We start from the raw sequence: 72,089 nt of genomic DNA, 5'->3' as shown, positions 1-72,089 counted from the left end.
TGTAAGGGTCCTTTGGCGCCGGTGCCAAAGACTCTTTCGGTACTCAAGCCCGAGAAACTAACCAAACGTTTAGAGACAACCCTCGTCAGGAAAATAAATTTCCGGTCCTAGTTTTAACTTGATTTTAGTAAAAGCAAAGAATTAAGCTAATATTCTTTTGGAATAGTTTGAAGACATTTTGATAACTCGTAACGTAGGAATGTTTTCGTTCACTATATTATGAAAATGAACATCATTCGAAAAAGGTGCACCTTAGTTGAGTTTGTGATCTCACTCTTACACTATTGTCATTAGCTTTGTAATTCATTTTGATATCATCGATTTCCCTTTAATCTTCCAAGATATGGAATCTAGCATGTTTTATTAATGTACATGTTGTTGCATGCATGCATCTTCGTAATTTGGTAAACAGAAGCAAAGGTTGATGAATTTAAATTGATTGAGACTATTTTCACATTATTGTACATTATTACCATTGATCTGTTTATGCATAGCTTATAATTTTTCATATTATCATGATTTAAACAGAAAATATGTATTGTATATCAGTGTGTGAGTGCTAAAAAAAAGTTTTGTTATCAATTTGACCTGGGTGGATAAGATTTTTTCAGAGGTAAGTGTTTTAAAAGCGTGCAAGCAATCGCGGCGATTCGCACTTGGTAATGATTATTGTGTCTAATGTCTAACTAACTGCATTGGGGGTTTACTGATTGAACCCGTGGTCGTGGCGTATGCGGGGACGAACGAAACGTGCCCCCATCATCCACCAAAAGGGGAAAATATAACAAGTATACAAGAGAGAAACTGGAAGGTTTGTCCAGTTGTCAATCCGTGATAACGGGCACCCCTCTCCCCCGGATCAACGCCCCATGATCATGATTGCGAGGGAGTATAATGACTGGCGGGGGAGAAGGAGGGGAAGGTGGAAGACGTAAAATGTTCCCCCTCTAACGGTCGAGAGCTCTTGCATTTTCAAACCTGAAAACAGTATGACCTGGAGCATTAAAATCGTCACATTTGTTTCGGATTGCTTTGTCTAATCGACACCGGAAATTGAGAGTCGGAAATGAAGATGTACTTTAATGTGGGACTACAGTCGCCAAGAACAGCGATTTCTAATCAGGGCCGGGGACCAAATGCCTGGAAATCTTGCCACTAAATAAGGTCTGCGAAAGGAGAGACGTTGCATTGTCGTACTCAGGAACTTTACACCCCGCCTCGTATGTCTTACACTTTTTTCCGCTTTAAGCAATACAGAATGACATTGGAATATTTTGAATATTTGCATTTAAAGTGCTTTCAGTTTGCAATAATACCTTAACCTATTTTGAACTGACAACGAGACTTTAAAATAAGCAAGACTGAGCCCGTATCCCCATGAATCTTCACTGCTTGAATTTACATTATCCTTGAACTATGTCGTTCGAACATATTGGAATTTTGAAGGTTTTGCATATTTTCTATATATGGCTAGTTAGGATGATATGGTTGAAAATATGATTTCACAAAATGACGTCTATATGACAATACGGTTGAGTGATCACATTGAGAGGAGGTGATTTTCTTTTCCTGACGAATTGGAATTAATGGTGAAGAAAAAAATGGATGGTGATTGGACGGTGTGTTCCTTAAAAGAGAATGTGATCCCCCCAATAATGTACCGAAATAAAGAATTAGTAAATAGAGATATTGACACAATTAAGAGTAATTTGCTGCAGATCACCTAATAATTGGGTTTTAATGTGACTCGGTAACATTGTTGAAGGTTGATGAAAAAACTCTGTAATTTTCGTATGAAATGTTACTTAGCATATTCCGTCTACTGTATTAACCATCTATAGCATGCATTCTCAAAAATTCTCAAACCCCAAAGATATTTATGGTTTTCTTTGAATGCGTCATTGGTCAACTCCCTCTAACAGTAAATTCTCCCATCCATTTTTGAATTTTCCCAACCATTTTTTCATGAAAATATGACATAGGACAGGCTTTTAAAAATCTGTCAACACTTACATTTCTGGAATAAAGAGACAATTCAAAGCTTTGTGACGCTTTACATACACCTAAAATGCAATGAAATTATAATAATAAAGTTTGGTGAGTTAAGGAATCGATCAGATCAGTTTTCCCCAGTTTTTATCATTAATAATGATCTGTTTTCACTCAAACTTTCAGATTATCTTTAATTGTACAACTAGTATTGAAGTCACTGCCTTAGCACCATTTTCTCTATTCTGAATGATGTTACCCAGTCCCTTTAAGGATTTAAAATAAAACGGTGTCCTAACAAAGTATTATGTTAACTTAATTGTCCCAACCATCTCATGGTGTAAATGTAATGCTTTATGCGGATGACACGCAAATTTATATATCGTGTTCAAGCGTAGTGAACGTGAAGAATCGTTAGAGATGTTGAAAGCCTGCTGATATGAAGATTTGGGCAATGAAAAACAAATTGTCTTTGAATGATTACAAAACTGAAGTTATCCACTTCACACTGTTAGAAAAAAATTAAACAAGTTGTTTAAAATTTTAAACAACCCCGAGATAACCGGTGAATCGCTCAACTGTTGTTTAAAAATTAAACAAATTAAGGTTGTTTACATTTTGAACACTTAGTTGTTTAAAAATTAGGAAACCTTTTAAACAACAGTTGTTTAGTAATAAAATTGCACAACTCGGTTGTTTAAAGCAAGTTGTTTAAATTTTAAACAATAATGTTTAAATTACTAAGCAACTGTTGTTTATTCAGTATTACTGCACAACTGGGTTGTTTAAAAGGAGTTGCATAAATTTTAAACAGAACTGTTTAATGGTTATTATCTGGTTGTTTGAATTTATGAAATGACCTACTGGAACCACTCCTGCAATAATCACAACGATTTATACACTGTAACATGCAGAGCTTGTTGCCAATTTACTTCAACATTTGTTCATCATATTCATGGCAGTGACAGACAACATTATTATTTGTCTCTATAACTTCACCTAAACCACATCGGCGAAGCCGAGAAGAACCAAGTCGTCGCCTTGCCCCGTGTTCCGCCATTTGCACTTGCACTGCACACTAGCACTGCATGCTTGCATGCATGTATTATGTACCGTTGCATATCGCATGTGTGTGCGAAAATTGCAATCGCGTATCGAGAAAATATCAACGACGCCCCCGGGACTTTTTAAACAACATTGTTTAATTAAATCTTCTTTTTTTTAAATAGATAGTTGTTTAAGCCAATCGAGCACTGATTTTTCGATTTTGAACAACGTTGTTTACTTTTTTAAACAACATTCTTTTAAACAGTGATATTTTAAACACCGTTCTAACAGTGCACATCTAGTTTCGTCAAGTTCTCTATATGTCGGTGACTGCCACATCAATGCTGTTCCTTGTGCCAGAAATTTGGGGTTGTCTTTGACCCGCAAATCACCTTGAAAGAACATATAAAAATCTGTTTGCAAATCAGCAATGGCAGGAATCAGATGCGTAAGTAAAATCAGATGTTTCCTACTCGAAGCAAGGTGCACTCACTCTGGTGCATGCTTTTGTGACAAGCAGATTAGACTCCTGTAACAACTTGTTTTTTGGACTTTCCGCAATTTATATACAACGGATCCAGATGATACCGAACATTGCAGTGAGACTGGTCACTCGCACTCCACGCCAACAAAGTATAACTAGTAATTCTAAGAAACTACACTGGCTTCATGTAGATAAGCGCATCATATTCAAACTCTTATTAATAACATTTAAAGCACAACACAGTTCTTCTCTTTCATACCTGACAGATTTGCTCAAACAATACCACCCACCCCGAACCCTCCGTTCAAGCAATCAAGCATTACTTTTGTTCCAAAAAACCAATACTCTATTCTATGGGCGCAGATCTTTTGCAGTTGCTGGACCAAACCTTTGGAACAGTCTTCCCAATTTCACACGACAGGCACCCACTTCTGCAACGTTCAAATCTCTACTAAAAACGCACCTCTTTGGCCTTAATTAATCAGCTTAAACTATCCTTACTTACGTTTTTTGTGTTGACCATGTTAGCCATCTCTTTAGTATGTTATTTACTATGTCTATGTTAAGGTAGTCATTTTAGTAGTTATAAGATTGTATATTTCTCTGTGTTGATCCCTTTTATGTTATTATATTTCTCGTCATTATGCTTGTACAGCGCATAGAGAAACTTATGTTTATTGTGCGCTTTATAAATATTGTATTATTATTAATTGTAGGAAGCGTAAATTCCTATTAATTCCAAATACTATCATAAATTCATGGAAGAATGCAAAGGGATAATGACTGCCTACCACGCGACTTTCCTCCCCTCTTGATATCATAGAAACAATGATTTGATCTTGTACAATTTTCCTTTTCCTTCATTTTCCTTCCTATTTCTTTTTTTCTTTCTTTTGCACATTCGATTATAAAAATTGAGATTTCCGGCTCGTTCAGATATTACGCGGCACAACAAGTAGTGGCTTTTCATGATGACGCTAAGTGTTCTACGGGTCACATAGCTGTATCTTATCACTCAAAACTTAAAGAAATTTATCAGTCATACATTTAGGTGCTAGCTCATGACATTTTTTAAACAGTAACGAATACATAATGTCTCCTACGTCCAGATTTTAGAGTTTCCCAATTCAAGGTATCGTGAATCTGATGAATAGATACAGTATATGTTCACCAGGTTTAACCTAAAGAATAATTCTTCCTGAAGCTGATCAAAATGATTATTATTTGCAGTTTGCCAAACAGTATCCGCATAGTCAAAGTAAGGCATAATTACAGATGTATAAATTAGTTACAGATTTGACTCATTAATAAGATATCTCAATCTCCTCAAGAAACTAATCATTTTCCCAATTCTTTTGTTTAATTGCTCTATAAAAGTGAATATTCCACTTAAGTTCACAATCTATATTTACTTCGAGATATTTGGAACATATTACTTGATTTAGCTTAGTGGCATTTATCTTTAAGTTGAGAATATCACGCTTAGAAAGCATTAACTTTGTCCCTAAAAGCATGCACACTGTTTAACTGGAGTTCACATCTATTTGCTTTCACCCAAGATTGTAGATTACCTAGCGCTTCGTTTAAAACTGATTAAATCACATCTACATCTTTGTGGGAATAATACATAATCGTGTCGTCGGCATAAAAGTGCAAATTGCATTTCGTGAAAGACCTAAGCAGATCGTTTATAAAAACTAAAAATAGTGGTGGCCCCAGTATTGAGCCCTGAGGTACTCCATAATCAAGGGTCAATTCATCTGACAATGTTTGTTCTATGGAAGTTCTAATACGTCTTTTCATTAGATAATTCTGAAACCATATTAATGAGGTTCCTTGGACTCCAATATCAGACATTATTTTAATGAGAATTTGGTGATTGACAGTATCCAATGCCTTATTTTAATCGATAAAGACACACCCAGTATATTTTACTTGATCAATTGCTTCAAGCCATTCATCAGTTACTTTGTGGAAGTTGTGGATGTTTCTACCTAAAGCCCGATTGCTCCTTCACTAATACATCATTGTCATTCAAGTATTTACGTAATTGTTCTTGAACAACCCTCTCTAAAAGCTTCGAAACACATGACAATAATGATATAGACCTGTGGTCAAACTTACTCAATTTGAACACGACCCAAGTCAACTATTTTAAAGGCTGTAGACTGCATGGTACACGAGATCAATATAAGTTTGAAATAACGAGATAGTTCAGTTTGCTACATTCGTTCGTTGACAGTTCAAAAACAAATTAAGCAGCGTTTCGTCAATTGTTGCCCATATAAAGATGGCGTTTAAGAATATTTAAATGTCTTGCTTTTAGACATGGTTATTTCAATTGAAGAGTATTTTGCATATCTCGGTCTGTCTGAATACCTAATTATCTTCTTCTTCTCCTTTTTGGCGCCATTACACCCAACACGGCGACAATCACTTTTGCATTTTTGTCTGGTCGGCGCGTGACTCGAACCCACGCGCATGACTTTCCAGACGACGCTCCAATAATAAATATACTACACATAATAAGCATAGTTATCATGACAGCTAATGCAATGGAGAATTAGGCAATGTTTTAAACAGCAGCACATGGCAATGGTAAAACAGAACAGCAACAAAAAGTGCTCTTGCTGTCAGCAAGAATGAATATGGTAAACTTGGATACGATCAATAGGATCAGCAACGCTTGAATAATTCTCAATAAAACTGCATGCATAATCGAATCGATCTTGATGCTTACGTCAGACATTTCATAATCGGAATTATTAAAGGTACATGTACTACTGAATATCTTGACATAACCGTCAAAATACCTAAAAATCGTTTGAGTTGTAAGAAATAAAGTATCGTGTATGATTTTTTGTTTGGATGGTGAACACTGTGTTTTATCGAAAAAGGGGAATAATCAATTTTCATTTCCATAAGAATATTCTACCCCTATATCAGTGCAGACAAGTTTATTATCATAAATATCATACTTGGTAATGTTGAACAAATATCTCATGTATTAATATAAAATTTCCCGTTTTAAGAATGTAAGAGGTACGTAACTACTTATGGAGGCAGTAATGGTTATATAATAATGTAATTATTTAATAAACAAACTACAACAAAAACAACGATAAAAATTACAGCAATAATACTAATGATGATGATGATAATGATGGTGATATTAATGATGATGACGAGAATAAAACTACAAATAGTAATAATAATATTACAATTATTAGTGATAATCATATCAATACCAATAACATTATAGTATAAAATTATAATAATACACTATTATTTTTGTCATTACATCGCACATCGCAAATTTAACAATGAATTTATTCCAAAGGGCAACAGATTTTTAGCCCGACTTTAGCCTAGCTGCCCCTGAAACATTTTAATGAATACGTCTTACTGGTACCCACGAAGTGATCATTGGTCGATTACGGTAAGAGATTTAAACCCCTGTACCTTGTGAATTGCAGTTTGGTACCGTATCCATCAAACCAAAACACCTCTATATGCTCTTTTTACCATACAAAGATAAGCATGAAAATACATATAGACAAAATCGCTGTCTTGATATGAGGTGGCAGCTGCATGGATATCGTTAGTTTCACAATTTCCAGGGGCTACATTCCCTTAACCTCCCCATCATACGCAAGTAAATTATCTTGTTATATTGAAAGTGAATTGAGACGATGTACTAGTACACTTTATTTTTCGTGCAGTGTGATGAATCATGGTGTGATAAGAAATGCGTCGTGAAGATCTTACAACCAATAGACAACAGCTGTGAATAAAAAGGAAGGAAAGAAAAGGGGGAGGGAAAGGAAGGGAAGGGAACATAAGGGAAGGGTGGGAAGAGATGGGAAGGGGAGAGAAGAGATGGAAAGGGGTGGGAACGAAAGGGAAGGGGAAGAGTGGGAAGAGAAGGGAAAGGAAAGAGTGAGAAGGGAAGGAAAGGGAAGTTAACGGAGGTAAAGAGATTAGAAAAGAAGGGAAAGGAAAGAGTGAGAAGGTTAAGGAAAGTGAAGGTAAAGGAAAGTGAAGGGAAAGGAAGGGAGGGAAAGGAAAGGAAAGGAAAGGAAAGGAAAGGAAAGGAAAGGAAAGGAAAAGAAGGGAAGGGATGGAAAGGGGTATTGACGGGAAGGAAAGGAAAGGAAGGGAGGGAAAGGAAAGGAAAGGAAAGGAAAGGAAGGGAAGGGATGGAAAGGGGTATTGACGGGAAGGAATGGAATGAAAGGGAAGGAGAGAGAAGTGGGTGAAGGGAAGGAAGTACTATACAACAGCGCTCTATTATACCAATGAACACTGAGGAAGGAAAATAATAGAGTAGTAGCGTATAGGGGTAGTTGCCAGAGAAAGAAAAGTTTGATGGCGAAGTCAGAGTGCAGTTACATTAAAGATGATATGAAATCAAACAATGAATTGTACCGCTCAAATAAGGTGACCTGATTAAATTACAATTGTAGATATTTCAATTATTATTCCTGGGGATCTGAACGAGGAATCTACACATTCCTTTGAAAACAAAAAGAAATCATTAAACTGACACTTAACTCTTTCCTTTTCATAAAACAAATATTAATTTAAGTCTTTGTGCCATGTTTCTTCTTGGTTTCATTTTACCTTCCTATATAGCCCCCCCCCTCTCTCTCTCTTTAAATCGCATTTCTTACTATTTTGCCACTCTTTAGTTCTCTCTCTCTCGATTCGGATGTTTTCCTCTCTGTAATGTTATCTCTCAAATAATCATAACACGCTGATCTTATTTGTGATTATTACGGTCATTTCTAAGTTAAATTTACTTTTTCAGGTGTAATATAGGGATTGGAGTCGTATTTGAGAATGATTTGTTGTTGTTATTATACTCATCGGTCTTTTTCTCTCCTTCTTGACATAATTTTAGTTTTGGTACCGTAGTGCTATAATATAACATCAATATATTATCAAAGGGTAAGTATACTTACTGAATCAATAAATTCAACAACGAAATAAATGACTTCACATCTTCGTTAGACAAGGCCGTACTCCGTCGAAATGTGAATTTATTGATTGATATGTACATATGAAGCTCTAATGCACAAGATCAATCTTGATTCTCAAGAAATATTACCCATTTACAGATGAGAGACGCTAATGCTGTTCTCATCCAGCGTGAAATCTCCCCTGCTATGAAAATTAATCTCGACCATAAAGTGAGATAACAACCTTATCGATCTTATGGTTACGGAATCGCCTTCAGGATTATCATGATCTTAAGATAAGTTTAAAGGGTGTGATAAGCACTTGCAAGCCCTGGTTTTGTGTTTGCATTGTAGGAAAACATGACAGTCCATCCATCACCTTGAGCTGGAATTATCGACATGATGTTTCGACTGCCTCACAAATCGACAGATTACAAAGAGTGTTCTTATTGCCGAACTTTTATTTTTTGAATTGATCCGATCGGCGTATTATTTTGATAATGCGTCTTGTATATCTAGTTAGCGCGCCACATCACAGACGGTGCAATAAACTTTGATACAGATGAAGGGAAACGACCTAAAAATCCATACATGCCATCTATCAGTTGATTAGAATATCGTTTGGTCTTTCAAATTTCTCCATTAACGCAATTCCTTTTTGACATCAAATTTATATCCGGATTGTAAATTTTAAATTGAAATATGAGTATTCCATTTTGAAGAAGGATTTGTCCGATATGAACTCGATAAAACAAGACAAATTGAACCTTTTATCCGACCGACATTATCTCACGAGTAGTAAGTAGACTATTGCCTATTTCATTATGTTTGCGCAGTAAAAACTTAAACAACAACAACGCTAAACGCTACAACAAAAAACAATATTGCTACGATGATGATTTTCAACATTCGAATAACAGAATAAGAAAGCTCACAAAATATATTTTGGTACTTCTCTTTCCTTCAATACACAAGCCATGTCGATCTGATAATTAACTTTCGATTGACTTGCGGCACAATTATGCCATGAAAAGATTTAATTTAATTACAGATAAACCTAATCTTTCAGGCATTATAAGAATTTACTATACCCAGCTAAACAGAAGTTAAGTCTGCTGAATTTCAGAGAGATAATTGCACAAAATGTTGATAAATTATTGACATGCTTCACTTCATAATTATAATTACAAGCTGAAAAAATAAGACCCAGAGAGGGAGGGAGAGAGAGAGAGAGAGAGAGAGAGAGAGAGAGAGAGAGAGAGAGAGAGAGAGCTTTTACATACGTAACATTATACAAATTGCACTCTCTTTAATAGGATAAAAACCTTTGTTTTTAAAATTATATTTAAAAAAGCTAAACTTCGCTAATTAATCGTTTACATTTTCTTACCCGACCTAAATCTTTAAATTATTCAAGAGGAAATTTGTCAATGAATGTAGATAATTTGCTCTTAATTCCTTACTTGGTGATCAGCTATTATCGTAATTAGGTATTATGGTGATTAACAATTATATAAGGATTTAAATCGAGTGAAAAATGCCATTCAACAGCAAACTTACTTCTGGCATGTTGTTTTCATCTATAACGAAATCGCATTGCGTTGAGTTTTACTCTCTGGGGCTCCATGAGCAAAGCAAACTATTAGACAAGCAGGCACTTTCCCTTTCAAACATCTGTAATTATATTTGCTTGTCTTCTTATCCTTTCTCCGTTCGTTCATTTCTCCCAGGCATCCATATATTAAGTTGATTTGTTTCTCATAGTTTTCCATGAACCCGACCTGACCGATATCCATCCAGAACTCTCTTCGTAAATTATTTCTCCTGTGGTAGGTAAGAGTCCCCGACCTCGCATTCCAGCCAAATTAATGTTTCTCGCTCGAATCCATGAATATTTAACTCGCCGCTAAATTAGTTTTTTGTCCATGGGGGAAAGGGAAGAATGGCAGGGCTATGTATTCGGTCACAAGCCTGTACCCATTGGGTCTTTATCTTCGAGTAAGGTGGTATTAGAAGTTTCTTGTCGAGCTATCAATCAGACACTTCACGTACGATCAACCAAAGGCACTAAGACGGCAACAAAAGTCCTCTGAATCAGTCAAGTTTCCTGGTTTCCAAGAACGCCATGGGTAAAGTTGTACTATGGATTGTATGTGAATAACTGGAAAAAACATTCAATTTTTTCTTCTTCAATGGAAGGGTTAAATTTTGAACAAACAATCGTGAGAACAATACTAATGGCCTCCCATGATAATAACTTTGAAGTGTTGTTATTATTCATTGGCAGACGAAGAGGGCGCCCATCCTGTCAGTGGGTTGAACCACCTGTTGTACTTCATTGTTGAACATAGCTGAGCTGGTGTTGATGATGTTTAGCTGAACCTAAACAAAAAACAATAACCACGACAATTTACTGTTGGAAATTTTGAACATTAGTATTAATAATACAGTGAATATATTACTACCCCTGTGGCATGATCTTATCTTATGAACTTTTGTTGGTCATAATACATCTAAATTATAAACAAATCATCCCAATAGCTCATGGAATAAGCCTTGAATTATTCACACCGGATTTTCATTTGTTGTGTTCCTTTGGCGGTATAAAAATATACGTTTTTTTTGTGATCTTGACTTGCCTCTTGTTACCACCCTTTGGGGGAGATGTCAGTTGGTCCAGCGGCACATTCACTTGAGCAGCTCTTTGTCTTCGCCTACAAAACTGGCTCAGGTGACCCTGGTTCGAAACTGAGTCATGTCTTTCGGATGGTGACGTTATATGTCGGTCCCAAACGTAAATAATTATATCTGATTGATGCATGACTGTAAAAAAAAATTAATTTCTTTGTAAGGCAGTGTTTTTATATATATGACATTTCTCCATTTTACTTCATCCAAATATGATAAATCCATGATTTAGTCCACTACCACTGACAAAAATTGTAATTCTATGGTCAAATTAGACTTGTTTTCTTCATTGTAGATCAAATATGCGGGAAAAGGACTTACGGACACATTGCACGGAATGTCCCTCCCCCACCCCCCCCCCCCCCAAAAAAAAAGAGAAGTCGTTTTTTGAGATGTAGCTCAGCTTAAGAAACAAATGAAGAGGATGAAAGGAGATATCGACCATGTCATCTCATATGCATTGAATACCCAAATGGGTTAAACCTATCATGTTCATGCTGAATGTAATGTGGTCTCGATTCTGGCGGTCACGTCATTATAGCTTCACGAAAACTCTGAAGATACCGTGGGAAGATCGAATAAAGACGAAAATACAAAGGAAATAATATGTGGAAAGAGTAATTGGTGCATCTTTCTGGCGTCACCGATGTCTCAACGGATTATTGATGAGATGATTTTGTTCTTGCAATCAACACATGTTAAGAGACACTCTATTGCTTAGATTTGCAAGTGAAATAATTTTGAGGTGTAAAGTAATGACCTTCAGATAGACAATCAACATGTGGACCTTGAATAACGCTGCAAACACAAAAATATTTCGTTTTTTGTAAAGAGCTGCGCCGACTTGTTCATCTTCAACTTGCACAGGAAGGATAGGGAGGGAGAAAGAGAGGGAGAGAGAAAGAGAGCAGCAAAGATATTGCTTTCCTAAGTTATGGTGATTTTATTATTTTAAGAAGCATGTTGGTTGAGTTGATAAAGAAGAAAGAACAATAATAAGGGGCGTAACCATAGAAGGAAGTTGATAGGTGCCCTTCCGCTAACCCTCGATTTGATTTTGATTTGATTTGATCAGTAAGATGCACACAATATAAACAGTTATTCGGACAGGAAAACGAAAGAAAGAACTGCAAAGAGACAAGAAAGCAATTTCCCGTGACCATGATCATCCGCTTTTGGTTCCCTCTCTCTTCAACCCCCCCCCCCTCTCTCTCTCTCTCTCTCTCTCTCACTCTCCCTCTCTTTATCTCTGTTCTCATTTGTCACCCTAATACGGATTCTGTCCCTACCCCCGTCTCTCCTCTCTCCACTCCTGTAGCCCAATTTTCCCGTCTTGGTTATCTAGCAAATTATCCAACTGGCAAGCACTTCGTACGGTTTGCACATGAGACCCAAACGCCAATTACCACATTATTTTGTGGCAAAAGAGCGTGCCTTGCATGACAATGCCCCCAGTGATAACAAATCGATATCTGATTTCACGCATATTTTGATTTCAGTTTTACTTATTTCCTTCGCGCTATTCATCTCATCTGATATGAGACATTATACTGACATTACCCTCCACCACCTGCACTCCCCCTATACCCCTCCACCCCCTTCATTCCTAGGGCTTTACGTTGTGCCCCTGTACAGAACTTGAAGGACGTTTTGTATCCTTTCACAATAGGGGTTAATTAAAATGATCGCGTGCGTGAAGCAAGCTTGTCTTGTAATGGCAATAATACATTTGTATTAAGCGCTATATAAAAATTAAATATTATTATTATTATTATTATAGGCTGTAATTATTTAAGGAGTAACTTAAATCCTTAAGGCCTGTTCAGATATGACGCGTCCATTGTTGCATTTAAACGTTAAACAAATTATCTTCATATCTGAACGTGCCATTAAACCGGTGTGCTTTACGTGCTTAAAGGTTTGGCGCTGCTGACTTAACAAGTTGTCACGTGATTTATCATGATCCTCTCAAGTATTTATCGCATGCCAAAATAACCGTCAGTGAATAATTATGATTATACCGAATCCATTATCCTTCTTACATCCTCTCTCTCTCTCTCTCTCTCTCTCTCTCTCTCTGTCTGTCTCTCTCTCTCTATCTTTCTCTCACACACCCACACACACACCCTCATACACACACCCACATACACGCCCAGAAAAGGCACACATTATTTCTCTGCCTCCCTTCTCTATCTGCTCTCTCTCCGACTACTTAATCAGCTACTACGGAGACAATCAAGCGGAAATTCATACGTAAAGATCACTGCGATGCCTTCAATGCCTTCAATGAATTCATATGAATCCCATTGTTGTAGTCCAAGCACGCAAACATTCTCTCTAGCAGTGAAATATGATTGATCAGGTGACGGCAAAAAAATGTCATGACTTTTTAATCACTGTGCAAAATATGAAAGAACTATAGCCTCGGCATTGAGAGCATGGTGATTGGAATAAAGGAGCCCTTAAGTATTCGCATTTTCAGTTTCTATAAAGTGTAAAATAGGTGAAAAGAGTAAGCATTTATATATATTTTTATGTTGCAACCAGGATGTATGTTACAAGGAACGTGCATGCACGGGGCGTTGTGGCGTGCGCCTGTAATCCGACTAACAATGGGGTTATAAACTGATTCAGCCGAGGACGCAGGTTCGAAACTGAGTCACGTCTTTCGGATGGTGACGTTAAAAGTCATCCTCTGACGTAAATAATCATATCTGATTGATACACGTCTGTAAAAACGCAAATTACACACACACACGCACGTTGATTAAAACTTTCATATGAGAAATTACTCGCTCGCAGACATTACGGTATGTTTGAAAAAAAGAGTCAGAACTTTTAAGTTTTGTATCCCTTCTCAATTGATTTAATTCAACGGAATCTTGTACGCAGATCTGCATGTATGGAAGCATAGACAAATTGGTGTTATGTCATCAGAGGGAGAGAGATGGTGAGAGAGAGAGCGCGCGCGAGAAAGAGAGAGAGTGGGTAGTTTAGATTTGCTTTAATTGATTTCAGTAGCTTGTTAGTAGATTCATATCTGAGGTAGATGGTACGATTTCTTCCCAATTGCAAATTTAGACAACTGGAGATGATTGATTTGTCATGTGGCCGTAACGCTATTAAGGTAGTCACGATGATTTCAGGGGGTGACAAGGGGGGGGGGGGGCTAATTGCCCCCTCCACACTTTTTCTTTGGAGTTTCTGTAGATATATTAGTAACCTAATTTTTCGGCAGAAACTAATAGACAAACTGATATCAAGCCTATATGCCGAAAATTGTTGCATTTACCAGCGAAAAGAAATGAAAGAAATATCGATTTTTTTTTTCGATTTGTTTGAGAGCTTTATTTTCTTCTGAAGCCGCCCCCTCGCGCAAATGCTCAAAACAACAGGGATTTTACTGACAAAAAATAACGTCATCTGTCATCAAGATTAATGTATTGGTCATGTGTTCTAATAAAACATGATATGTGATCCATCGTCATAACTATTTTCAGGAATAAAAGTTTTTATTCTAAAATTGTAAACTAGGCTTATATGATATTGTGGAATGATATTTGATAAACAAAATATAAAATAACAATTTAGTTCCCCGTAAACGCGTAACAGCTTCAGCTCTCCTCAAATTTATCTCATGAAAACGCACTTGAGGACCGTACAACTATCATTATATCTCCAACAATTTATACTAATATAGAGGGCCACTCACAAAGACGGAACCGTTTCAAAACTAACTCTTTTTGCACCAAGGCACGATTCATACTTGAATATGACACACAGGCCAGACAGCGATATGAATATCATACGTAGATATAGATAGTTTGTAGTCTGAGTGAAGGCAATGATACTGTGAAATTCTTGTTTTTCTCTCTTAAGGAATGTATTTCAGGAAAGAGCCCCCTCCCCCCCCCCCAAAAAAAAAAGAGAGAGAGCTCCTTCTTAAAATTAGGGACGAATTTTGAGAGATGAACATGCCTGTCACGGATGCGGTCGCGATACTCGTATGTGTGAGCTTCGGTATCAAATCCAAATCAGGGGAGATTCGGCCAATCTCGTCTGGCACCGCCAGCTACGCACGTCAACCCTATTAAATATTCCCTCAACATCACAACACGAAGTCTAACGTCTATCTTGAATTCATAAAGTCCCTGTTTCAAGCACCATAGCAAGCATCTCACAGATTGGTACCTAGCCTCTGGCTGTTGAAACATCACCACTAACACGAATGCCATCAATCGCCATCGTTCCATAATAGTTAGTTTGCTTCTCTTGGTGAACAAAATAGGAAGAAGGCCGAGAGCGCCAGTAAATTCATAATGATAGTTACACGTCTCTGAACCCAACGTCCCTCCCATTCCCCCCTGGCGGCGCTACACCCCTATTCTAACCCCAACCGAACATTATTTCCAGAAACTTAAGTGGGTCCACTTGATACGCGACCTCCTCGTTCCACGCTGAACGTATCGCTCGCGTCTGCGCAAGACCCCTTAAGCGCCTGTTAAAAATTCAAGTGGTTCCACTTGGTAATTTAACTCCGCTGGGCCCGAGTCTTCAGGAAGAAAGTCTAGTGAAATCATCGATAGAAAAAAAGTTCACATCTTATCCTGCCTTTACCCCGCCTCCGTTCACCATCCCCCATCTCTCTCTCTTCCTCTCTCTCTCTCTATTCACTTTCTCTTTTTTTTTCACTCTCTCTCCCATCTAATATTCTCTCCTTCCCCGTCTTCATTTTACATTTTCCCGAGAAAAGTCTACTTACGGTTAATGACGACATACGGTCAGTATAAGATATCCCATGGCACGGGGGCGATCCTTATGAAGTACGTCTAAACCCTGGAAGAGCGCTCTGAATTCACTGCCAAAGGGTACAAGAACTTGCGCAATTTCATTAGATTATTATGTACATGTAGCCGATAAATCACAGGTGTTTGCTGCTAGTTTAGCTAATTAATTTCGGAAACCAAGCAAAATGATGTTGAAAAGTTTATTCAGAGTTAGTAGGATTATTATAAAATCAATGCACAGTCTTACGCGCATTCTTAATGATGTTGGACATGGCACCCCCAAACACAGTGCTGAAATGCAGTATGTAAAGAGATGTCGTAGTCGAATGGTTTAATCACGGAGAGTGCAATGTTGTAGGTTCGAGTCAGGACATAGTATCAATGTCCCTGTATAATATATCTGCATGTGCCAATCTCTACCAATGCAACAGATGAATAGCGATCGTAAGTTGCCGTTTTGCCATCATTGGCAGCGAGATGGCACAGTCGGCAAAGCGTCTGCCTGTCGAATCAAAGATCGAGTATTCGAATGCAACCAGGGCGGATGACTGAAACCTGCGTCGTGTGTTAACATGCCACTCCCCTGTTCCATAGACATAGGTTACGTTACAGTGAGAAAAAAGGCACTACGTCCCTCAGATAGGATGTTAAATCGGGGCCCTGAGCAGAGGAGAGTTGCACATCGCACGTTTAAGAATCCGGTGCACTACTCGTATGAGATTAGCGGGAAACCCCGATGATCCACCTGCAAATCTCCAATCGGTTGTCTCGGGAGGGAATACCCGATGATCGCAATGATTCGGTTCGCTTTCTTCCTCTCAGGCAAATCCTAAATGTTGATTACACGTAATAGTAATAATTATTAATACAATTAAATGAAGAACACATGACAGAAAAAGACGTACTTATCAGGGAGTAGAGATAGTGTATAAACATACTGTGTATGTACATTAAGTCGATGATTGATCAAGGTAAAGGTTTTTCGAAGCGCTATAACTCACATTATGATATTTTTCATTGTGCTGACGACAAACACGAATGAAAAACACTTTCAATGAGTTTTATCTATTAACCGGCATTGGAAAGGGATAGTTTAGATATTGATACATCTTGACGCAGTAGAAGAAGAAAACCTTCTTTTAACACGAAAATGGCATCAGAAGCAACTTTCATCGTAGAAGAAAACTACTTAACAATCATTGATACTAACCGAATTGAGTTAATGGTCTTCACGAACCCCACAGATTAAAAAGGTTAATGATGTTAACGTAGTTTGAAGAGAGGAAAGAAATAAGGTAAAGGTTGTATTTTGCTGGACGTGACTTTAGACACAATATTCTTCAGATTGGACGTCATTTATAAACCTACATCGTAAAGCGCCTTTTGTTATACGACAGCGACGATGTTTAACTTGTTGCCCGTATCATTTTCCCCATACAGAGCAGACGTTTGCTTTGAAAACAAAAATCCGTCTTCAACCATATCCCATATGTCACTTCTATTTCTTACTATCATACTTCAGCAAACCAAAATAACAATGATATTTACATTAATGATGTAGTACATCGGCCTGCTCACAATCGTCCATGACCTTTCGGATTGCTTGCATTTAATTCATGAAGATTGAAACGGCCAAGCGTTAATGTAAGAGGCACTAATTTGTGACCTGATTATAAACTACAGTCATGGTATCCATGGTATCCGTGTGAAGAGTTCCCATTAAGCATGATTTATTAAGCTACATTTCATATCAAACAGCGATTACCTGCGATTATTGTAAATGTCATGCATTAATCGGAACTTAATGACACCGTTTGTATCTAACTGCTAATGGGACTCGGTCACAGCAGATTTACATGACGGGAAAATAAACGAAATTACCATTTCACGCGATCCGGGAAAATGGTTTGTACATGTAGCTTTATGCAATCCAATCAGCAATATGTTTCTTCTTTGGTTTACTATTACAGGTCAAAATGTAAACCAACTCCTCATACCATGTATACTACTGAAGCAGGACATTTTAGAAATTTGAAGATCATGGTATGGCCCATTATACAGATCAAGAAAAGAAAAGAAAAGGGATAATTTTTTATGATTATTAGTTCACAAACAATCCGCTTATGATTTTATGGTTGACTTTTAGAAGGAAAAAAAATCAGAGAGAGAGAATACTGAGATTTTATATCTCTCTCTAATAAATTATAACATATCAATATACCAAGCTATTCAAATTCCTCGTCTTGGCGGGGACAAGACAGGGGTCTATACAAATTAATCTCATATCCAATGCGCATATAGGGAATTGCGGATTATGAAACACCTCCCGTTTTTATAGCTGTCCGTGGCGCGGCTTTAAAGGGATCCGGTAATTTTGTCTTAGATCCTTTAGAAATAATCCTTGATTTAGCTCATGCTGCAATGATAATTATAAACCTTTAGGTCAGTCAGGAACTCCATGACTTTTACAAGCCGATCGCCTGTCTGATTATCAAGATATTAATGATTGGAATTACAAATTTCGAAAACCGTTCGCCGAACGGTTTTCATAACACTACAGTGAGGAAAACGAGTATGGTAAAGCCGGTGACTCAAAGATTTTTTACTTTTTTGAGGCACTTCTTGATCATTTTGAAGCGAGATTTTTTTAGGGCTTCAATATTACACCATATCACATGCAGACACTGGTAACATGTAGGACCGTTATCTCAGATTTAACATTGTTAAACTATCCCTTTAATGGGATACTCCAACTGTCAGCATGAACGTGGGTGGGTATATGCCGCAGATTTTTTCTTCACCACCCCTATTTTCTGAACATCACGGTTTTTGTGTGATAAATATCCATAATTAAAAGAAAATATGCTCTCCCCAAAATATCGACGGAGAGTCTGAAAATAACTCCCCTCTCCATATAATATATAGGACATTATACGAATGGAAGCTAGTGGCAGCCTGACTATTGAGCTACATCAGTATTTTGTATACAAGTCAGCATCTACGAAACGATTAAGACACTACGTGCATTGATTGACATGATAGCTAAGCATCTGTAGAACGAACAAATAACCGAAGACTTCCATTTAAGGAATATACGTGCGCAATCACACAATCTACCTTTCTAAATACCACCGTACACGTGCATCCAGATAGGGTATCTTTTAATAAACTCTCTCTACATAGATATCAATCTTGGGAAGAGTGTATGGTTCGTGATGATGATCCCGTCATTGTAGAACCCATCAAAGGTTAGGCGCTAATCGTTAATGTCGGGTGTCTTTGATTGGCTGTGGTCCATGACTGACGCCACTAAATAGAAGTAACACAATGCCCTGTAAGTGAGCTTAGAAAAATCGATGGAAGTATGACAGTAATGATGGACACTTTAATGCAATCATGATTATTATAAGGGGTTCAGTTAAAAAAAATATTCAGAACGTGTATCTTCAAGATATTCTGTATATTTGAGGTAACGTTCTTGGCATAATTTTGATAAATCCCTCATGACTTAACCATCAGATTAATAAAATTTGTTTGTTCTAATATTATTCTTCTCTTTATCTAATTTTGGTTCAACTCTGCCAAACTACATGAATTAAGTCAACTGAAACCACATTACGGATGTTTACATCATACCCCTCAACATGGAGTGAACGCCCTTCTGGGCGGTGTTTCACAAAGATTAAGGTCGATTTTCAGTGTGACTTAATTATGGCAGGCCATCCATGCCACTGATTGCTCTCACCATAATGATCTTGAGATAATATTGTTTCTTTCAATAATGAATTATAAAAAATAATATAAATGTTGTAGATTTGTGACCATCATTTTGTACATCCCTTGACAGACCAATACCAGTAAATGGTGAGAGCAAACAGTGGCATGATCAGCCCGTTATAGTTAAGTCCAACCTAAAGTCGATCTTAGTCTTTGTGAAACACTCCCCTTTGTCTATCTGCAACATATCTGCTTTGTCATATCTTCTGTCGATATAATTTTGCATTGCACTGGGAGGAAGCTGGTAGAGGCCAAGGACCATGATGACGTGACTCTTATTTTTGTGAGATATTGGAATTAGCTGTGTGATGACTCGAAATGACAATGATTGTATTTTACTGGTTTATTTCCGATCCGTCCAATGGCAGGAGATTGGTAAATAGACTTACATAACATGTGGAACGGGTTATCAAAACCAGGTATGCTTCTTTGTCGAGGTCTTTCTGCAGTGTTATGTTTCTCCATGACAGAGAACACACTCTCGTTCAAACACCACGATACAAGGACCCTAAAACTCACATAGATATTTGTTGTTGGTGGGTTAGAGAGTGTAATGATTAAATAAAACAATGCATGCACGCTGAAACTGTGACAACTTGCGAGTGGCACGCTATAAATAAATTTGATTCACCTAAATATCGAGTGAACAATTATGAAATTGGATGGCCGGTCCCTCAGGAAACTGCCTTGTCTGCCAGACCGATTTAAACAATTTGAAGGAAAGAGATGTTCCTCATTCAATCTACAACGGAGAGGCTTAACATGTACCCCTCCTGAGAATTGGCTTAATCAGAAAGGGACCTATTATTTTATAATAGTTAGGTACACAGACGGTGCCAGCAGGGAAATGGTGTACACTTTTTTTAATGCGGGCTCCTATAAAACTTAAATGCTTAACACGATAATACCGACTTGTTTTAAAAATCGATGCCCGAATTGTCAAAATTCAATGTTTTAGGGGGCCACCAGTGTTTGTGTAATTGTATGAAATTTCAGATCAATCATTTGGGCTGAAAATGTTGGTTTAGTGTATAAAGCCTACTATGAATAATACAATGAAACGTGATATAGGTTAAGACCGACATAATACCACAGGGTGCCGGAAGTTGCTCCGAAAGGTTGACGTGTATAAAAAAGATTCTTTGTACGAGCGCGGAAATTAATTCAGTGCAATTTGTGTGCGATTCCCGAATGATCGTAACATTCAGGCAACTTTCCAACGAAGATTTATAGACGCCGTCTCAGATTTTCTGTCATATTTTAACCAGTCTTTACTCAAGAAAAGGATAAGGTAAGAATTCTTTGTAGATTTTTGTTGTGAATTTGGGATATAAAAGATATATGGACTGCTTTGATATTCGAAGCCTAGCTGTTTCTATACTGGCTCTCAGGGAGGCCCCGGGGCACCTCGGGGTCATAGCAGGATGTGACGTCACCTTGAGCATATAGAAACAGCGATGCCTCTCATAGCAGTAAATATATCTATATTATACAACAACAAAAAAACAAATATAAATGAAATGACTCGATTAAAGGCAACATCAGCAACACTTTGAATTAACGATGGACAATTTCTAACCTTTTAAACTGCCAACAGAAATATGGATATCTCAACAATTTACTTTCGTATACCATCTTAAATCAGTAATCTCTCATGGTTTTTCTTCGAAACTATCGGCTTTTCTACCCTCTTAGCTCCTCCCCTCCTCCACTCATACGCATTCTCTGTCCTTCCTTCTCACCTTCCTTAATACGAGCCCTCTTTAGCTCACCGACACCGCTGTGACCACCCATTTCAGGTTGGTATTATACCAAAGTGATCCCCTGACCTCTCTCGTGTCACATATTGACTAGGTTACATCGATTTGAAGTGCTATGCACTAGTCCCTTGCAGGCGGGTATTATGCTTCCTCTCAGTTGTTCACAATTTTCAGAAGCCAAAAGTCGCAGGTCACGAACAGAATTTGCATTTTCCCTTCCTTTCTTTTCTGGTAGAGATTCTCATGCGATAGCAAATGATATTTATTTTATTAAAGGACTTTTCATCAAGGGCTACAGAGGTGTAGCTGTTCAACTGTTTTGTTTTGTCCTTCTAATTGACACCAACCACTCCCCCATTCGGTTGCACTATGCTTTTCTGTCAGTTGTTTACAATTTTATAGAAGCCAGTCACAGGTCACGTACATTTTTTTTCATTTTGATTAGACATTCTTAGGCGATAACAAATGTTATGTATTTTCTTAAGGACATTTATCAAAGGTTAGAGTATAGACGTATTGACTGCTATGAGAGGCATAGCTGTTTCTACTTTCTATAGGCTCATGGGGACGTTACATCCTGCTATGACCCCAAGGTGCGCCCTGAGCTTCTTCTAAAAAACGTCTTTTCTCTCTTTTTTTTAAGGGGGGGGGGGGATATTCTGTGCAATGTGCCCGTAAGTCCTTTTCCCCACATATTTGATCTAAAATGAACAAAAAAGGTCGATTTTGACCATAAAATTTCAGCTGTATAAATTAGTTTCAGATTTGACTCATTAAGAAAATATCTCAATCTCCTCAAGAAACCAATCATTTTCCCAATGATTTTGTTCTCTTGCTCTATATCCCAGTAATAAGTTCACAATCTACAATTAACTTCAACACATTTGAAACATTTTACTTGATTTAGCTTAATAGTGGCATTTACCTCTAAGTTGAGAATATCACACTTAGAAAGCATAAACTTTGTCCCTAAAAGCATGCATACTACTTTACTGGAGTTCACAGAGAGTCTTTTTGAATTCATCCAAGATTGTAGATTACCTACATGTAGCTCTTCGTTTAAAACTGATTAAATCACGTCTACATCTTCGTACGAATTATATATAACCGTGTCGTCGGCATAAAAGTGCAAACTGCATGTCGTGAAAGACCTAGGCAGATCGTTTAAAAAAACTAAAAATAGCAGTGGGCCCAGTATTGAGCCCTGAGGTACTTCGTAATCAAGGGTCAATTCATCTGACAATGTTTGTCTTATGGAAGTTCTGATACGTCTTTTCATTAGACAATTCTAAAACCATTTAATGAAGTTCATTGGACTCCAATATCACAAAGTTTTTTTTAATGAGAATCTGGTGATTGACAGTATCAAATGCCTTATGTAAATCGATAAAGACACACCCAGTATATTTCTTGATCAATTGCTTCAAGCCATTCATCAGTTTAATACTTTGATTAGTGCAGTAGTTGTGGAATGTTTCGATCTATAGCCCGATTGCGTCTTCACTAATACATAATTGTCATTTAACTATTAAAGGAAGTTATTGTTTTTGAACAACCATCATCATCAATATTGGCTTATTAATATAAGGTATGCTATAAATCAGAAATTTTTTGTTATCAATATGTAAGAACTATTCCCATCCAAACCAACCCGTTTCTTATTCTTTAGGCTGTATATTTCTTTTAACACATCTGCTTCAGAAACTAAAGAAAGTTCGAATTTTGTTTCAAAGGATAGTGGGTTTTGCATATCATAATCTAGACCTGTCTCGTTACATACTGTACATGTGAGACATCAGCACCATTACATGCATGTAAAACATTTGCAACGTTGGCAAACTGATTATTAAAATAATTTGCAGTTTCAAAAGTATCATGCAACACAGGGATAGGTGATTTAGAGCTCTTGTTGAGTAGGAGAGATTAAAGAGTCGGCCATGTTTGGCCGACTCTTAAAGGAGGATGATGAATACCAATCTTTGATAAATGATATCTAATATTGCTTGAAGATTTGACCAAAATAAAGAATTGTCCCAAAAATGTTGACAGACCGAAGCAGCGGGAAACTCCATTAATTTCATGTAAACTCGTTGGGTTGTTTTGAGAGCTAAAACACAATGTCACTAGAGCAGAATACGTCAAACGTTTGTATTTTGACGAAGAGAAGGCAGCAGAAAAACATTGTTTACTACTAATTCCCTCTAGCCCCCCCCCCTCTCTCTATCTCTCTCTCTCTTCTCTATTTATATATCTATGAAGCATGTTTTATGCTCTCGATTTTCTCTCTCCTGTGTCTTTTAATCTCTGTAATCATCCCCTAATTCCGTTGCAATTTCCGGCATAATATTAACAAATTTAACAGGCTTTTTGAAGGTGACATGACGAATAAATTCTCTTCTGCAAGGTTATATGTTGTTCTAGATCTTCAAATCATTATTTCTTTTTTAGATCTGTTCTGTGCATAATTTATCGCGTTAATGAGCAGTGGGACAATGCTGGTAATAGAACAAAATACATATACACTTACCCTTGCTTTCACTATGACCTTAGGTAGGCTATACCTGGCCTTCAACGCAGACATCTAAACGAGACTTTTTAGTTACTACGTTTATAGAGCGGTCTTACGGTGATTGTGAATGCACAACCGTTCCAGAAAGCGTACCTCTGGAACGATCCCGAAGACCGGTTCTCTTCCTAGACCGCTTCAACGTGCAGCACAAAGCAAAAAGTGCAAGGAAGCGTACTTCAGCCGGAAGTGAGTACGTATTCGCGGGAAAGTAATACAAGAGGATACAAGAGAGTGAGAAAAACGGAACAAATATAAGAAGGATAGAGAAAATGATTTTAAAAAAAAAGAATAACGTCAAGAAAGATGATAATTGGGGACATATTTGGACTTTATTTGTTTCCATTATATGTTTTAGGCCTAAATGTATTTTCTGCATTATACGTTGAAGAGAAGGAGGAGGGCAAAGATAAAGGTCGAGATACACCAAAGGTCTGCTTCAGACAGGCATTTAATCAATATACTGTTGTCGTCGTCGTTGTCGCTGTTGTTGTTCTCTCAATCCTCTGTTGGAAAGTTATCATCCTGCCTCAGAAGCCGATCAAATAGATAGCTGTTTATAGATGTATTAGTTATACATGTACTATGTCATCCCTGCCCACCGATGTCTACGTCTCTCTCTCTCTCTTCCAACATCACCTGTCCTGTGTCTGTTCTTCCTTCTTCAGTTTTTTTTCTTATGTTTATCTGACACGCAAATAGGCTTAATTTTGTCTCCCTTTTATTATTTCCTAATACTTCGACTTATTAGTATTCATGTTATTCACAAATTGTAATTTGAAATTGATAGCATTTGATGGAATGAAGATTAGGTCTCCCCTTTGCTACCTCACAACTAATTTAAAAGGTTGGTGCAACTGACTGTACAGGATCTCTCTGTCTCTGTTCCCCCTATCCCTCTCCCTATCTCTCTCTCACCTTCTCTCTCTCACATACTTTCTATCTCTCTCTCTCTTTCTCTCTCACCCTTGCTCCCTTAGTCTCTCTTTCTGTCTCTGTCTCTCTCTCTCTCACTCTTTCTTTCTCTCTTTCTCCTTTTCTCTCTCTATCTCTCTTACACTTCTACTCTCCTGTAGTCATAATTATGTTCATCTTTCTTTCTAAACGCACTCTGGCCACCTTCGCATGCCTTCAAAGAACTAAGGAAAATAACAGTTATAGATAGATAGATAGATAGTTTATTTGTTTCCACAATATCTGTTTTTAAAAAGATTGTAACAACATGCTGAAAAGGATAATAATATACAATACCGATTCACACTATTCAGAAAATTGTCCTTCAGTTGAACTTAAGAGATAAAATGGCTGAACCTATGGAAAAGCAGAGCTTGTTGTGGAAAGGCTCTTTAAACTGCAAATGACATAATTAACCAAAGTTAGGTTTATAAAATACAAAACCACGCTAAAACAGGGAAAGGGAGATTACAGGGATACATGAACCGATACTCATAATTAAATACAAAAGATAAGCGAAAAGGAAGGGAATATATCCCTTACGCTTTCGTTTTGGCTTGTTTAGTATTACAGCCTACGGGAAATTATCGGAGCTAATCCCGTTTCTAGATCTCAATGAAGTCCAAAGTGGAACGAAGAAAAGAAGAACAAAAACATGGCGGTGATGAAGTAATGAGGATATAAGGAAGAAACTGTGATGACCGGAACAACAGCTTCGATCGAGTTTTAGCATTAATTGCGAGAGGTATTGGTAACGATAAAAAGCAGTACATGTTTTCTAGCTATCACTTTGCCTCCCGGGGATCAACGAATGCAATTCGACACACCCAGGGGATTCATCCGTCATTATAATCCAATAGGATATACCTGTCTGTGGCTTTGTCTGATGAGTGGGTGCACTGATTCCAGTAATACTAATTAGTGATGATTATAATGGAGGATTTCCACTCGCGAGAAATTCGAGAACCAATAGATTTGCGAATCCAATATGGCGTAAGAAAGAAAAAAGAAGTGTTCTGCGGATCAGAATCCTTGGATACCTAATCTGAACTTGCCTGAAACTTGCGACCATCTAATCAGAGCGAGAAAATGTTTTAGAGCAAGTGGAGATGATATTCGATGAAATCTGCACCTCCTTCGACATGCTCGAACCCAGAAATCTTTTTCCATCTCAATTATTATCCTTAATCGATATATAGATTCCTGTCTTTTTACATTTTTCATTCTTCTAAAGTACCCTGGAAGTTTACTGAAACAATCTCATCCAAAATGGGGTAGAAATATCTTCTGAGATGAACTAAATGTGCTCCTTAAATACTCAACTTGAGAATCGAATCTAATGCGTTTAATATTTTTCATGAAAGTATGACTGTGGGGGAGAAAATTTGAAAAATCATCTTTACAAAATAATGTTGTAATCCAGTGATAATCATGGCAATGTTAAAGAGATGTGGTTGTGAACCCGAAATATACCCCATATATTTCGAGAAAGTTTGTGCCCTTTGAGAGGCCCCCATTTAAAAAAAATGCATTCACCACCCTTGCAAGAGTACGTTTCTCGGGAGACGTCATGCTCTCAAACAGTGCGGTTGTTAACCCCACCGAGACTATATCATCTTGCAGAGTAGCACCATGCATCCTGGCACATATGAAATCAGTAAATAAAACCATATACACTTCTCATCCTTGTCCTCTCAATTTCACATTGGTTTGGACATTGACGTATTGCCCCGCCAAGCCTCGCCTATCATGCATGCGTGTGCGTCTGATATGTGCTTCTCGATCGTCTGGGTCTTTTTGTTGTCATGGATGTTGACACTGATGTTATTATTTTGGTCATTGTTGTTGTTTTTGTCGTTTAATTTGTTGTTATTATTATATCTTCTCTTGTATCTTCATGCTCTTTTGATACACACTTCAGATAGAGAGCTGTATCTAAGTAAGGGAAGTATGTGACTGTAAGATTGGCAACCAAAATTAGAGTTACGAGATGAGTGGAGTCAACATTAGTTGGCGTGTTTTAACTGTCTATATTAGATGTGGAGTTGTTATCCACCCCGCTCCCTCTCTTCTCCCATCTTTACCTTTTCTCCCTTCTCTCACTATCTACACCCTCCCTTCTTTCTCTCATCAATACTACACGTGCTCATGGTTAAGTTCACAATAAGTTTATTCACTGGGTTTAAATTGAGCACCTTAAGTGTTGCATTTTTTGTGCATGGTTCATTGTGTCATGGAACGCGTCACGTGTAAGAGGAAAGCTCTCTACAAATTATTAAGACAGTGTAAAGAGAGAGAGAGAGAGAAATAGAGAGAGAGAGAGAGGGAGAGAGAGAGAGAGAGAGAAATAGAGAGAGAGAGAGAGAGGGAGAGAGAGAGAAGAAGAAATAAAGGAGGGGTAGGAGTATAGTTCGAGTTCGCGATCTTAAATCTACTGAGCTTTTCTTGATGTATAGAGCGTTCTCCACCTATTGGGAAAGTGAATGATGAAATCTTCATTTACAACTACAGGGATTCAATTAATGAGGCCTTTTTAGATTATGATGCTAGTGGTGTGAAATAGAACATTCCATTTAACACCGAGGTTACAAACTCTTAACTCCGCAATACTCTTTTACTCGAGTTGATTTAACATCAAATCATTCCCCAGTGGCTTAAACTCGTTCATTGCACTAAATGGCGTCAAAAGTCATCAGTTATTGGTACCAAGAAGACCAACTTCTGACATGGCAGGATAAAGGAAGACCCGTCGACACGAATACGACCGTAGGGAGAACGTGAATTAAGTCGATGGAAAAGAAGCTTAATTTCCACTGAAGGCTTAAAACTGATCGTTCATCTAGTCACTACACCTCCAGGATATGGGGTGAGAGTCGTTCTTTGCACACACTTGCCCCATGATGACAGTGACAGATCACTGACGGGTCGCTGCATAGAACGCAGGAAAGTGAAAACTAACCAGGCTGTGCGTGTGTGTGTGTGTGTGTGTGTCTTGGGTATACTCAATCAACACTGAAAAGGGGCGCAGGCAAACACATCCCCGATCGGAAATTGCTATCTAATGCTTTTTGACATTGAAACCAGAACAACAACAATGCAATCCCACATGCAAATGTATTTAAAAATATTCAAACCCTTGGGGTAAAATATTCCTTGAAATCCTTAGAGAAAGAAGGCTTTCATCAAAAAGATATTCTTAAATGAAGTACCGATTCAAAGTTTAATCTGTCAAGCAATTTACCTCGTGAATTCCTTTCGGCGGTTGAATTAATATAAATAAAGACCATTTATATTATTCTCTTTCTTTCCTTTCTCACTTTTTTGACACGTACAAGAAATTATAACTGATGCCTGGTTAAGGGCTAACCCCCAAAATTATAACCTTTTAACACGGACCCAAATCCAAAAAATTAGGCCTATTTTATTTTCAAAACTTTGTGGACTAATATTTCTTTCAATGATAAAGCTGGATGTATCCGAGTTTATGTATTCGGCGAAATAGTATTTCCATTTACATGATTTATTCTAGAATGATAGTTTAAAACCTAAAAGGTTTATGAAAGATACCATTAAACTTAGGTCTATTTTAAATGAAATCAATGTAAACAAAATACCTTAGACTCGGCGTATGGCACTTGGCTTCCAAAAGAATAGCAAATAAAGAAAACATGATAGAGAAAGAGGGAGAGATAGAAAGAGAAAGGGAGAGAGAGAGAGAGAGAGAGAGAGAACCGATTTGGAAGGCAACGTAAAACTAACAATACAACCCCTCCAACAATCACACACCTACACGCGCTCCCGCACACACACACACACACACACACACCCACACACACACACCACACACACACAAGCGCGCACACTTTAATAGAGCAAAAACATGCTAATTATACGTATAGAGACAATTGCATCTCTCTTTTACAAGGCATTATTTTATCCCTCATGTCTGCCAGGGGTACTGCGTTCGATGAAAACAGAAGTATAGCATGTCAAGAGATTGATCAAATTATTGTTAAAATGATAGAGATTGAAATAAAAATCAATAGTAGGATTTTCTGTCTAGATAAAGAACGGTGTTATCAATCACTTAACGCCACTTTTGCTCTGCGGAGATAACAACATGTGCAATTGATATTGTGCGGTTGTTTACGTATATCTCTAAATTTTATTTACTTTATTTGTTCATTTTTTTCGATGAGCTCCCTGTCAGTATTTCAATGAATAATTTCATATCGGCTAACAAAAACGTGTCATGCTCTAATCTCTCCTTTCCCTCTTAGATTTCATAGACTCACCTTTATCGAGTGATTGTCTGCTCGGTAGATAGTCATGTTACAGAAACTTTTTATCCGCCCACACCACCCCTCCTGAGAGTAAGGACTACCAAATGTGTTTTTCTAAATTTGTATCTTAATCCTTCACTTTTTGTTTGGATGAACGTTGCTACCTGCAGTGAATAATTTTACATAGTCAAACAAAGTCGTGTCATGATATAGTCTCTCAATTCCCTCTTGGATTTCAAAGATTCACCTTCATTGAGTGATTGTATTCTTCGTAGCTAGTCATTTTACCGAAACATTTTCTATCTACCCCCATCATCTCCCACTCCCAGAGAGTATGGACTAACAAATGTGTTTTTCTTCGTCTTTTCTCCTTCCCACATAATTTCAAGAAGGTTAACGAGCAGCATTTTCAAATCAATTTACAGGTTGCCCTCTGGAGACTAAGACACGATAAAGTTCGATAAAGTAAAAGTTTGCTCGAAAACAATCCCGGGCAATGTGATATTACCGAGTTCTTAATATATAGGAGAGTAGGTTTAAAGGGATCCGGTAACTTTTTCTCAGATCCTGAAACAAAATCCTGGATTTAGCTCATGCTGCAAAGATAATTATAAATCTTTAGGTCAGTCAGAAACCTCATGACTTTTACAAGCCGATCGCCTGTCTCATTATCAATATATTTTTAATTGTCAATTGAGACCTAATTTGACGTTTGCCTAATGGTTTTCATAACACTACAGTCTATTGAGAAAACGAATATGGTAAAACCGGTCACTCAAGATTTTATTTTTTGGAGGCATTTTGAGGCCCAATTTGTTTAGGGCTACAATATTACACCATGAGGGCGTTTCACAAAACTTGTCATCAGTGACAAATGGCAGTTTTTGTTGTAGGTAACTGATATCCTTGCTTCTGATTGGTTATCAGCAAATTTGTCACTGATTTTTGTAATTTATCGTTAAGAAAAAAAAAAGCTTTGTGAAACGTCCCCCACCCCCACACCCCATATCACAGACACTGATAACACGTAGGGCCATGCATCTCATATTAAACATTGTTAAACGATGCCTTTAAGACATCTGGTTTCTTCGGATATTTCGTAGTCTGGTTATTGTTCTGTCTGCGTCAACAACTAAATTCGTTATTGCACGGAATATTGGATTATCTCAACTTGATAAAGTTCAAAGAATCAATTCGAAGAAAGGAATATAATTCTACACCAACATGATCGTATTTACTCTATACCCGTATCTGCGAATCAAACGTCATGCAGAATCCTTGGGGCAGATATTCAGCGTCAACCGCTACAGTTCATAGTTTATACGCGCAATGTTTCTTCGGGCAGGGGTCGCTCTTACGTTACACTCCATGCTGTGTTGATATGTCAGCATGCTGTCAACCTCGTCTACTGCTGAAGTGACTGTCACTTCTCATGATGAAGGAAATAAGAGAAAGAGACGCTGGTGTATCTCTAGTCCCTTCACTTACAGCCCATTTGTCCTCTCCATTTCAGGATGCCCCCTTTCCGCGTCCGTTTACAATCTTTGTTCACCAACATAGCTCGTCGCAGGTCGTGTAGACTATATACTTCATCATTCATCTTCTTCTCCATGAATTACTGTGAAATTTCCATTTTTCTTTCTCATGAATGCCTCCTTTTCCTGTCCGTCATAACCGTTTTCTTCATTTTAAAATCAGCCTTGCAGTTTTTGTCTCAGTTTGTCATGGTAAATGAGTTCTTCAGAGCCCGGAGTACGCTTGAAGACAGTTGCATTTCACTGCGCACGTCAAAGCTCGTGCACTTTCATGGGAATCTTTTTTTCTCCTCTCTCTGTCTCTTTCTCTCTCTCTCTCTCTCTCTTACCCCTCTCTGTGTGTCTCTTTCTGTCTCTTTCTCTTCTTCCTCTTTCTCTCTTTCTCTCTCTCACTCTTTCTCTCTCTCTCTCTCTCTCTCCTCTCTCTCTCTCTTAATATCTTTTTTGAAAAAATTCAAAACATGCGTTGTGGTCAGGTTTCTTGCTAAATCAATCTGAAGCAGATCTATTTGTCTACTGTATCTCTCTTCTTGGTGAAGTTTGATAGTCAATTTGGCTTACCCCACCCTCTCTCTCTCTCTCTCTCTCTCTCTAACCAACTCTCTTTCGACATCTTCCCTTCTTCCACGCTCTCGGCGTGTCTCTTCTCTCTCTCATTATCTTGTGTCCGTATCACAGGGCTCGCTTGGAATCATCTTGTCCTGAGATGCTAATGCGGGTTCATCTTTCGACGAACCCGATGCCGCAACACCTCACTCTTCACGCCTTTCTTTGCGTGTCGGGAATTATTCTACCGCGCCGCGACGATATGCAATAATGATAAGAAGGCAAATCGACCGAATAAAAGTAAATGTACAGTAAAACAGATGGAAGCTCCCAACCCTAATTCTTCTTTCCTAAGTGATTATCAGTCATCATCGGTTCATTTGCTTGTCTGAAGTATTCCCGTCGAATTGAGCGTTGCTTCAAGTAAACATTTAAAGAGTTTTTCTTCAAAATATCTGAAGTTAAATTGGGTACAGAAAGCAAGACGGATGTAGACGATCACTGCACTGAATAACATGTGTCGCTTTGATAGAATATCGATTACTTATGAGTGCTGGATATCACAAAAAGATCGTTTCCTATCTTTAATGCATTGAAATCCAAATGATTTATTGAAAATGAACACACCTTAAAGTTTATTGACCGGAGGGAGCTGAAGCATAAAAATGTGTTGTTTAATTCATGTACGCATAAATCACAAACTAATGCATTCGTGTCTCAAGTGTATATGATCATTTGTTCACAGACAGAGAGAGAGAGAAACCATTGTGGCATACCCCTTCTTCTTCTTCTTTATTTTTTTAAAGGTGTAAATGCGAACTTAATATTAAAAACGCATTATATAAAATACCGTACTTTACAGATATTATTACCCCGGTCATCAAATTGTATTCACGTACAATGTGCACCATATCCACTCCCCCGGGAGTATTCTTACCGTATGGTCATCATAAGCGCATATGGCATTTATTATATCATGAACATATAGATCAATACTTAGATAATCAAAACGTAAATAAAAACAATTAAAAGTCCTCAACTAACACGCTTGAAATGCAATGTGTCTCCAAATTGATGAAGTAATATCAGACATGATTAAAAAAGGAATAGTCACGGCAAAATTACCGAGTCTTTAAATTTTATAGCTGACTTATCATTGTTTTTTGTTACCGCCAATAAATTCAGTACGAAGCATTAGCAATTTATGAAGATAAGAAAAGTCGGACCCAAAACCGTTTTCCTATCCATTTATATTTTTGATCTCCTTTTTCTTTTGAAAACCCTGTACCTGAATGTATATCACAAGATTTAGAATTCACATGAAGTAGCCATCATCATCCTTCACCGATCATTATATCCATTTTCAAGTAAGTGGTCTCCGTACCAAATATGTAATTGAGGTTTTTTCTAGAATGATTAATGAGCTTTAACATTTCTTTCAATGAATATAGCTCCCTCCGCTCGATCACATCACGAGAGAAAATCTTCAATAAGTTGGTCACATGAAAAGGTTTCGAACTGACTGGTTATCCTTCAATTTAGAATTTCAGTCATTACCATCAATACATTTCCATTTCAACTATTAATCAATATCCATAATGTACTCCGTTTCACTAATTAATTTTGAATTAGACTGAGTGTTTCCCTGCTTTGTCATTTTGAGCACGAATTGTACTCCCCTTTCTCATTCAATAATATTTTGAACTCGTAACCTTCCTGACAAAACTATTCCCTTTATCGTATTAATTTAAATAAAGTTCAGAGTTCTTTGGGCGAACTCTTCATGTTTAATAAAACTTTATTTTCCTCTTGTTTCAGAATTTTCAGACTACATGTAATAGCAATATTATAAACAGGCTTTAATCATAATTTGTTTATATCCTTAGCTATCTTTCAAATTATTATCATAAAGATATTTGTTTTTATTACAGTTTGAAGACAATGTAATAATCATGAGCTTTATTGGCCAATCAAGTCAAAGTTCGTTAAACTAGATTTCTTGCTTAAGGTGTTTAATACACATGTGAAGACTCTTGGAATTTATTTACCCCCCTCCCCCTCCCCTTACCCCAAAAGGAATCTACGATCCTCCATTAGGCGAAGGTAATATTTATGTAATTTAAAAAATAATAATAATAATAGTTAAACATGCTGCTCTTTGAATAAATGTTGGTATTACAAGAGGCCCTGCATGTGTAAAGCAAATTAATATATTTATATATAGATATATTGAAAATGAAATGAAAATAACATTCATCGAATCGTAAAGTAAATCAGCATGGCATTTTCCTCCCATTGCGACGATGGGCACGATCTCAGGCCGAACAGTTATCTGGACCGTGAAATATAATTCAAAGCCATTTGCCCCGATCGTTTTCAACCCAAAGGCGCGAAAGAACAACATTGGCACACAGTTTGTTGATGTAGCCTTTCCTATTTATTCACTTGCCTGCTCTCCTCAGCTGATGTGTGAGAATGATACATTAATTAATTGATTTATTTTCACCCTTTTCATCATGAAGCCGGATAGAAAGAGCAGTCTATAAAGGACAAAAATGGAGTTTCTATTCTAGTTTTCTAATTGCCTTCAAAAATAGGACAAAGTTGAAAGGGGGTAATGCATACATATTGTTAAAGAAATAATTAAATAATATTATATTAAGAGCATTTTTGCTTACATTATATACCACTAAATAAAGCGTGAAGCGGTGGATCGGATGCGGTTAGAATCCCTGCTATGGCACTATGACGTCAATAAGAAAGACATTAATCTACATACTCTCGACCCAGGTGAAATAGGAGTACCCGGTAGAAAACAAAAAATACTGTTTGAGCGCTTTACCATGGAAACTTGACGTAGGGTAATAAATATCAGGCTTTTGTTTTCTTAAAAAAAAACGTTATACATACCATTATCATGAATAACAAAAATTAAAAGTGCTTAGAAAAAAAAGGAGCAATTGTAAGGTTTTGTAATGTTCAATGTTTCTCCAGTATATTTTTGCAAGAGTTGCTTAAATTATAAAAGTTATATCTGCATCTATGACACTTGGAATAAGAAGTTATAAATATTTATCCCCGATGTGTAAATTACAAGGTAAATGTTTTCTTTTAATGAAGATTTTAGATAGGAAAATGAAAGTGATGGGAGGAATCTGTCTCTGGATTCAAATTTATGTTTGCAGATTATCTAAGGTAAGGGAATTTGTTTCTATTTTCTTTAGAGCAAAATACAAAAGATGAGTAGTTTAGAGTGCATCTCGAAACAGGAAGGAAGACGTTGTTGTCATGGTGAGCATTTAACCTGAGGATGAAACCTTCTTTTATTCATCACACCTATGGCGATGTGTCCTGGAGTAGGCTTGACCTTGTCCTCTTCTCCACCTTGTGGGTGGAATGTTACTCCTACCTCTAGGATACACGTCTTTCTCTCTCTCCCTCTCTCTCTCCTCCCTCTCTCTGTCTCTCTCTCCCCTTTCTCTCTCTCTCCTTTCCCTCTCTCTCTCTCTTTCCTCTCTCTCTCTCTTTCTCTCTCTCTCCTTCCTCTCTCTCTCTCATTCCTCTCTCTCTCTCTCCTTCCACTCTCTCTCTCTCTCTTTCTCTCTATCTGTCTCTTTCTCTCTTTCTATTTGTCTCTTTCTCTCTCTCTCTATCTGTCTCTTTCTCTCTCTCTCTCTCTATCTGTGTCTCCTTTTTTCTCTCCATACCTCTCTATCTCTCTCTCCTTCCTCTCTCTCTCTCTCTCTCTCTCTCTCTCTCTATCTCTCCCTCTCCTTCCTCTCTCTCACTCTCTCTCTCTCTCTCCCCCTCTCTTCATCTCTCCATCTCTCATCGTTCTTCCTTCTTAATCTCCTGGTCTTTAACTCATTCTTCCTGTTCGCCCATCAATGACAGTCCCTTTTTTGTCACCTACGCTTTCATTTGTTTGCTGTTTATTTTTTACTCTCCTCTGCTATGCTCGTAATTTCCACGCACTGTTTCTTTTTCTATAAATACATATATCTCTCTTTTACTTCTTTATTCAGTAAAAACATGTTCTTTCCAGTTTGATTACATACATTTCTTCTTTTCCCCCTTTAAGATATTTGTTCTTCATAGTTTTAGAGTTGGCGTCTGCATGGTTTGAGGGTATAATCTATAAACTATATATATCTAAATGATTCATTTGCGATCTAGTAAAATATTTACTCGTCAAAGAATCATGAGCATCTTCTCCCGAACCCGCGCATCCTCGCCCCAGATTCGCTTAGAATCAAATTAGGTATTGATAGTGTGTAGAAATGGAAGACGGAGATTTGCGCTACGATTCTTCCTGACGTTGGTTTTTATTTCTCCTTGGCAAGTTTGACCTATAGCTTAATTTGTTAGTGTTCGCCAAGTAGAAGACAAATTAATATATCTCGCTACAAATTAATTGCATTTCCTTCACTCCGTTATCAGAGTAGGATGATAACAAGCACCTCTATAGTGACGAACTATTCCATGAAAAGGCAAATTAAAAGAGAAGAATTATTTTGAGATTGAATATAATGAAGGAAGAGTTGGAGCTCACAAACACGAAATTATGTGAGAACTTCGTACTCCAGTTGTATGTATCACCTCCGCAACCGTTTGAAATACTTAGTATATTGTAAGAAGGAAATATTTAGCTTTAAAATTGAAACAAGGATTTTTGTTTGCATTCAAGTCTCTATTTGTCGCTAATTCACGCAATACTTTTGTTTTTCGCTGTATCAAAACAAACTCTACCTTTAATATTGTCTTTGTGTGTGTGATTGTGGTCACAACATTTTTCACTTTTTGCACAGTCATTTTGCTTAATCCAACACCCAATTCAAAGACGTATCTCTCAAAGTATGGAAGCAGTACAAGCCCATATTCTTTTGAATGTCTGGCTGTAATGGTGTGTGTGTTTATTGTGTGCGTGTGTGCACGGTGGGTGGGAAGGGGGGGGGGGGGGGGTCAATGCAGCATATGCAATTGGTCTACTCTTCACTGTTTGCCAAAAATCATAGTATATCATCCTGTTTCACGAAACCTGTAAAAAGATAATAGAAACTATAGGCCTAATCTTAGCATAAAATCGCAATAATTCCATTCCTGATACCCCCCTGTAAATAAAAATATGTCGGCATTTTTTTAGCGTTTGCATTATCTTTACTTTAAAAAATCCTCCCTCACTATTCAAAATTGTCCACCGAAACAATCTGTACTATACCAGGCTTAAAATATTTAATCAAGTGACTGAACATATCAATTGTGACTTTAATGAATTCTAAAATGTTAGTTAATTCAATTATTACATCTATAGTTTGGTAATAATGCACAAAACAGGGGATTCAACACTTATATTTTTGGGGAGACGTCTAAATGTCGTTTGAGTGACAAAGTGGAAAGGCGAACCCCTCTTGGGAGAAGACGTGACGGGCCGAAGTGTTCTAGGTTACACTACAACGAACCCCGGATAAAGCCAACGTTACTTTCATTTATCGGCAGATAGATAGACAGGACTTTAAGCTTATTTTAACAATAATAATAATAGTGAACATTTATAATGCACCATGTCTGTCAAAAATGACACTCCTGGCGCAGTTGTGTGGAAATTCAATAATTGTGGGCATACGACCATCAAGTAATTCAAGAAAGAAAGTAAAATACACATAGATTAAAGTTTAACATACTTCAGGACATAATTTGCAATAATAGAATAATAAAATACAAAGCATATTACAATAATAAAAGTTATATAAGGGTAGTACAATGTAAGACATAATTAAAAAAACTAATATGTTCTATATTTTCTATACATTCTGCACTTAATGTCAGCCAAAAGGCTACATGATGTGATTTTTGATTGTTTTAAGAGCCTGAGAGGCCACATAAATGAATCCTAATCATTAAACCATCATTTGAATAAACATTATCGTTAAACTTTTTGTTCAGAAATTGAGTACATGTAGCTCGACTTTGATGATGTGACGCTTCCCTTTTCTGTCATCAAGGATATTACTTATTCATATACACGGATGATGCATACTAAATCTTTCCATACACGCAGTTCCCTCATAACTTGTTTGATTGAAAATTGTGCAATGATCATTTGGATACATGCCTCCCTCGCTCGTAAGTCAACTCAACATCAAGTTTATCACCATTTTTAATTAAAGAAAACTTTCAAGGAAGCCTGACTTAAACCACGATTTATATATTTTCCATGAGGTACTGATGGAAATTATTGCTCTCTTTAGTTTCGTTCCAATTACATCGATCATTCCTGGTTATGGTAAAATGTATATTTTCTGTCATTGATGTTTTTGTTGTTGAATCTCTCCCCACCCCCTCTCTCTTACACACTGTCTTGGTTCAAACCCTTCCTCTCATGTTTTGTCTTTGTGTTGTCTTTCTTTTTCTCTCTGTTTTCCTCTCTCTCTCCCTCTTTTTACTCGCACCCCAATTTCTGTCTATTATATGTACCTCTTTATCCACCCCTTCTCCACCCTACAATCATCTTACAACCCTTACATTTTTATCTCTCATTTTCTATCTCCCCTCCTTACCCTTCCGCCAGTCTATTCACATAGCTACCCTGCCAGTACATCTTTATCCTTGGAGAGCCGACCTCGTTCTTTATCGTCCTAACATTCTCCTCGGCATCATGAATAAAATGTAGGTGAAGCGTGTATATCACTGGGTACGAAGTGGGAATATAGATATCCCTTGGTTTGCATGGCTGCTCATAATGGCGGTTTTGATTTTTCTTATTGATCCGTCACATTTAATTTGTCTCTGTCCCTTTCTCCATTTCTTTCCATCTCTCTCCATCTCACCTCCCCTCACTCTCTCTCTCTCTCTCTCTCTCTCTCTCTGTCTCTGTCTCTGTCTCTGTCTCTCTCTGTCTCTCTCCACCATTGTCTCTGCATTCGTTTATGCGTGTCTGCGTTTATCTGTCTGATATGTCCGTCTCTCCACCTGGAAGTCTCTGTTTATATTTCAATCATTTTGTTTTCTTTTTCTCTTCTCGTATTGTCTTCCTCTCTATCCAGGTCCTCTCAATTCTTGTTCTCTCTTTTTTCCATTGCCTAATCTTAGTATCGGAATGATTTCGAGAAATATAGCTTTTCGATGGTTTCCAATTCTAGCCTATTTCATGAAACAGTTTATAGTTCTTTTTTATAGGGGGGTCATTTTCAAAAACCAATTAAATTTTTGTTTCCTCCTCTTTCGATATATGATAGAAATTCTATCTATGTTACATGCGCCGACAGAAGAGAACGTTAAATGTGCATGTACCGACACATTTTCATGAGTACCGATATACTATCAAACGCACCGACAGAAAAGAGATAGAAAGTAGGGACTCTACACTTCCTCTGCGCTAGAATGAATGGAATATCCTATCTCTCACTTAAATCATGATACTAAACGACCGGAAGAAGTGCAAAATTAAAGTGATTGAGTAAGAGCGTATCCAAAATAGTCAAACAAGGCGGGAATTACTGGTGTTAACTTAATATGGGGACAAACACGAGTTCGTCAAAAATGGCGTTGACGGGTGTTTTGTCTATTTAGTGCTGACCCATTTTTCGTTTTCCTAATTTAAATTTCAGAACAAAAAATATAAAGGGTGGGGGGAATGTCGACGTCAGCAACTCCTCTCACACACCCACACACCCACTCACCCACGCACTCATTCGAAACATTACTGTGTGGAACGACTTCAGTCGTGACAGCTTTATTTTATAAAAATAATCTTGATGGAGCACGTCTTTAATATGGACATTATATTTGAATAATTTGAATAATTGAAATAACATATTTATATAGACGAATTAGGATTTTGTTTTGATTTGTTTTGTTTTGTTTTGTTATGCTTTGTTCCGTTTCTTGTTTGCTGTTAAAGGTAAGGTCTATAAAGATTTTTAAATTCCAATTCGAATAAGTGTTTGCACTATGGGTAGGATTTTGAATACGTGCTATATACCTTATATTTTCTGTTATTTTAAGCGCAGCGAATGGGGTTGTCGACTTTAGATAATAACATATTCCCTTCGACATATACAGCACAGGAACGTGAAAATGGAGCTGCTGTATAGCCAAGTCTTTGTATTAAAGGTCCATATTACATTAATGGGAACCTTTGCCGGTAAAAGGTAGTAATTCCGACACATTTAGAAACACATTGGTCTAATATATCATAATTGTTAAAGGAAAAGGATACACTCGTTAACTAATCTAAATATTCTATAGGCGTAGGCCTACAGGCTCGGATTCTTCAGAGGGGTGAGGGGCTCTTTAGAATATTAACTTTCACATTTCTGAATTGAGCGAGCGAGCAAAAACTTGATTTTATTTTGCCGGACTTTTTTTGTTGGTGTATCAACAATTACTTTGTATTTATTATAGCAATTTGTTGCAGTTTTGTAATCAAAATATAATACATCCTACTATTACGATTCCAAAGATACCTTAATGCCCAGATATTAATGAATTAGAAACATGACCGCTTGGTTTTAGGGACATAACCAATGAGAATATAACCAGGGAGTATGCCTGACAAACAAAATGAGGCAAGTTTTGTGCATGCATCTCAAGTTTTTTTCTTTCTTCACCACGAAAAGCAATGCTGTAAAATAAGCACAATAAATCATTTTTCAATTTTTGTTAATTTCAAGGACACTTCCCTTTAGGATAATTACCTGATTTTTGGCTATGTTATGCGCCACGAGAGGGCTAAAAGCTATGACAAACTGATTTAAATCTTGAAAAAGTGAAGAGACCCCCCCCCCTCCTCCCCATCCCCCACCTCCTCGCTTGAATGATGTATGGGGTAACATCCAGGAGAGGAAAAGCCCTAGGTTGTATCTCCATTAATATACATTAAATTAGCTCTATTGATTGGTGATGTATGTGTTTCAGTTAGGATATCCTTAGGTCATGCTCTTTTACGTCTCGCAGGATTGGCAGGTCTAGGCTTTCGTTAACCCTCCGAGCAGTGTAATAAATAGCGCCGCATTTATAGACTTCAGGCGAATGTTTTCACTTAATCTAATGAGAGACTTGAAAGCGCTTTGAAAGAAGGAAGATGAAAGAGCCAGGGTATAAAGTGTAACTTCGGAAGATAAATGGTAGGTGAAGAAGAAAGATAAAAAGGAGAAAGACGAGTAGCGAAATAAGAACAAAAGAAGAGGACAAGACGAACAACGTAGGACGAACAACAACGACCATATTACAAGAAAAAAAAAAGAGAAGAAAAAAGGGAGGAAAAGAAGAAGGAAAAAAAAACGGAAAAAAAACACATAAAAGGCATACATACGCTGCTTTGTTACAGCTGTTTGTTTTTTAAGATGAATGGCAAAAGAATTTTCAAAAATGTTGGAAAATAATGGATTTTTCATTATAAATGACTTTTAGCTTTGTAAAATTGGCAGTTTGAGCAATTAAGGAATGTTTTGAGGACCTTGTAATTTACAATAGACAGACTGAATTTCGGCGTAATAAGCTCCTTGGTCTAGAGATCATGTAGATAGCGATGTTGACGGGTTGATGGCTACTAGCTGAAAGCTCTTTTATTTTATAGAAAGTGTAGCTTAATCTGCCAAATCAAGAAATGGTTATCAGCACCCCCCCCCACCCTCCACCCACCCACGCACACACACACACACACACACACACACACACACACACACACACACAGCCAGTGCAGTCATGTTTGTTTAATAACGCAGGAAGGAGGTATCAATGACACTAGGATGAGACCGTTGTCTTGACCATGATCGGTCGGTATTAGATGATGACGGCAGACTGAGCATTTGACAACCTTGGTTAGGCTATTGACAGACAGCCAGGCGTAAAGGAATCCGAGAAATTGAACTGATTATAAAGTTGCTGGGCTATAAAAACAATCTTCTGGGGTAAAATGAGATGCGAAGGAAGAAGCTGATGTACATGTATATCTAAAAAAAAATGGAATCGGAGCAATGATCACAGTTCGTAGGTTCCCGCTAGAAAGACAAAAGTCCCTGACGGATTGGGCACAATGACGCAAGGTCCCCGTTGCGGCTTTGACTTAAATAATCCATTATTTTTTATTTTTCGAGTAATTCGAGCATGGCGTAATCTCAACTCCAATCGTGGATGAAGGGAAGAGTTAGATGGCTTTCCGAGTAATGTGCATTGCCGCAGGTAAAGTAATTGTTTGTGACAGTCCGTATAAACGTGAGTGAGTAAACAAAACTAAGAGCTAAAGTACGGTAATGAAGCGAATTCGCCGGAGAATACCTGTGACTAGGCACACAACATGCTAACCTTGGTCAAAATAGCTTTTTACTGATAGCCTGATAAAGGCGAGAAATATTTTGCCGAGTCCTAATGAATAACAATTTGCAGCAATGGTGGCAGCATGGTAAACTAGCAGTCGATATATATTTTTTCATTTCTTAATTTAAAAAGAAAGTATTATAATGACCGACCTGCTGCACGAAACTGTAAGGGTCAATCAGGAGAGATTTCGATTTTTAAAAGAGTAACCAGAGATGCTTGTCAGTAAAGTCTACTTTACCGTTCGACTAAATCATGAATAAACATGTATAACGTATGGAATAGGGCCACAACATCTGGCGTGTATCGCGCCAACGTGACTTTAATCTTAATAGTGCTATAAAGCGAGACACTGTGAAGGCGAGGCAGAGAGCAACATATTGCACGATGTCACACCTGTTCCCAAGAACTCTTTAAATTCACCGTCCCCCGTCTCCCCCCGTCCTGTGTAAGTGGATACTCACTGATACTTTTAAAAGACATTTCGACAGATGATGACGACGACGCTAAATGCGCCCATGTCTGCAGCCCGCCGGTAGTCAGACATCGATATCAAATAGCGATCCTACCAAAATCCGATCTCCCGGAATTGCAATCCTCTTAAATGAGAGCGGCAGCGGTGGGATGCAGGAATTGTTTAATGTTCGACGTAACATTGCAATTTTGTACTTTCCTGCTGTCTCACCTGTCTTCTCTCAATGTAGTCCTTTATCTCGCAAAGAGAGTCGATTATTCATTTTGTGGCACGATCGGCAAATAGTCCCGCTCTCTGCGCGCGAAAACAAACCGCCATGACCAGTCTCCATTTCGCCAGCTCTATAATGGCGTTTTGATTTGAATCGCATTATCTCTGTTGAAAAGTTTTGATGATCTTCTAAGAAATGTCCAACGTCTGAACGCGAATTAAATTCACACCGTGGTGAAGATTCATACATCTAACCACAGAGTAGGATCATTTCTTAATATCCTTACCGATCAACAGGGTCCACTTAAGACAAAGCGGATTTCTGGTAAATATAAACCGCTCACCGAATGATGAACAATTCTCAATATAACTTTGTATTAAGATTATTTATTTTGTTATCAATACTCTACAATTCTATCAAACTTTTGTGAAATATCATTTCTAACCACGAAGTGTTCGACAAGTGATCTGTAACTTTTCAAATAATCACTAATTGTCATCTTGCCAATATCTTTTTCCGATTTATATCATCAATATCATTATCATCGTTATAAGTTTCAATTAGTTTTAATACTATTGCATTTTGTGCAGTATCCTTGTGTTATTACTTATGTAAATTTCACTCAATTTAGCCGCTAGGCTGCCATGTACAATGCTTATTATACCACAATAAATAAATAATCATAATCATTATCATCACAATCATCACAATCGTCGTCGTCATCATCACCATCATCATCATAATCTTCATAACTATAAGCATTATCACCACTACGTCAATGACAGTTGTGTTAAACATACTGGGCAGATCCATTTTTTATTTTGTACCTCTATGACCTTTACTAAATGCAGGCACATAGAGTAAGTCGCTACCTTTATTGTATAGCTGCATAGTTATGATGCCTACATCGACGCGTCCAATTACTCATGATGTTTTAAGCTCCATCGCTGAATTAACTTTTCTGTCAATTCACCCGTGAGTGATATTGCAACAATATCATTATAAATAAGAAAGTGGGGGACCTATTTCTACTGGGCATTCATGGTAGGTTCAATATCTTAACTTATGAAGTAATAATCGTAAGCCATTAACTGCTCGTTTTACTTTCATTGACATGATGACATGACATAACACTCATACCAAATGATATAGAGTGTGATGCACTCGACGTTTTCTCCTCTGTATATTTTAAATGCGTACATAGTCTATACAATTTTGTTTATATTTGGATCGTTACTCTTTGGTATGGTTGCAAAATGTCGAGCTTTATCTATCAGACAATATCAATGTTCTTTTTGGCCTTATATTGTCTATTTTTATCTGCTTTGTCTTCTCTTCCTTATGGACAACCTCGCAAACTTTCTCTATGAGGTAAAACCTTTCCACCTCTCTCACCTTTATCTTTGTACATGTATAATTATGTCTTTGATGTAACTTGGTCAATCACTACGTCCAAACAATGTTCAGAATGGCTAATGTTTAACCCGGCTGGGTGCGTCGAGAGCCAGATGTATGGCTTGAAAGGCCTACTCTAAGAAATGTACTTAATCCGTTGCCTCACAACACACTTATCGTGTTTTAATCGCAGTCTTGAGCAGGGGTTAGGGTCTATTAAATGCTACTAGCAATGGACATGATATATCGTCACTGATTACGTCACCGTGCTATGAGTTATCTGGACATGCCGTCATTTGGTTGAATGTACGGTATGAATCATTTAACCTCGCCTCATAGTATATTCACTTCTACGGAGTGCCATATTGTTCCGCAGAAACATGCGATCACACACTTTGTGGACTTTCCTGTAAGTATAAATTAAAACACTTTACATGCACCGATCAATGCAAATGAACGTAAAATATGAGTTACAAATGAATTGGCAAAATGATTCTAAGGGGACAAAAGTTTTAACGTTACATTGCTTGGCTGAGAATTTGTCCAGCGTCACTTAGAATAGAGTTTATCATTATCTCATGATTTGCAAATGAAACTTAGCTCTCCATATGCCCACATGTCTGTCTCTCTCCCTCTTCTCCGTTTTCACTTTGTATTGTGTATATGTATATCTGTAAGTCTGTATGTCCATATGTCTATTTATGTCTGCTTCTTCACCCTCTCCCCCTCTCCCTCTCCTTCTCTCACTCAATTTCTCCTTTTCTCGTTCATTTTATCTTTATCTTTGTTTCTGCGTAGCGATATGTCCTCAACCTACATACACGTATCTCGTTTTCGCTTTTGTGAGTGTGTGATGGTGCATGTGTGCGCGTGTCTTTCCCCCTTTGTTATTTTTTCCTTCCTTTATGCCATTTCACTACTTTGCCGTTTTATGATTTTTCATGCTAGGATGAATGGCATGAGAGCTAGCATATGTGAGCACTTTTGACGCTTTCCTGTGTCTTTTGTTTCCCTCGAAGGAACCTGCGGTTATTTCTTTCCAATCAAGCAGAACATGACGGACGTTAATCGACAATTATGGCCAGGGGAAAATCCGGTGCAAAGGCGTGAAAAATCCAGAATTACTTTTTAAGTAGCGGAGGCTAAGCAACCAAGCGTCACCACACCTGGGTGAAAAGGGGTTCACCCCCCCTCCCTTACCAAGTTATATTGAATAGTTCTGTATTGCATTCATGACTTTCTTTGCTAGAGCTAGGCTGAAATACTATACATCATTACCTCTAACATGAAGTGACATGAATAATATTCAATTGATACCCGGTATCATATTGCCCTCTTCGACTCAGATGAAGGAAATCGGTTTCCTGTAAAATATTCCTTGAATGCCTCACTGCCCTTTTAGGTAGCCTGACTGAAGCAGGGCGGGGGGGGGGGGGGGGGTTCAAAAAAAAACTTTCTGCACTTTGTATATTAAAAAATGCGCTTTATAAACCGACATCTTGATCTTTTTCATTTGCGTAGCATTATGTTGAATTTGCTCTCTTGTGTAAAAGTGCTAGTCATGTCAATCATTACATTCGGAATGATATTGCTTCATGACACTCATCCGGTATAAATATGTGTTCCTCTCATCTGTCGACATATTTAGGTCACAAAGATCAGGTTAAATACACATAAGGTTTGAAATTACAAGAGCCCTGCCTTACTTACTCATAATACAAATATCGAGTTGATTAGTAATAGATGAATGCAGTTATTCTTTTAGGATTAATTTCGCGTCACTTTTCTCCTTCAATATTGACTTGACCCTCCGACCATGACGGTTAATCAGACAATTTCGAGAAAAGATGTTTAATAGAATTGATATACATGTAAGATATGCATTAATCAGAGCCCAATGTAGTTAGCACATAAAGCAATTAATTGGATTTCAAATAATGACAACTTTAAGCATCGCTGTTTATAAGGATAGATGACATTAGGTCGTTATTAGTTTCATTGTCACCCTTGAATTATGCTCCCTTTACTAGAGAGAGGGGAACCTTGAAGGCTAGGGCAAAGTGACGGAAGTCTGGGACTGAAGAGTGGTCCCAAGCCGGGAAATATGGGACCGTCTCCATTCATTTTACACGGGCCCACACTTCCTCTCACAATAAAAGCAGTGTGGTCCAAAAGGCCCACAATTCCTGGAAAAATTCATTTTCAGATCTCCTATTTTTCATCCCAAGTTTTCATTTTTGTATAACCGTTTTATGTTCTGTAGTGTTTTGCTGAAAATTAATTACCACGAATTATTTCATAAAATGCGCTATAAACCTTGACATGCCGAGGGGCCGCTACAAAAATATTGCAATTATAAGGGGAAGGGAACAAAAGCACCAAGCTATACGCACACACAAATGAAAAACAAAATGCTATGTGTGCGCAAGCATTATGTACTGTATGTCGTATACCTGCACACATTATAGTTTTCGGTCTCGCGGGCCTTCGGTCAACTGGGCTGTAACCCTCTGCCAGTGTGAACGAGAAAAGTTCCCGTAGATTTCACACTTGACCCGTTTAGACGGCGCCAACGTTCATCTTGACTCTATGGAAATGAACTATTCTTGGCATTCGCAACTGCCTTCATTAGCCTATAAGATGAGCAAAGGACAAAATGATAATCTGGTACTGGACCCCACTACCCGTAATGTACCTTGGCAGTGTAAGATCTGTAGTGTGCACTATTCATGCAATGGTTTTATAATGATGTGATTATTTCTAATCGTTTTGCCATGTGTAGGCACAAACCCTTTGTCTATATTTATCATTTTGTGATTTAACGTAATACATGAGGCAGATAGTGGTGGTGGTGGTGACGAGGGGGTGGGTGAAAAACATACATCAATTCAAGACGTAAATGTTTAACATTTACTTGCAGTATATTATACAGAATTACGTGTATTGTATTTCTCTTATTTCATAAAAGGTTTGAACTTTTATGAAGCACAGAAGATATCTTTAAAAATATGCTTAGAAGTTGTTTTTAATTATTCATGTTTAAAATAAACATATAATCTTAAAACCTATACAGGCAAATTTTTGGTAGGGGCATATCCACTCTTCCCTGAATAACAGTTTTTGCATGTTTTAAATTGTTGTCGGCGAGCAAAGAATTCTACCCTTTATAATGATAACCAATTCACCAAAATATACCAAATAATGTAAATTAAAATGACAATATACGACCTCGTTTCCTAAATATGAAGCAGCAGGGCTCGAAAATTGACAAGTTTAAAATCTTCCCTACCTTGAAAGCTGATGTTACATTATAGTTACAAAAATTAGAAGGAACTATGTAATACTTTATTCCTCCATTCAATGTGATACATTATTTTATATTTCTACTTCTACCGCCATCGCCACCACAATCATTCTACTGATAATAATAATAGTCCTATTATACATAATGCACCCAATCGGTACAGATGAAAGCTTATCGATTTTAGTTCTTTGACTGAATATTCTTTAATTAACACATCTTTTTTCCATCGTGTATTTGATCTTACCTGCCTTTCTGCGGCCATCACGATTAATTGGCAAGAAAATTAATTGGAAGAGTGGCATCCAATATTTCAAATTAATTACAAAGATATAATTTCACTATCGCTATCAAGAGAATCTGTAAACGCATCAACTACTTTTACAGCCTATGAATAATAACCCCCTCTCTGTCTCTCTGTCTCTCTCTCTCTCTGTCTCTCTCTGTCTCTCTGTCTCTCTCTCTCTCTCTCTCTCTCTCTGTGTGTGTGTGTGTCTCTCTCTATCTCCCTCTTGCTACCACACACTCTCTCTATAAAACGCCTTTCCATTTCTCTATTCTCCGTCCCTGTCTCTCACGTCTTCCTCCATCACTTTATTTGTACATTCTTTTCCCCTTTCTCTTCTGTCATTCACCACCGGTATATCTGTCCGTCATCGACCTTCCCCGGGCAAGCACGTAAGGCGGTGGAATAAGAGTCTCAATCCCGTAAACCTTCCCTACTACAATGCCCTTTTATGCATAATCACAGCAATCGCTTTCCTTCTTAAACTAAAAAAAAATGGAATTCACTGAATGGATAATTTGACAGTTATGTTGTATCAACCAGTTTGACACTGAAATTACAATAAATTCTAGTGATGTAAGGGCATTTGGAGAGATTTTGACTAATGTATAGTAAATTGTTTATTATAATTGGTATAAAAATTGGTATCTCATATATATATATCTGACGCCGCCCCCCCCCCCAAAAAAAAAAGAGAGGATATAAATGAAATACATGTTATAGCAATAAATGCTCAAACTTTTTTTTCCAGCAGAGTGTTGTCATGTTTGGAAAAAGAATATGTCTGACGAGCAAAATGGAATATAATAAACATATTGAATGAGAAATGCCGCCGAGTTTTTTACTGTGGCACTTTTTTGTTTTTGTTACCTTTGTAATTCTTTAGTAATGTGCGTAAAATCAGTCGAATGACCAGGATGGTTCACTTTGATGACTTGTTTAGGGTTCTTAAAATAACTGGGAAAATATGACACTATGAGATAATCGCATTATAACTTTTTTTAAATCAGTATGCATCAAAATCTGCGTGAGGAATATCAAGTATACACCTAAAAATCATTTATATATAATAACGGCCTTTTAACGAAGAAAAATAAAAGAAGAAGGAAATATAACGAAAAATGTATACTAATCGCAGATAACTCTTTCTTAACACATGTGTTATTTTTGTCTTTCTTCCTTTAAATTCGTACTTCAGGAGACTGATTTTGTTTGGGGTTCACTTAATGGATGGCTCCTACGTTCGGCTCATTGTATATCAAACAACTTAATAACAACTTTTCCTTCAGGCAATAATAATTAATTCCATTTTCAAGACGATATGGTGGAAACTATTTCATGATCAAATATATAGCAAGCAATTACGATGAAATTACCTTAGCCACAAACGATAATATTTCGTGATAACACAACATCCCATATTACTCAAAATATTGATGATAATCTTCCTGCGGAAGTTCCTCACATGACTTTGTTCAGTGACATCATGCCTGGTTCATTCCACAGGGCATAGAATAATTAGCTCATGAATACAAATAAACTTCAGAGAAAATGACTTTTACTGGATAAAGATAAAAAGAGACGACCGATAGGTTTAAACCTTTAATGAATTTGAAGGGGGCGGGATGGTTACATTGACAAAAATAGTGTGATTCGTTCATAAATAAATAAAGTTTCCTTTTTCTGACAAGCACTTTTCATTTCTCATCATTTCCATGTCATAGCATAATGCAAGAGATTAGCTTTCGATGATGATGATGGTGTCGAAAATACTGATTTGGTGACACTAAGTCTTAAATGCTTAACTGTAATATGAATGATATAAAGAAAATCGTCATCCCTACGTGTTTTTGTTTGCTCTTCCATATTTCACTCCGATTAAATTTTATTTGTATTAGTATTTGTAATTGTATTCGTTTTTTTCGGAAGGGGGGGGGGGGGCTTACTGTTTATTCGTGTGTTACTGTGCATACAATTTATACATGTTTGCAGTCTAATACACCCCGCTCTAGTATTGCTACAATACATACTGTCACATACACGCACACATACACGTACGCCCCTTTATTTGTATTATTTTGCTGCTCTCGATTACGACAGCGTATGACCTTAATACGAGATGATCGTGCATTTTCTTGTTCTAATTTCTTTCATCAAAGACAATTCACATTTTGAACAGAGATTAACCAAAAAATACAGGGGGAGGCATAACCATCAGTCCGAGAAGAGGACTTATTGCTTTCTTCAATCATGTAGTTCATATCACAAAGTCTAGTTTTTATTGCCTCTTGTCAAGTCAATAATGTACAATTCCTTCTTTGTAAATCTATTGTTCGGATTTTTTCCTTCAATTTGCGAATTCATCAAATGAAATCCGACTTCAGGATATGTTTTTGCCCAGACAGTGGTTTTACAGATTTCTTTCATTTTGGTTGATAAAAATAGCAACTTTTACACATAATCCACTGTTACTTAAAAACTTCCATTGTTCTGTCAAATTTCAGATTTCATGTTGCTAGATATTTTTGGGTACAACAATTTTGGAATTTCTTTTTAAAAAGGAAGAACACAAAGTATTTGGTTACCGTTTTTAAATCTTTGCTTTTGCTGATTATGTTTTTTTTAAACAATATGTGGCAATAAAAAAAAAATGTTATAAAAGAAAATGATTAATACATTATGTCGCCTTTAGGTTTGAAACAGGTTTTCACATTGCTACACCCTCTTGGATGATCGTTTGATTTTCACCTTGATCGAACCTTGCCTGTTATTGATATACTGTGGTAGCTTAGAGATTCTTCTCATGTTATATTTAAACCAACATACAACTTAATAACTTTATATCCAATTTGCAAAATGTTCCTCCATGGATGGAAAACAGGAGAGAAAAAAGATGCGAGGGAAGAACGAAAGACAGAGAAATGAAAATAGAGAAGAAGAGAGAGAGAGAGAGACAAAACAGAGAGAGAGAGAGAGAGAGAGAGAAAGATTCGGACTAATTATAAATTGTGCATTAATGAATGGCATGCCTATTTCTTCTTTGACGCGTATAGGTGTGCATCTCTTCCCTTTCACTATCCCTTTTTGAATAAATATCTTAAGTCTTAAACGCCTTTTAACTACAATTTTGTGGAAGAAAGATAGCACGTCATACTTTCAAAGGATCTTCATCTATTAGAGGGGAGGGATCGTAAAGATGTTTTCATCATTTTCTTTCGGAAAAACATTCGACTTATTGAATACCAAATTTGATATTGGATTACTTATTCTGAATTTGTGATATAGACCTGATTCTACATTTGCAATTCCCTCGTCGAATATTAGGACGATTCGGCTAAACTTGGTAACAAAATATGCATAATAATCTTCGAAATATGGCTTTTACAATTTATCATTCAGTAATCCAAGCCTTGTCAATATAATGCCGTTATTGATCCATAGCGAGTACGGAGAGAACAAATCGCAAATGGAATCTTAATAGATAGAAAATGGAAATAACTAAGAGAGCTATCATTAATCTTAAGGGCTTTTGGATGGGTGTGAAGAAAACAATCTTGTCACTGATATCTTCTTAAAGGCATCGTTTAACAATTTTAAATCTAAGATGCATGGCCCTACGTGTTATTGGTGTTTGTGATATGGTGTAATATTGAAGCCCTTAACAAAAAATGCGCATCAAAATGATGATGAGGTGTCTCAAAAAAGTAAAAATCTTTGAGTGACCGATTTTATCATACTCATTTCCCCCAATGTTATTTAAAAACACCGCAAGGAAAACGAAAATGAAATTTCGATTTCTAATCATAAATATCTTGATAATCAGACAGGCGATCGGCTTGTAAAAGTCATGGGATTCCTGACTGACCTAAAGGTTTATAATTATGATTGCAGCATGAGCTTAATCCAAGATTTTGTTTCAGAATCTGAGGCTATATTACCGAGTCACTTTAAAGCTGTGTTGAATGTAACAAATTGACCTGAAACTTCCATTGTGTGCCCCACACATAGCGATAGGCTTCTGTAGTACGGAGTAGTAAGAAGTGAATAATCTCTATTATAGGCTATTCGTGAAGCACTATCAGCACATTCGAACCTCTAAAATCTTTCCGATATTTCTAAGTCTGTTCAACTTACATCCACTCAATGATCCATCAAGGAAAATACCAATATGTTGTTGCTTGTTATTTAAGAAAACGACGTGTTCATGCAGACAGAATTAATTTACAATTTTAGCATTTTCTGTTACATTAATACCATAAGGCCGTATTGACGCTATGAAATAAACAAAAAGCGGTCAAATATTGTCACATTGGCAGTATACTTGGCTTGGCTTAACCATTTGATGTTGTAGTCTAATAAATGAGATGCTTGTCACGTTTGGTCACAACATTAGATACGCTAGGAATCTAATTGCAATACCGATACCATGCGGCGAGGTTATATTTGGCAGCAACAAAAAAAAATGATTAAAATGCTACATGAGATAATCCATACATTTAAGTTATTATGCCTTGAACAAAGTTGTGTAGGCGATGACCAATTTGTAGTGGAAGGAATCGCTTTGCATTGTGGCATAGGCATGATAAGACATAATTAAAATACAATAACATAATTTTACAAATCGGATTCTCATATACTGCTTCTGGTTCGATCAACCTTTGTGGTAACCGAGTTCAAATTAAAGCAGATCATAAGGAAATAAAAATACATATTACGATGTTGAGTCGTTGATAGCTTAGTCATACGCCCTCAAAGCTAGCTACCATAGTATTATGCAAGGATTATATTTACCTTCTAGGGATGTATATTGCATTTATTTGTGGAATAATCGGCCCGTTACCCTTTCACGTAAAACAATGAAATAAATTATATCTAAATTCAGGTAGATGATAGATTGTTTGAATTAAGCATTATCATCTCCCCGTTCATTTATCCTCTTTCCCGGTCGTCCTCTGATTTGTGAAAAATATCTTTTATCTTTCAGAAGAAATTAAACATGTTCTTACTAAAACATGTACCATTTTTTTAGGGCGTTGAGATGACATTGATTTTTTCACACTTAGAGGTTTGTTTTTCTTTTCTTTTTAATTTTGCCTTGTAAATTTTTCACAAGGACCTAATTTAATCCTACATGATCGCAATTCAACGGTCCAAGAGTAATTGCTCGTATTTGACTGTTACACTCGACTGCCTTGCAATATCTGGGAAGAACAGAGTCATTCAATTATAGGCTCTGAATAGAGCGATCCATCCGTATTATTTTTAAGTAACTATCATTATTTATTATGTTTTTTAGACGGAAGATAACACCAAACCAAACAAATTCTTAAAAAACTGTATAAAGAACCTATCCCCGTACAGACCCTACTATTCGTACCACCTCGATCTACGGCTTAATGGTCTCTCTCTCTCTCTTCATTTTCACATACAAGTACCCCTCTTTCTTGACACTCAAGATTACCCATTACCACGTCCCCTTACCCCTTCCTCACCCACTAACACACCCTTGAAGAATACTTAACAACGCTCGAACCCAAAACGGTTCATCTGACTGATCAGGGTCTGTCGGGCTCCATTAGGCACCGCCATTCATCACATCACCAATCAGGAACTAGCTTCACACCGACGTCATTGACCCTACAGCACCCCCCCCCCCACGTATACATGAAAACACCCACACACACCCGCTTCCTGCATTGATGGTTATGAGTTATATTATAAAGGCGGACGGGGTGGTGCTGATGATGGCATTAGTTTTTACAGCATCGTGGAGAGCTTACGTATGTCTTAGATTCTCTCTGCCACTAGCCAAGGATATTTGAGAAAGATCCAGGATATTCTTAAGGATTTTGTCCTCGCGGGTAGGATATCGAGTGAGCCGCCTATTGCTGAGCTGGTGTTTCCGTCGTCGAAGAGCGATTAGACTTTGGATTTTCCTATCATACTAGGGTAATTTGTGTTCAACCGAGCTCTGAAAAACGAAAAGTGTAGGTGTCCAACTGGTTCAAGTGATACAGGCCTACATTGTATAGCATTACATATGACAGTACAGTGAGTGTGTGGAAAGAGAGAGAGAGAAAGACCGACAAACAAATGTGGTATAAGGTTGAGTGTGTGCGTGTGTGTGGGTTTGTGTGTGTGAAACATGGAGAGGGTAAAGATGGATATTGGGAGGGGAACAATAGTGACACCAAGGGAAGACTGGCACTTCCCTTCCCATCCACTGCTGGAAATTGTTTTTCAATGTACATGAAGCATGACGAACATATTCCACTACAATATAAAATATATGTTCTCTTTTTTTCTCTCTTCACAACACAGGAGGTAAAAATCACGAGAAGCTGTCATTTATACCAACACTCACCAGCATCCAAACACCTTTACCCGTAGACGTCGAAGTTTCGTTTGCCCCACGTCGCACCACACCGCCACGAGCTCAGCCGCATTCCCTATCCCTCATCACTCACGCTAGTCCAGCAGCATCGCAGTGATTAACACATATTCAGGAAGATGAAGTCCGTCTACCAGGTTGTGCTAGCTTTCCTTGCCGTCCTCGTGTGCGTGGCATGGACGTGTCAGGCCTACGGTCTCGACCAGGACGAGTACAGGAGAGGTGCAGCTGAGAACGCACTCGACGAACAAGAGATATACGAAATCATTGAAAGCCTAGAACATGGTGAGTGCTAAACTTCTTTTTCCTATTCTCAAATCGCCAAGGCTTATTAAAGAGTGGTCAAACAATTTAATGCGTGTGTAGGCCTTACACCGTGTAAAAATAAACAAAGAACTCGCATTTAATCGCTGTTTAACTGATAAACATTGCCTTTATTCTAAATGATGGCATAACACTCATTTCTCTCTCTTACAATCGATGATATCCTAGAAGAAAATAATTTCCACTATGCCATGCTCAAATATTATTACACAACTGCTCAGCCTGCCTTTCTTAAGTTAAAAACCAAGTCAGACCTCCAGGGCAGGGTGAAACTTTACTAACTGATAAACAAATTGGAAAAAATGCACTTGCTGTCTTCAAAAGATGTGAACTTATTATGAACCAATCACTCTAGATTTTTGTCTGACCATTATTTTGTACATTACATAAGGCAGGTATGTACAGGAAACTTAGAATACAGATGTAACTTAACAGTGAATTCAGAAATATAATTTTAAAATGGACCCTTTAACAATAGGTCTATACATTGTGTTAAAGATTAGCCCTACGTCATTGCAGCCCTACATACAAAAAGAAACATTATCAGAAAGAAAAACACGTCAAACATGGAAAAATTATCTACGAAATCGCCTTGCATGATAAGAAAAGAAAACGCGTTAAACAAGGAACAAATATCTAGAAAATCGAAATGCATGATAAGAGAGCATAGAAAGTGTGATGAAAAAGGACGACATTTTGTTTGAGTGTTCGTATCAATAATTGTACAAATAAATCTTAGTAGGCATGTTGGCATGTCATTTTTATGACTCGAAATAGTCTTATCTAGTCATCAATTCACTACTAGAGCGTAGAAATAAACGGGTGATTTTTCTCTATATACACTCTGTCGCCTTTCCTGTCAGCTTAGCAGCCAGTACGCTCATCATCTTGTCAAGTGATATTTTCACGGTAATAACTTTTGGAGATGTAAGCGCGTTTACTGTTTGTCGTTAAAAACATGTTTGGATTGCAACAACGCATGAGAGGTTAAAATACAGGACCGAGAGATAAAACAGGCGCAGGGTACCCACCTCTCCCCCTCTCCTCCCCTACCCCCTTCCGCGCTCTCACTTTTTGACCAATCTGGTCGACTTCAATACGTAAGACTCCGTTCATATCATTGAGTACCTTCCGCAATCTAACACCCCTGTCCTACAATTCCATGTCTTTGTCCATGTTTTTCAGTTCATTTCACTTCCTTTCCAATTTCACAATGGCTTATTATTAGCAGATGAGAGGTTTATTAAATGTTTGAAAAGAAAAATCAATCCAAATGATGAAGCTTTATGAGTGGAGATGAAAGTATTGAATTATTTTAAATAATTATTTATACTAGGTATCATTAAAGTTATTTACGAAATTGGTATTATTCGTACAACGATACTCAGAGTTCCTGTATACTGTTATTGAAAATAAGAATGAACGTTATTTTACCTTACAAAACGGGAATCTCTTTTATCTAAAAGCTGTAAGAAATGATGTTCTTTACATTCTGAGCTAAACTAAGAAAGGGAGTGTCGTGGTCCAGTGGTTTAAGGCGCTTGACTGTAGATGCGAAGGTCGAGGGTTCGAATCCCGACACGGCACTAATATCCTTTGGCAAGATATTTACCTGCACTTGCTACTCTCCACCCAGGTGTTAAATGGGTACCCGGTAGGATGCGAACGTTCATGTAGTTGAACGAGCAAGTGTGCGCCTGTAAAATGGCGACTGGCTGGAATGCTCCCCATGGAGTGGAAAATGTGCACACATTGTGTGCGGGTAAGCCTGAATCCGATGACCGGGGTAATAATATATCTGTAAAGCGCTTAGGCACATCGTTGGATCGTTGTATTGAGCGCTATATAAAAAACCGGATTATTATTATTATTATTATTAACTACTATTGACTGTGTCAAACTATGTTAGGGTCATTCATATCGCGATAAGAATTTTAGATTGCCTTCAAAATCTCTGCAACACACGCTTTGTAAATTCATTCTCTAGACAGCGTTTAGTTACAATGTTGAGAGGGTGTTTATGAATTGTAACACGACATAGCGTTACATCGGTTTCATTTTTTTGTTTAACATATTAACTGATCAACGTGTCGTAATCTCTATTCTGATATATCACCTACACAAGTAATTATCAAAGGAAGGAATATTTGAAATAAAATATTTGTTACAAGTTACTGAAGGCAGTCAGGACAAACACCAATTAAAGATATAATGTTACTGAAATGATGTGTGCTGTCAATGAGAAGAATCTCGATGACACTACACTTGTTAACAAATATTTACAGTACTGAAATTACTAAGCATTCTGAAAAGTAATCACAGTGCTTGGATATTTAGGTGATGAATGTAAATAATGCAATAAATATGCACTGTTTGTTCGTGAGTTATGTGTGTGTGTATAATTGGACGTTATTGAAGATTGGAAGAGGAGGGGGGGGGGGCTGTAGGTACTTTATAATGAATGAGATTTAAGTCTTTACAAAATATCCATAGCAGCAAGAACGGAATAAAATAAATACGATGCGACAGCAATTAAAACGTGTTTCATTAAACACTTTTAATTTGCTTGAGTGCATTATTGTTTTATTTTTCTAATTATGATATAACTGTAGTGTGCGCTGTTTATTACACCTGCAAAGCGTATATCATGTGATACGTTTGATTCCCCATGAGTAGCGTTGCTTGTCGCACCATACTGAAAATAGATCCGTACAAAATTCAATACAGGAACCACATTACTCTCCCAATTACGAAGTTCAAGTCTGGTAAAGGTTTTATGTTTCTGATTTTCCGGATCCATGCTTTAAAGGAGGAGAAGGCACCAATTATGTTCAGGTTATATCGAGTTCTACTTATGAAGGAAAGTAGAACATGACAAATTCAAATCCAATTTATTGTTAATGTTTAAAGGGATATTTGAGTCCTTGTTTAAGACAACAAATGCCTTCAAAGTGCATGGTTATTGCTCTTATTCTTATTTATGACATTTCTAGTGCCCTTTTACAACCTAAGGTTGCTATGAAGGTAAGTTAAGACCCCAAAATTTGTGAATTTAGATGAAATAAGATCATACCAATTCGGCTCAACTTAAAAAAAAATACGATGTCGTTAATTAATTACTTAATGAATAATAACAATACACGGGCCAGCCGGTTGTGCGTATGATAACCAACACGAAAAAAATCAACAATAGCCAATATTGGCATTGGCTGGAATAGAACGTATACGGCGCTATATAGTTTTCCAACGGCTGGTTCAAAATTACCGAATTGTGGGGCACCGCAAATATTAAAAATGGTTATATTTATGGAACGCTCTTGACTCTCATACGAGAGGTCCCGGGTTCGATTCGTGCTCGGTGTTTACACCCTTGGACAAGGTGTTTTGCTCACATTTATCCCTCTTGATCCAGATAATGTATGAAATGATGGGTTTCCTGCAATGCTGAGGTAAAGCTTACAGGGTCTGGATAAAGAGTAGTGTTAAAACGGGACTGCACTACTTGTAGCTACTTGCTCCCTCTATATAATACAATAGCAAACAATGCCATTAAGCGGTACCCGTTGGTCCCCCATGATCCCCTTTTTCTTATGTTAATTGAGATCTGATTCGATGAGATAACCACCTGTCAGTGACCGCGCAGGGAAGTATATTCCTTCCTGGCCAAACTAGTGCAGATAAGCATTAATACCGATATTGCTATCCTGGATAACTCAGACCTTGGCACATTATAATAGTAAGTGGTAATTAAATAAACCGTATAATTGCAAGTGAATGATAAAAGTGCAGAGAAGAAAAGTAAAATCGAGCTAGTCATTCCTATACAGCGTAACGCGAATAATTTTATGCATATTTTATTGCTTTAAGTGAATACGAATTCAGGTTTTTTATAGTTTTGTGTGCATTTTGATGGACCATGCTTACCATCTATTTCATAAATTATTTATTATCTGCCAGGTTTTATTACTTTGACTCTGCATCACGTTTAAAATTTAAGTTGCACTTTACCTATCTGTACAGAAAGGCGCCTTTTTCTTTTTTAATCAGAGGTTTTCAACCTGTAAAGGTTTAGGGAAAATAGCATTCCATTGTTTTTGTTTCTCTCGTTGCCTTGTTTTTTCTGTTTGTTTTAAGAAAATAACCCTGTCAGTTTAATAAATACAATATGCGCAAGATATTAGTCCGATAAATAGTGAATGTGTATATATATGCATAAAACATCTTAACATAATTAACATCTCTCAAAATATCCTAATCATTTAACATCTCACCATTACGCCTACCCCAAGAACAAAGCATGATTACTGCCCGAAAGAGAAATAAGCCTGCAGATCTTTTAAAAGGCTGTAATTTGGTTTATCTGTATACTATTTACCAACTCAGCCTGTAAACTTATTCTTTTATTCCAAACCAATTTAGAAAAACGTTAGTTGTAATCGTACAAAGCTGTAACCCTCATTGCACAATCCTTTCAATTGTCCCCTAGACTTTTCTGTTTCCCTTTTGAAACTAAACTTCACCCTCTGTTCTTTTAACTTGAGCCCCTCTACTCTCCTTTCCATTGTGCTCTCTCTCTGTCTCTCTCTCTCCCCCATGTAATCTTCATCTCATTTCTCTGTCCCTCATCATCTCTCTATTCCATTTTCTCATATTAAACAAGTCACATTTCCAGTCAAAGCTGGAATTTTCTCTCTTCATATTCAGTGAATCATTGGGCCCGCAGCTAATCTTTTAAAATGCCCGATTATATCGAGGGAACTGGAATATATGCTTTCTTCAGATTATTTTGTGAGGAAACTGGAATGTTTACTGTAGCTTTGAATCGCCCAAGGGCAGACAAAACATGGAAATATACACCACTGCTTTCTGATCATCAATCAATGCTTCTATTTCATGCAAAAACTTTAGTTTGTCTTCTTTTCAAACTACAGTTTATCGTCATGAAAAATCTTTGAATTTTTCTTTAATAAAAGTTTGGGGCTTCAAGAACATAGATTTACAATAAAATGTTCTGGATTTTTTTTAACCTCGATAAAACACAGAATAAATTTTAACCTTAAGTAAAAATGGAGAAAATATGGAAATTCGGAACTCGAAATTATCTTGAAAGTAACCTGTTAATAATATCTTAGAAGAAATGTTCACTAGCAAAAGGGATGCATTACAAAAAAAAAAAAAAAAATCGAGGATTAAAATAAATGGTAATGTCTTACGGAATCCGAAAATTGACCCGTGTTAAATACAAACATTACAACGCGTATTATCTAACATCTAAAATTGTTTAGCTTGTAAGGTTTATCATTTTAATGGAAACATAATTAGGTTAATGTATAGTTTTTCATTCACGTTAACTCCTACGAGATAACTAAAGATGACTAAGATTATTGACGGATAATGAAGTCAATCTATCGTCCTTTTAATGCCCTGGTAATCCCTATTATTTTGTTGCGCCTCTGTATATTCATCCTAAAGGGGGTTATTTAGACGATGATCACGTCTTATTTCACATTACCCGAGGGCTCAAACCGAAGTGTAACGGGTTTTGTCGTTCGGCATACCCCTCAGCGACAATGCCTTAATTATGTTTTCTCCAGGTTTATGCCTTACCTCGTTATTCGTTTCTTTTTTATCCTAAGTCATGTTTGAAATTTGATTGAACTCTAGAGTCGAATTGGAATGGAACAAGGCACAGTTTTGATTAAAGTCATAAAACTCATTATGTGAAAATAATTGTTGAAGGCATAGTTCTTTCACAAAAATATCACATCCGCATGGGATAGGTCATTTGCACTCCAAACTCGTTTCGAGCAGCGGAGTAAATGAAAATTCCATGGTTTCAAACGTCAAGCCAGAACCACAAAAAAAGATAAAAAAACAGAGAATTATTATATTGTCAGAGTTCAATATCTGTATCACATTCACATCGGAATGCCTAACACGTAAAGGTATACCGTTGTCATTTTTTTTTAACCAATTCTTGGAAAAAAGTGAACTGTTTATTAATTAGCCTTAGAATTTAAAACAAAATACAATCATGGAGTTTCGATAAGAATAACAATTTTCAGTGCTCGTAAATTTGATGGTAATTTTTAGCAGTAATACAAAAAAATGTTCTAGGCCTACCGCGAGAAAAATCAATCCTATTCTAAATTCTATCCTTGTTGCCATTCATGATACTGATCTTGCTTCCTGACACTTTTAACATGTGTATTTGGTTATAACAGACATATTTGTGTTTTTTTTTCCTGTCATGTCTAAATGATCGATTTAGTTTTCTGACCCTCCCCATCTCTTTCTCTCCCTCCACCCGCGATCTCTCACTCACTGTCTCTATCTCTCTCTCTCTCTCTATCTCATCTTTCTCACACGCTTTCAATGTTTTTTATGATATGCTTTATTATGTTCACGTTTTCAGTTAACTTACTCAAAGAAAATATTCATGCAACATTTCAAGCATTGGTTCTATTTCGATGTTTTTCTTTCATGACAAAGTTTTTTATTGATTTAATCTTTATTTTTATTTTTAATTTCGCTTCCTGTTTCTTTCACTATGTCTTGTGTGAATGTTTTGGTGATTATAACAAAATTATATTTCAAAAAAGGAAAAGAAAGTTCGGTTGTTACTATAGTTACAGCGGCCTAAATCCACCACTCATTAAGGATAAGATGGAAGCAAAAATTACGCAACTTAATCAAAAAAGAAACAAAATGTATTGAAGAGATGGGGAGAGAAAGAGAAAAGGAAAGAGAAATAGAAAGGAAAGAGAAAGAGAGCGATGAGAGAGGGAGAGAGAAAGAGAGAAAGCACAATTTTATAAAATGCCAATAAAATCTATGTCAATGACCACTCGATTTTTTTTACCATCTTATCCATACGAAAGGGACGTATGGTAGCCTCGATGGACGAAACATTTTTTTCTTTCTAGAGTCCTTCTCGTAATCAGGCCCCATCTGTATTAACATTCATATTTCCATAAGTAATTTGAAATCGAAAATGCTTCTCAGATATCCTCTTAAATATGAAAGACAGTAGAAATGTTGACCACAAAAACAATCATTATTATAGATAATGGCTGCTACAGTACTGTTATTTGGCCCGGTTGTCGGATTTATCGGGATAGCTGGAATTAGCACTTATCTCGCCAGGGGGCATGTAAGGGGAAATACTTTCCATGGTTTTCTTTGAGGAAACTATGCACGTCTACAGAGTAAGCCCGTGGGCCATATATTCAACTTCCATTAATATCTCATCATAATTTTAAATGTAGAAGCTTGGAATATATAAGATACTTCTGTCATACTTTGGAAACGTTCTTATGCAGCCGGAAACTTCTGATCGTTTTCCTTTAGAGTTGTTCAGTGCATCAAACAAAGGAATGGTCTTGATGATTAGTTCATAATTATATCATCCCAATTTTGTTTATATTATTAAAATGATACGAAACCATCTATTCTTCCTAAGTTCGAATGTTTATATTATTCAAAGGATGTGCAAATGTACTAACGTACGCAAGTGTAATACCTACTACATACTGCCGATTTAACGGAATTGAGAAGAAGTTAAAAAGATATAGGGGTAAAGATTATATTTATATTTCGCTACACCTCAATAGTGCACCTTGATTCTTATTCTACATTTAAGACTACTTTAGACGGCGTCGCTGTATATAGAAGAATATAGATACTTGTAATTGTGCTGTGTTTTAAATATATCAAGTTGTAGCCATCACTTCCAAAGTGTACTGCACGAACAATAATGCAAAGTGGAAGGGAATTTTTCAAACGATTGATGGAAAATAACAGCAATAAATTAAGAATTTAACACTGCGTGTTGATTGATGTAAAAAGGTGAATATAGGATATTAGGAATACAACGAAGTTAAGTACGAAGTAAACTCAATGAACGGATAATAGAATGATATCTTCGTGGTGAGATTGACATGATCCAGCAAAAAGGGGTAAAGAAAGTAGTGATTGCCTGGATGAGGAGAGGGTAGAGAGGAAATTCAAAATATTGATTGATAGAAGGAAGGTGAAAGAGAGAGTGATGGTAGATACGAAAGATGAGGGATGAAACAATAAAGGAGACAGACAGGTATGGTGCGATAATGATCGATAGGTATAGACGTAGAAAACAGATGCGACCCGGGGAAACGTTTACGGCATTAAAATGGAAGAGTTTTTGGAAAAGAAAATGAATAAATTTGAACTTCTGACGTTTGGCCTGAATAATGTTGGGCGTGTATGAATAGATAAGACTTCAACTAAATTTATCGGCCTCATGTGAGAACAGATGACAAAAATTCCAAGGAAAGGGAAGAGAAATAATGCATTTTTGCAGGTGAATAAATGGATACCTGGGAATTGCGCCTGAACGCTCAGGGCAAAGCCCGTTCGAGTTATCCATATATATTCAAAGCAATATCAAATGTAGATATAGGAAGAGAGGAGTGCGGTATTGAGTAAAGTAAATACCAGGAGTATTGTAGAAGATTGATGCCTGTTCTTGTGTTTGGATTAATACAAAATACAACCCCTACGGGTCGGTTGGGTAGGGTAATTCACAATTCAACATCAGCTCCCGGAAGGAGAAGTAATCAACCATGGAAATAAGTTTGAAATTTGACGGGTGACATAGATGTCAATGAAAATAGATGACTGTTGGAATGCTTGATAGATGAATGATACAAAAGAACGCGATAAAACAACTCAGAAGGAGAAACAGATGACTGAGGATGGCCGGCGATTGCTGGCGATGGATGAAAAAAAGAAAACGGGAAATAATTTGGTATATATTATTTTATTTCGCGAACAGTCTATCTAGATCAAAAAGGTTTCAATTATTTGAAGTATTAGGTCCATGATTTAAAGCTGTGTTTAGTTTCTCTATCTTATTATTTTTTATAAATGATACATTGGCCAAAACAATATGTTGTGACATGTACTAACAAACCAATGATTTATTTGAAATATATGATACATTAATATAGAGTATTAGGTAAAAGCATACTCGTATAATTATCATGCGTTGCACTCTTAACAACTGGGTATGATAAATAATTGTAAATTTGTGACCATTAGCTTTATTGACTGGGAATGCTTTTCCCTAATTATAGTTAAAAAGAACCTGTCAATGTAAAACAAAAATCGCATTTTATCTACGTTGTTCATCGGGACCTATATACGTTATGATTTAAATGTAGTCAATAGAGATATAACATGTCTCAATGCAGGGGCGTAGACAACGGGGGGATGAGGGGGATGCATCCCCCCCACCTCACAAGGTGGGGGGGGGATGGCATGTACAATCATCCCCCCCAGGTTTTGGGGAATGATATTTGCTTACTTAATAAGTCATAATGATGATAATAATAGTAATAATAATAATGATAACAATTATAATATTAATAATAATAATAATTATGATGATGATAATAATAATCCTCATCATTATTGTGTTAATTGTTATTAGCCGCATTCACACGGTGAAAGCCAATTCAGACGGTAAAAAAAAGAAAATCTTACAAGTATTTTGTGGTTATCTTGTGGTTTGGAAACCACAAGATAACCACAAGATTAAACAGGCGCGGATCTACGGGGGGGGGGGGGGGTTAGGGGTTTAAACCCCCCTTGGGCGGCCCAAAAAACAAACAAAAAAAAGGGGAAAAAAAGAAGAAAAAAAAGGGAAAAAAAGAAAGAAAAAAGAACGCACGCTGGAGAGAAACCCTTTCAAGTGCAAATATTGTGAGAAGATATTCAACTCATCTGGTAACTTAACCAAACACATGATAACTCTGGATATAACTGTGTATTTAACTGTTACTTGATTTAAAAAGACGTTATCATGCACTGCTCCATTTATGGTCTCCATTGTGTTAATAGATGCCAGGAAAACATCACTTACGGGGTTCAAATAAACACCCCCAAAAAAATCGGCTCGCCGCTTTGCGGCTCGTGGACGATGCTCCGCATCGTCATTATTTTGGTCAACCCCCCCTTAGCAAAAAGCTAGATCCGCCCCTGAGTCATCCCCCCAGGTGTACGAACCTGTCTACGCCACTGTCTCAATGGTTTGTAGAAATATAATAATCACCATCTGCGATTGATATGTACATGCATTATCCAGACAGAGATCTTAATAGTGTTTAATCAAAGAATTAAATTGGATCATTTTCCTTGGTAAAATGAGCCTATAATTAACATATCATGAACAAGATTTCGGTCAGTAGACCATATCCTTTAAAAAATCAAATGGAATTATTCAATACACCTGTACCAAAACAGCAATCCATGTTTTACTGTCTGATATTCTCCATCAGTAAGTGTTTTCCATCTGTTTACTCTGAGGTATCAACTTGTTGGATACCCTCCAGCTCAAAGGCTACATCCTATTAGACTAATGGCACGAATTAAAAAGAAAATATGCCTCACAAACTTTCTTTTCTTTTCACGGTTCAAAATATCTTTTTGCACCTTATCTAGCTGCACCGTCAAATTTGTTTTACGGAAAATGAAAAGTTTTAGGCAAGTTTTTTCTTGGACACTAACATCCGTAAAATAAGCACAACCAAACAACCGCATAAATATAAAAAGGACAAAACATCAGAAGATGTTATTCGTCGGTGGTTACTGCATCTTGCGTAGTTCATTCTTGTGTATGGTTGAAAATATATAATGATTGGAAATAATAGATTTGTGATTCCTTTAGTTGCGTCACAGTGAAGAAGCTGGTGACCAGTTCCAGTCTCCCGGGAAGTCCTGGCCAATCATGTGTACTGCCATGCGTCATCAACTTTCGAAAATACGATACCAGTACGACTCCCCGCCTGTGTGATCTAACTAACAAACATCGATATTTTCTGTCTCTCCCCGTCTTATCCATAAATTCCTTTTCCACATTGTTTGCGATTCTTAGTATCTTGTAAGATTCATCGTTTTATAGGTTTTTGGTTTCTTATTATTTCCCTTCCCCAATAAAGTTTCTTTCTTCTTCCTTTTTGTCTTACCGTCGTTTCATTCACAATCTACACACCCACTCCTTGGACAAAATAATATGACAAATGAGTAGACGTTTGTTCATATCCTGTACTTTATTGGACATAGATGATGAGAACTATCATGCACGGGTCTTAATTACAGTTAGCGTGATATAAAGAAAAACAGACGTAATTGCCATGGGCTTAGAAATGCATTCATGGCGCCAATGTCAATGCTTTAAAAGTCACGTGACCTGAAGGCACCATCTCTCTCTCTCTCAAGTGGCTGTTTATTTTCGTCTTTACACCGAGAGAAGGTGACCTTCGGGCTCTGTTCAGCACCGGAAAAGAAGCTGACCGAAAGAACGTCCCTTAACTTTCTATATTAACCTTTCGAATAGCTTCATGCCATGCCATTCATTCAAATCATCCTTGACGCCATTCGCAAGAAAACGCCAACAGAATCAAAGGAGATTGAATGATTATAAAATAATACCGCGCTGGATGTGTAGTTTTGACAGACATGTCTCGCATTGATACATATTTAATGAATGGTACACCACCCTTTCAGCCACGGCTTCAAGTCATCCAATAACACGCTCTCCGAGCAGGAATACCAAAGCACAACATTCAGATAAACACTCTCAGGCTAATCAAGTTTTCATGTCTTAGATATCACACCGGTTCAAACCGAACTGGATGATCAATTTTTAACAGTCAATGTTATAGCAACGATAAAGAAATCCTTGGAGTATCAGAAGATGACATTTTCTTTCCTTTCTTTCGTTTATTTTCCGTCGTAAGTTCCTAAGAAAAAATTACAGTATTTAGAAGAAGAAATGAATAGATACCGATAACCATTTTTGTACGCCCAATAATGACAAAATCGTGTTTATGGGATCAATTCGCCCCCCCCCCCCATTTTTATTTTTCAATTTTTGTTTTTAGTTAGTTATCTTTAGTCTAATTGAATGAATCTAATCAGTTCCTATGTCTGGTCAAATCGAAACCAGGAAAACACAAATAAAACTCCAGAAAGTCCAAAAGCGAGCTGCGTGAACTATTTTAAACCAAATATATGAGACTCCATCAAAAGAATTGTTTTGTACTCTGAAATGGAAGCCAATTGAGACACGTTTTGACTTACAACTTGTCTTGTCCCGTGTCCTAAGAACGGCGGAACATCATTGCCGATGTATGGAATTAAAACGTAGAGATATTTTGTTTTCTCTCCATTGTCTACAGCCATGTCAAAAAGAGGATCTGTAAAACATCTTGGCCTTGCTAATGTTGACAACTGGAGAATGATGAAGAATGTCAACAGACTGAGGAATCTTCTGAACAGCGGCAAACGATCAGACCAGCAGCTCGATTCCCAATAAAAGCAGGTAAGTTGTTTGTGGGATCATCAAAGATGGCCGAGAGGGCGCCCTTCTCTGTCGCTTCCCCACATCTGTATCTCCACACTATCACAAAGTTGGACAAGACTGTTTAATACTGCCGCATATATTCCGGTATTATGAGTAATACCACTCATACTACCACTTTCCATTGAAACCAATGTGGCCGAATTCTGTAAGACATTAGACGGATCTGTTCATTTTAAGAAGACTATCTCCATCCCAAGTGAACTCATTACATTCTCTTTTTGTAAGCCATATATCTTAGAATTGCACTTCGTCCCGGTTAATTTGTCATGGGTCAACAAACTCTGCACTGAGTATTTAAATATATTTGATATCATGATTAAAAGTAGATAAAGATACCACTGAGAATAATCCGGTTGTTATCATTTATCGCCATTGCTCTTTCGAGACACAATAGAAGACTCCTGAAATGATCACGAATAAATATTGTGCTCTTTTAATACAGAAAACTTTCATCAGTTGGGGATAATGATAACATGTAGTTTTAAGCTTCTACCAACCTTAAATTTGTTATGCAAGCTTTCGTCCACTCCTGTGGACTTTCTCAAGCTAAATGTCGAGTTTAGAATAATTATGTTGCGTTGTATTGACTGAAAATGCTATTTCATGACCATCTGAGCATGGTGAGAAAATAAAAGAATTCATAAAAACATGCAATTGATTTGTCAGGCTATGGTTTGCTGTGAATTTACATTTGTTAACAGTGTTAAATTTGTTTTTATTCACCACCCCATTTCTCTTTCTTTTTGCCTTTCTATCTCTCCTTCATTCTTGCCAACTCTCTCTCTCCTCCTCCCCTCTGTATATCCCCCTTCTCTCTCTTTCTTCTCCACAATATTTCTTGCAGGTTTCTACAACACCAACACCTTTTTACAGCAAAGACTAAAAACATTCCTGACCTTTCCGTTGGCTTCATTTCCAATATTTTCACCAAGATTTTTGCTCAGAATTTATTTTTCCCGATTTATAATTCCATCGCCCACTAATGGCCCACGTTTGAAAAAATGTACGGATACATGGAGCTGGTGATGTTCATACTATCAAGTCAGTGCAAATGGCCGATGACTGCCTCTTTCTATTTAATGCATAAACTCAAGACGCGGTTTGATATGAATAATTGTACCTTGACGCAGTGTTATCATAAACAAGCTTTTTGTCAAAATTAGCTAATGTTATAATTAACAATGTGATTAAATTCTTGCTGGTTTGTAATTCCTCAAATTAATGTTGTGTTGATGTATATGTATATTTTAAAATTGATTTGCATAACCTCTTAAAGATATATACAGTGTGGTTTCATATTCATGAAAATGATCTCTTGTGAAGTAACCAAGCAATCGTGCAGATACGACATTACCTTTCAGCGTCAGCTTTTATACATTATTATGATTCCTTTCTTTCAGTTTTTTTTCTTAATAAAAACACCCACAATGAAATGAAACATGTATAATGAAAAAAAAGCTTTAATGCAGTTAATTGCTTTTGTCAGAATGATAGAAAAGGTGCATGATATTGATTTTTGTTCCTTATCTTCTGAAAGGAATGCAATCCTAAAATAAATTGAGTCCGAGAGTACCAGGTGAAAGTTATTGAAGACAAACATTTCATTTTTATGTCAATGTTAGACTCCTCTGATATTAATTTTAGACAATTATCCATATAGCATAGGTCAGGTGGTCCCATTGTTTGTATCACTGAATAAGTACTAAGATGGTATGTATATATTCAAATGCAAATAAGCTGTATATGAAAGATTGCTATTTGTGAATATAACGGATAGTTTAACCATGTAATTAGCCTGGTAAATTTCGTATATAAATCTGATAAAATCTTGGTTGAAGTATGTGTTCCCCCTTAGAAGAGCAAATTTGCTATAATAGAATATAGAGCTATTTCAAGCTAATTGTACTTTTGTTTTCAATCTCAATGTTCGCGATTTAAAAGAATGAAGTCATAAATAAAGGGGATCAAATATGAAATTCTTTGTAGAGCTATCATACTATTATCTGTTGTTTTACGACAAATGTTTATTTTTATGTTGTTGAAGAGAGTATAATATACATCCTATAACAAAAAATGAAATGAAAGCGCATGTGGAAGTGTTTCTTTCATGTCACGTGTTCGTGTCCAACTACCAATGTTTTAACTCAAAATTCGTTTTGTCGTAGATTGCGTGAACTTGTGAGCACAGAAAGCCTTGTGAGGTTGCGATGATTTTTACTTCATAAATTACAAAGTCACTTGTTCATAGCTAATGATTATCATATATGATCTTCTAATGATTATCAAAATCTCATGAAGTTGATCTTGAAGTCAAAACGAGAAATGTCAACAACAAAAAAAGAATTATAGAAACCAAATATTTATGGCTTTAATATTTTGGTCCGTATATTAAGAGTGCCTAAGATACCACGGTGAACATACATACAACAGTTAAAATAAGGTAAATGTCTTCATTTGACATTTTGTTGTCATCATTCAAATCTCTCCTTTAATGAAAAGAAGTGACCTCAAACACAATGAATAAAATTACTGTATATTATTAATCTATGACATTACTATGCTTTCCTTTATTTGTATTCGAGATTCGAGAACTGAATGTAGTCGTGATGAATGGTTTTGGTATTATCCATATGGAGACAACAACAATGCTCAAGTCATGGAAAGAGGTTAAGCTCTAGAGTTATTTGAGAAAACTTTTTGAATTTTTGAACAGGTGAACACCTAAATTGCTATGAACGAACATTAATAATAATTTTTTACCCAAATATTGAGATTCATTGATTCATTATTTGAGAAAACATGTTGACTTTGTATACAAGTGAACACCTAGATTTCTATAAATGAACACTAATAATAATGTTTTACCCAAATAATGAGATTCATTGTTTTACATACAACTATTTTGAAACTAAGCTTCGCATTGAATACATTAGGGATTGCCTGATTATGACCTGCTTGAATAATACATTCCGTTCTAAATTATTAGAGCCTTCTCGATTGTAACGTCGCTATAGTGATCTGCGAAATGACGACGCCATTTTGAAGATCTCCGCACGTGCCATGCTGTCTACTCTGTCCACTACCAGAATCTAGAACGTGTCCACCACGGTTTTGACGGTCACCTCAATCTAGAACGCCATTCTCTAGTAACGATAGTACGTACCTAGCTACCTGTACACGACTTCGTTCACTTTTAAACATCATCATCACCACCATCATCATCCTCATCCCCATCATCATCATCATTATCATCATCATCATCATTATCACCATCCATCATCCTCATCACCATCATCAATATAATCACCATCACCATCACCATCAACATTATCATCAACAACATCATCATATCCTCCTCGTCATCATCTTATTATATTCTTCACCTTCTTCGCCATCATCCACTTCGTCTTCTTTTTCATCTTCTCCTCTTTCTTCTTCGTCGTATTATCCTTTTTTCTTCTTCTTACTCTTCTTCTTCATCTTCTCCTTCTTCTTCTTTTTTTTTTCTTCTTCTTCTTTTTCTTCTTCTTCTTTTTTCTTCTTCTTTTTCTTCTTCTTTTGCTTCTTCTTCTTCTTCTTCTTCTTCTTCTTTCTTTCTTCTTCTTCTTCTTCTTTTCTTCTTCTTCTTCTTCTTCTTCTTCTTCTTCTTCTTCTTCTTCTTCTTCTTCTTCTTCTTTTTCTTCTTCTTCTTCTTCTTTTCTTCTTCTTCTCCTTCTTCTTTGTTGTCGTCGTCGTCGTATTCCTCTTCTTTTTCTTCTTGTATTTATTTTATTCTTCGTCGTCTCTTGTATCTCTTTCAGCCATCTCTGCATGGCTGCTTTTCCCTCATTACTATTCTTCACTTTCTTCTGGTCGGGTTGAGGAAGGTTCAATTGACGAAATAGCTCTAATTTTAAAGACTCTTGAGGAGTGTAGAGAAAGAGAGGGAGAGATAGATAGAGAGAGAGAGAGAGAGAGAGAGAGAGAGAGAGAGAGAGAGAGAAATTAGAGAGAGAGAAAGAGAGAAAGGGTATGGTAAGACTTCAGAGATTGTCATAATTGTGTGATGGACGGGTAGTTGTTTGGAAATAACACCTTTAAATATAGCAAATATACATTTACAAAAATAAACTATAATATAACGCAAAAAAATTAATACCGTTAAATTAATAACCTATAACATAAGACGTGCATATATACATGTATATACATATATATATAATGTGCGATCATAAAGCCATTAAAGGAAACATAATAATACATTCTTAACAACACAGCGCATTCCATTTGCTACGACCTAAAAATGTCTATATTATTATCTTTATCTCTTCGCTCTCTCAATTTCTCCTCTTGCTCCCTGCCTGGTTCTCACCATACCCATCTGTCTTTTCCTTTTACCCCTCTATATTATCCATCCTTTCCTCCTCTTCTTCTCTTTTACCATCTTTAAATTTGCTCTTTCTCTTTTTTATCTTCACCTCTCCTCGTCTTTCAGACATTTTAAACGTTTTTGTTTTCCTCTTTCCTTTCCATTTCCTTTCCTTTTATGTTCTCTTATCTCGCCTTCTTTTCTTCTCCTTTCATCAACTACTCTGTTCTTGATAAGGGACTCTTCTTCTCTCCTCTTGAACAATTTCCTTCTCCAATATTCTAATAATAAAATCATACATGCACGATTTCCGTCCTTTACAATATTACACGAGAGCCAAGACAAATTTTATCAAATAATATGCAAATGAAAAAAGGGCATACACCAGGGGAAAGACAATTGGATCATTGACAAAAAACCAAGAGAGTAGGGTGTGCGGTAAAAACGTTTCTAACTTAGCCGGAATCATTGATCACGACTGGGTGGGATGAGGGGAACGGTTGTTAGCCAGCCTCGCACTCGTTTGAGGGTAACCGAGGAAAAATCTTGAAATTGATAGATTGGATTATACTGTGACGTAGGAGAGGGAAAGTTCTCAAGAATGAAAATAATATCCTTTAAAGGGATACGTATACTTGAAATAATCAAGAGAAAGAGGACTTTGATGCGAGTGTGGTAATTGGTTTGCATGAGTAGTACTGTTCTGGTTAGAACGGTCGTCTTTGGTTTCGTGGCATCAACAGCTTGGAGGTCACCCACCCTATGATGCAGGCAGGAGGTGAGCCAAGCAGGAACATGCAGATCGGGTATAGATCGGAGGAGAGACAATGAAAATTATGAGAAAAATTTGAAATGGAATGAGATGGAGGCTGGAGATGAAGAAAAAATTGGAAGATCATGATGAACGAAGAAGGGACAGATAAATAAGAAGGGGAAGAAGGATAAGAAGAACATTTTTTATATTTTTTTATTGAAATATATTTAACCAGGATAACAAGAATCAGATAGACATTGAAGATACAAAATCTGTTTCACATCCTGGTCCTGTATGATGAGGAGACCACTTTTGTTATCGTCAAATGAGAAGGAGACGACGAAGAAGGGCAAGGAAAGATAGAAAAATTAATGATGGTGAAGAAGAAGAAAGGAGAAGAAAAAGAAAAAAAGATTGGAAAGAAAATAACCATGGAAACAAAGAAGACATGAATAAAGAAAGACAATATTTTATATAGGGGAAAACATAATAGCATAGATTCTG

At 36.9% G+C, this 72,089-nt stretch overlaps 1 long non-coding RNA gene across 2 annotated transcripts; it reads left to right on the top strand.

Moving 5' to 3' along the window:
* The first annotated feature begins 53,116 nt into the window (after positions 1-53,116).
* LOC753700 lies at positions 53,117-69,030 on the top strand. 2 transcript variants are annotated; one of them, XR_971716.2, is made up of 4 exons: positions 53,117-53,311; positions 53,684-54,038; positions 66,299-66,441; positions 67,328-69,030. It is a non-coding gene; the product is annotated as an uncharacterized LOC753700 (long non-coding RNA). The 2 variants fall into 2 exon arrangements; XR_971714.2 differs by having other exon boundaries at positions 53,117-53,349.
* Positions 69,031-72,089: the final 3,059 nt, after the last annotated feature.

Source organism: Strongylocentrotus purpuratus, unplaced genomic scaffold, assembly GCF_000002235.5.
Source record: "Strongylocentrotus purpuratus isolate Spur 01 unplaced genomic scaffold, Spur_5.0 spur5_scaffold_7, whole genome shotgun sequence".
Taxonomy (NCBI): Eukaryota; Metazoa; Echinodermata; class Echinoidea; order Camarodonta; family Strongylocentrotidae; genus Strongylocentrotus; species Strongylocentrotus purpuratus.
The sequence above is the reverse complement of the archived record's forward strand: the minus strand, read 5'-3'. Positions and strand labels throughout refer to the sequence as shown.